The sequence below is a fragment of the Nuphar pumila genome, chromosome 14, assembly GCF_984573655.1.
Source record: "Nuphar pumila chromosome 14, dmNupPumi1.hap1.1, whole genome shotgun sequence".
NCBI lineage: Eukaryota > Viridiplantae > Streptophyta > Magnoliopsida > Nymphaeales > Nymphaeaceae > Nuphar > Nuphar pumila.
The window spans coordinates 8,663,244-8,715,569 of record NC_143262.1 but is presented as its reverse complement, the minus strand read 5'-3'; the positions used below and the strand labels follow the sequence as shown (position 1 = coordinate 8,715,569).

Here is a 52,326-nt window from a genome sequence, read left to right as displayed (position 1 = left end):
TGATAATCAACTTTTAGATCGTCCGATTGCAACATCAAGGTTTTTATAAGATTCAAAAATCAAATGTTTATAATTTTAAAAAATATTTAATACTGAAAAATACTTTTTTTCTAAAAAAACATGATCCAAGTGTGATTTTTTAGCAAATCCATTATGCAGATTTTTGAAAAACAAACAACTGATAACTCCTATCCACTGATAGTAGGCACAAAAAGTGTCAGGCACCTATCCATTATTTCTCAACTCAGAGTCCCGTGATTACAGAAGACTCAACGTGATAAGAGTGAAGGAAAATCCAAGATTTTCTCGTGGCCCAAAAAAGATTGTTGAAAACAAATGGCAGAGATAGAGTCCCGTGATCATAGAAGATTCAACGTGATAAAAGGAAACAAATATATACCTAAGATGGTTGATAACAAATGGGTAGAGAGAATCAGTGATTATAGAAGCCTCAACGTGATAAAAGGGAAAAGAATCTAAGATGGTTGATAACAAATGGGTAGAGAGAGAGAGAGAGAGAGTTTCGTGATTACAGAAGACTCGACAAGATAAAAGGAATAAAAAATCTAAGATGGTTGTAACAAATGGGTAGAGAGAGAGAGAGAGGACAAGGTCCATATATTAAATTCTGAGAAATTGAGAAGACTTATTAGTTGACGGGCAATTTCGCCGTGTTATATAAATTCAAAACGCCATAATGGTAGTTCCTTTCTTTGAATGCAGCTTCTAGCAACTGCCACTTTTTCAAGTTTCGTATCTGAATTAAAATACTCATAAAAGATTAGAAACATGCGGTTAGATCTCCCCATGCGGACTCAAGAACTCAAAAACTGTGGGCCCTGGTCAGCACTACAGTGGAGAGAGATATCAAGCACATCGATCAATGCCAACAACAATGAAAAAAATGTAGGATGTTGAAATAAAGAAAGAAAAAGGAAAAAATTTGCACAACCAAGTTAGCCTCATCCAACCACAGCCATTAATGCGTGCAATTTCATGTGCAACTATTCCATTTAAAAATTGGTACCTCCACCGGTCCCTCTCCACATTACCGTAACGCAGACATGCTAAGCAAAGGGCTCCCCACATATTTTAAAGCACAAGAAACTCTTCCCTAATCCCTATATTTCTTCAGGAGAGGACCACATATTCAGGGTTAAGATTAGACGGATTTTCAGTCACCACTTTTTAGATTTTTTTTTCAAGGCAGCCCATATGAACATGCCTTTGTGCATACTCAATATACCAAAAAGTCAAAAGGAAAAACAAAGAAAGGACATGATGATTGAAATATTTCTTTCCATGAACCATACACCATGGTCTACTTTATTCATTACAAACTTTTTCTTTCAATAACCAGCATAACCAAAGAAGACTGCATCACAATATTATATTTTTCATGGCTCTTGACATTATCACCTTGCTTTCCTTGACAACCAGTATTCCATCTCTTCTTCTGAATCATGATTGATCATTTCATCCCCACCAGGAATTTATTAATAAGATTCCTTCTCCCTCCTCTCAATAAGTTTGAGGAAATTGTGGACGATTGTTTTGCCTTCACTGGTTATGATGCTTTCCGGATGGAACTGGACCCCCTGGTAGGCACATATGTACAGAACAATCATGGTCACCACCACAGTTGTAACCAGAGGAGATAGGGAAGGAATAATGACAATGAGATAAGGAGCAAGTGGTAATGATCAATGGTCCTACAAAGAGAGACTACTCAAAAATATCAAATAGATTCTTGGCTTCAAAGATATTCCCAGTGGATCAGGTTGGCATACACGCGAGAGAAACCGGGACTCGATGTGAGAACCGGTGAGAATAGACGTTTTAACCTTCATTCAGCCTCCCTTAGAACAGAATTCTTTTGAGCTACATAAATACGTCTAGCTATAATATTACTAATTAAACCATGTCGAGACTTATCTCATGAGTAGGGAAGCCATATTCATCTTTCCAGAAGTAATATATATGTGTGCATAGGTGTGTGCTTGAGTTTGTGTAAGAATGTACACTCAAAGCTCATAGATGTCAGTAGGCTCTAACAAATTATAGAAAATACAATTTGTTTTGGATAGTATCGTGATTTTATGCGAAGCATGGCCATGCATTTTTTGAATGGTAGTTTTCTGAAAATAGGAAGCACATGCAATCAACTTACTTTTAAACATCTCCATTGTATTCTTACATTTGTTAGGAAAAGAAAAGTAGATGTTATGAACATTGTTTTCCACTTACACCAAATCTCTCTCTTTCTCCCTTTAAAAATGTCATTGTCTTTAAAGGTGTTTTTATCATTTCAATATATATATATATATGAAGAGAGAGAGAGAGAGAGAGAGAGAGAGAGAAAAAAGACGTGTATCCTCAAACACACAAAAAGTCACTTTGCACCGCTGATCGTGCGAGCTATCAGCAGTGTGATTTTTTTTTTTGTGCTTTCAAACCCTTTAACAGTGGTCAATGACCACCGCTAAATCAGACATGCGGCGCTCGACCACATGTCCAATTTCATCTGATGCCTCAAGTGTTCGAAGTTAATTTTTCGTGTATACACACACCAGCTACATTATGAAAGTATTTATATGAAAAGCTCTTAATGACCACACATATCTATAAATTGTTTTACCAGCAATGTTGTGAAAAGCATTGAGGCGTATCGTAGTGTTCCACCAAAAACTAAAGCGAGGCATATGCCTCAAGGCATAAAGCATAAGCCTCAATTTAAAAAAAAAACTTAAAAAAACCCTTTAAAAATATCTACAAATACAAATAAATAAAAGAAATACTTTATTGATGAAGCAACAATCAATAAGAAAGAAAATAAGCAAATGACTTGTTTTGGGTTTTTAGATTTTTTTTTTGATAAAATTACAAGATTCAGAATAAAAATCATCAATACAGAAAAAAAATTATTCAAATCGCACCTAAGGCCCATCTGCTTTTCTAGATAGACAGCAGCAACAACATTGAAAAAAATTATCAATACAGAAAAAAAATGATATAATTACAAGATTCAGAAAAAATCATCAATACAGAAAAAAAAAAACATGATTCAGATTGCATCTAAGGCCCATCTGCTGTTCTAGATAGACAGCAGCAGCAACAACATTGGAAAAAAATCAATACAGAAAAAAAATGATATAATTACAAAAAAAACATGATTCAGATTGCAATAAACAGCAGCAACAACATTGAAAAAAATCATCAATATAGAAAAAATGATATAATTTCAAAAAAAATATCAATACAGAAAAAAGCATGATTCAGATTGCAATAAACAGCAACAACATTGAAAAAAATCATCAATACAGAAAAAAATGATATAATAATAAAAAAAACATCTGTTGACTAAGAGAGAGACGAGCTTGAGTTCTTCTTCTTCTTCTTCTTCTTCTTCTTAAAGACGAGACCCAAAGAAAGGGAGAGACGACAAGAGAGAGAGAGAGAGAGAGTCAAGAGGCGAGAAAGAGAGAGAAGCGAGATGCAGACAGAGAAGAGAGACGAGAGGCGAGAAAGAAGAGGGAGAGACGAGAGGGTGAGGTGAGAGAGAGAGGGGGAGTTGACAGGCGAGAGAGAAGAGGAAGAGTCAAGAGAGAGGGAGTGAGTTGAGAGGCAAAAAATGGGGAGAGGTGAGAGGCCTGACCCTATTTAGGGTCAGACTCAGCCCTAAATATTGGCTTTGGCCCCCATTTGACATATGTTGACTGAGGCATGTGCCTCACCTTGAGGCGCACCTCGCCCTGAGGCATGTGCCTTAGGGATTTGCACTATTTGCATGCGCCTCAAGGCAAAAAGGGCCTCGTCTTGAGGCGTATTTTTAGCAACACTGTTTACCAGCTTAAAACACTTGCTTTTCTTTTTCAAGATGAAACAGGCACTTGCTGGTTTTAGTGACTATTTTTCCCATACCATGACTTGGTAAAATGTTACAGGCATAGGAAGAAAAAAAGTTATAGAAACAAGTCAAGAATCAATTTAATCTGATCCACTGGGAATAACATGCCAATAATAAAACAATATGCCTTCCAAATTAATAAGCTAACAGCAGATATACAAACAAGTCAAACGCCAAAATCCGCTACTGCCACAACCTCTCCAGTGAGAGATAAGCAAGAAAAACAACCCTGCCAGATTCTAACTGAAAAGTGGCGTACACATAAAACCTATCAGCTCAGTATAAAGCAGACAAGAAGATGCAGCCAACCCCATCAAATCAGGACACTACATTGTTGTGCCTTCTCGTATGGGCCTATCAAATCAGGCCACAAATTTGTTATGTTGTATGACCTCATTTTTATCCAAGCTAATTGGTCTTTGTTTAGTACATCAGCCATCAATGAGAATAAGACCTAATGCAACAGTCATTGTTTTGCAACACCAGAAAGAGGTACCCAATAACCATGGCAAAAAATAGATCCAGAGTTGAAATAGGACATAACCACAGAAAGAATATATCAGATATTGGCAACGAAGAACAAGTAGCAGGAGGGTCAAATGTGGTAGCTGCACCAAACCAAGTTTCAGTGTGAGTCCCAATTTTAGGGGTCATTCCCCAGTTTGGAGGAAAGGTGCAAGTAGCAGGAGGCTGTCAGCTTGTGCGTGTTGCTGTACAAAGAATATGATATGATCGAATTGCTTATGTTAAAGTATATACTTATATTCAAATACATATATATATACATGCTTGTAAACCGAAATACCCAGCAAGGGTATTTTGGTCTTTTCACTGTAATTGGCATCGGCCATTTTTTCCTTTTTTTCCTTTTTATTTTACCTTTATTTTCTGTATTTTTTACCTTTTCACCTTTTCTGATTTTTGGGTTTTTTGGGGCAGCTCCAATATAGCTGTTGGAGCTGCCCCCAACAGTCATAAATATGACGGTTGGGAGCAGCCCAACAGCCATATTGGGCTGCTCCCATGTGGCTCTTTCTCTATAAATTGGCCTCAAGACCTTGGGTTGTATTATCCCCTCTAGAGTGAGGTTTCTTATTCAATAACAATCATTCTTGACCCTTGTGTGGGTGTTTTTTGCTTATTCAATCAAGTGTAATGCTTGATTGAAGTGTGTTCTTACAAGTTCATAAGTGACTTTTGTTGGAGTTGATCTCTTTCATTACAGCTTACACCCAGCAGATCCTTATAAGTAGGAATGTCAACTGGTTGGAGATTATCCAACATCCAACCTGAATCTAACTCCAATTATTCGAATTCAGTAAAGGAAATCAAATCCAATTAATAATCAGATCTGGATCCCCGCTTAAAATTTCATAACTGAATCTGATTACATATAATTAATCAGATTTGGTATTAGCCTTTCTACATCTGAATCCGAATCCAATTAGTCGGATCTGGTATTGGCTAAATCTGACCCAAATTCAAACCATTTGCATCCCTACTTATAAGCTTCCAAGAGGCTATGGCTTGTATTCCAGCTTGAGTTGGCTACCGTATTTCAAGCTCAAACATTGTTATGAACTGCAAAATTTCACAATGAAGTTTTCATGCAGACCAACGAATAACAGAACCCTCAGAAACCATACTCTTCAGTTTCTCTGTCTCACAGCACACCTCTACCATATCACCACATATTTTTTGTAATGAAGATTTTTGTTGTCCACGTTTTTTGTAACGAAGATTTTTGTTGTCCTGTATCAATAGATGCATCAAGGTGACATACATATCACATAACTTAGTCTTCTGACTTATTGCAGTCGACCATGAGTACATTACAAATTAGCACTCCAAACTACACATTCTCCCCATTTCAAGATGTTGAGAATTTGGAAAAGTATTATTTGGGTTCTTGGTATTCCACTTTTTTTTTTTGAGAATAAAGGCAAATAACTTGGTATTCCACTTGTTGACTACTATGTTGAAGGACAATCAGAAGCATACAAGAGTAACTTTGTGACAATAACTACAATAGAGGAATAAGTCTAACATTTTAGTGCATTACATCAGACATGCTTTTGAGAAGGTATAGTAGTCAAATTCCCAGTTGGCAGCACAAGGGCAAAAGCACCATATATGTGAATGCAAACATGTTGACGTTCTACCTAACAACTTTCTTGCATTCATTTCTTATGTGTCACAGGGCACGAACTTTATGGCATATATTTGTATATGGTTGTTATTGCTTATTCAATATGCTACCACTGTTAATATTAATTAGTGGTGACCAAGCTGCATGTACCAGAGAGGCCCATTTTCCACGATTAAGAGTTTAATGTATCAGTTGCACTATAGATCAATACTGCATGAAATGTCACCCTTGTGTCTCATGACCAGCACCACCCTTACCATCGACAATCATGACATTACATCATGTGACAGCATCAACACCATCTGGTTTTACATGAAACCCAATCATCATGATCATCACATCTCAAGATGTCCCCTGTATGCAACCCAACCAGACACACCACCACATTTTTTATAAGTCAGCCCTAAGTGACACCACCCTTAGTAGCAAAAATTATCCAAAGGAATCTAGGTTTCTATCTTGAAGATGGACAATTGGGAATAACATGAATGATTGGTTTATTGGCCATGCAGATGAGGCAGGGCCTATGTGCAATATAGAGCTACAAGTTTCAGGTTATGGAAATCTGAACCATGTGGCAGTAGGTACTTGGGGTATTCTAGTTTTCAGAATGCCCAGCACCAAGTGATAGCTTAGTATTAAGTTACCATATAAGAGATTGAAGTCCACAAAACTAAAGAATATCTATGTCACAGGGATTCGGCTAGCAGGGTGCCGCACCCGCATCGACGCGACGCAGCGTGGGTGCGGGTGCAGGTGCGGCACTGTGTGCGGTCAACCCAACCCTGGGTGCGGTCAACGCACCCAGGGTCATTTTGGTTCAATTTTCAGACTTTAAAAAAAATTGCCAAGAAAATTTTTTTTGCCCTATATGTCACAGGGATTCTCCAACTAGGTGCCGCACCCGTGTCGCACCCACACCCGATGCGGTCAACCTGACCCTGGGTGCAGTCAACGCACCCAGGGTCATTTATGTCCAACTTTTGGACTTTATATATATAATTTTTTATATTTTTGTCGCACCCCCACACCCAGGCTTTTTGAAAGTGCCGCACCCCTGCATCCGCACCCGCACCCATGTGACATAGCAGTAAAGATGAATGGACAAATGGAAATATAGTTGAAATGATATCCAGTACACCAAATTTTCCACGCCAAACATGGCGCATCATTGTTTCTGACCTTGGAATTATGATCTTCCACTAGAATTTGCTCCCCGCAAATTTTAAAGACATTTAATTATATTATCCACTTCAGACCAGTTAATGCTCAACACCATTACATAGTTGTAACAGAAATATCAAGTACGGTAATCAAGGAGGAAATTTAATTTTGTAAGAGTAAATCTAGAAGAAGAAAAAATACACAGATTTGCAGCTTCACATGACACCATCATCCATCAAAAAAATAAAAAAATGACCTCTAATATTTTCTATCTTCGTGAATTTTGAATTCTTTCAGTTTTAAACGTAAATCATTGAGTATTCTAGCTTCTGAAATTATTTGAAGTGTGTCCATTTTGTTTTGAGAAAAACCATCTTACACAGTTCATACATGATGTACAAGTGAATAGTCAAAAAATGACTCAGGACAACATGTTACACAGACACTTCACATAGCATGTGTATCCCGTGTCAACATGTATGACACTTCATGGACATAGTGAAACCAGTTTCACAATAAAAGGTTGCTGTAGCTTATCGCCACAAGAAAGAAGGCAAATACCTGGATATGTTTATATTTTTTGTGACGTACAGCCATAACTAGACCATCTTGGGTCCATGCAGTATTCTCAAGCATGTCACTGGGAAAGCTCTCCTTCTCAATCACAAGGCTGTGATATCTGCCAGCTGTAAATGGACTGTCAAAGCAATATCACAATATCCTTAAGTTAGAAACACAATCTGCATAATGCTATTCAAGCAAACATACACAAACATTTGCCTAATTCAGTGATTTAGTGAAATCCAATAATGCACTAGTGCGGTGTGAGAATTTGTTGTGTCTTGAGCGGGGCATTTACAGAAAATATTTAAAACATGTAGATATATGGCATGGTGTGACTTTAAAATGTAGCGCAACATGTTCATGTCATCATTTTCTTTTTCCTTTTATCCATTTGCTATTTTTTCCCTATTGCATTCGCTGAAAAATGACCATGTGAGAAAATTCTCAAAAAAAAAAAAAAGGATCATGGCAAGATCATAATTTCACCACAAAAAGTACAAGAATGGATTTCACAAACAGAAACATGTGGAGCAGAGGCATTCAACATCCATCCAGAGACAAATTAAATGTCTGTTGCCATAACAATCCCAGAGATCAGCTACCAAGCATCTGATTCCTAAACCCTATGAACCTTTTCCCTACAGGATGCTGTGAGAAGTTATGAAAGGTTTGGAAAGATCTGAAGAGCAAATGAATTTTCTAAGCAAGACTACAATATTCACTACAGTTATCCATACTACATATCATGATGCAATCAGCGAAGAAGGGTAGCAGCAATCAGAAAGGACCATGCCTCTGTTTTAACAAGTAGAAATTGTGTTGAAACAGAGAAAGTAGAGGGCGACAAAGGAAGCTGCTTAATTAGTTCAATATTGCTAAGGATCTTTATGTTATTTTGATTGTTGGGATCATGAAGTAACAAATGGATGCTTGCCATGAGATCATGATTCTTTTTCTCTCCACAATGGATTTTTTTTGCTGGCAACGAGAAATATTTTTCCTCAAGGTTGACAATATCTAAAAACAATAAACTTCTCCTAGCAAAGATGTTCCATGTACTCAAGGTTAAACCATAGGCTACTATACTTTTCATGGATGGTGGAAAACTGGAAATGGAGAAACTAGTTAAGAGTAACAGCATAGACGTTAAAGATATTTTCACCATGAAAGGATTCTTTTTGCAAACTTTTTCCTGGCATATGAAAAACATTAAAGAGAAAGGTAAGAATCAATGAGTGATAGGAAGGAAATTAGATTGAAATGAAACAAATCATATGCAGAACATGACAGCATTAGACTCCTCTACTGCACCTGCAGTAAAGGAAGTGATGAATTCCATTAAGGCTATACATTTAAGGACTAACAATTATATTTTGATTAGCACAAATGTGAGGAGGCACATAGATTTAATTAGTCATCTGGACTCAGTGAAGGGAGTTTACAAGTTAGTTCAGGCTATGTTCTCTTCAGAGATGAGTCAATTGAAATCTGCTCAATCTTGGCTCATAGGAAGCTCATCCAAGATTGGGAAACCATCCTCAAGGGGCCTAGATCAAGACTTTTCTTAGCTCAGTAATATGATCTGAGTTTCAAGATCCCCTGCTTGGCTTGTGATATGCTTTGCATGAAACGAGTCAAACGACAAATATGTTCTGGCTATGTCACAGGGACTCGGCAAAACAGATGCCGCACCCGCGTCGACGCGACGCGACGCTGGATCGGGTGCGGCACCGGGTGTGGTCAACACGACCCTGGGTGTGGTCAACGCACCCAGGGTCATTTTTGTCCACAATTTGGGCGAAAAAAAAAATTTCCCCGATGAAAAGGAGGAGGATTAGGGCAAAAAAAAAATTTGCCCTAATCTCTCCTCTCTCTCCCCCTGAGCTCGAGCTCTCCCATCGCCGCCCCAGCTCCGCCGCCCCCAGCGTCGCCGCCCCCAGCACTGCCTCCCAGACTCCTCCTCTCGGCTCCTCCTCTCCTTTCGCAGGTATGTCTCTCACTCTCTTCTTGGGTCGGCTGGGGAGGGGCCGAGCACCCCCCACCCCCCTCTCTCGGTCTCTTGTTGGGTCGGCAGGGGAGGGGCTGAGCCTCCCCTGCTCCTTCGTTTTTCGGCACAGGAGGGGCCGAGCCCCTCCCCCATCTACCTCTTTTTTTGGGTCGATTGGGTCGACAGGGGAGGGGCCGAGCCCCTCCCTTTTATGTTTTTCTTTTTTGGGTCGACAGGGGAGGGGCCGAGCCCCTCCCCTTTATGTTTTTCTTTTTTGGGTCGACAAGGGAGGGGCCGAGGTGGCTTGGTCTACCTACTTGACCATCTCAAGACAAACCATGTATGGGATGTGCCTCTTTGGGTTCCCTTCATTGCCATCTTGATTGGGTCCAGCTCATCCGCCCTTGGATAGCTTATGGGACCCTTTCTACATGTTGGTACCCAGACAAGGAAGGGACACTCATGGGGTGGGAAGAGGACTAGAAGAATTGGAGTATGCTTTGGAGGGAGGGTGAGGGCACCACCAATAGATGATCCTCCTGCATGCTTTCTACACATAAGAGATCACACTTTTCCTAATAAATTGTTGTGTTTTCCTTGTTGTTCATTGTTTGCCACTGCATTCAGCCTCCCTATAGGGTCTGGCAAAACCAAGTAGGTTGAGAAGGGTGTCTTTCAGATAAGGAACTGCAGTTGCCTCTTTTATATGGGCAATATTTTTAATGTGTTTTTAATGAGTTTTTTTTAAAGGCGAGCTGGGGTTAGACAGAACCTTACGAGTTATACAACTATACCATTGGGTTTTCAACCTTTCAACACAAGATTAAGTGTACTAGCCCCTCCCCTTACGAGTTAGTTCTTTTATGCAATACTTATTTGATTGATATTTAGGTCGATTTATGTAATTGCTTTACTTATTTGATTGATAATTTGATATTTAGGTTGATATACTGCATGCATGATGAATCATATTATGAGTTTATGACAATGTTTACTGTTAAATGTTAAACTGTTAAAACTTCAAAATTATATATATATATATAATTTTTTTTTTTACATTTTTTCCCCTGCCGCACCCCCGCACCCGGGTTTTTTGGAAGTGCCGAATCCCCGCACCCGCTCCCGCACCCGCACCCATGTGACATAGTGTTCTGGACACACAATATATCAAGTAATGGCTCAGTTAGTGAGAACTCTCTTGAATTTTAACCACAAAGGATCCTGTATCACTTTGTGGTGATGCCTTGTCAATCCTTGCTCTTACTTTAACAACACCATGCTTTCCATTTCAGGAAAAAAAGGGAAGAGGAAGAAGGAGAAGAAATGAAAAGAAAAGAAAAAACCCATTGAACTCATATATCTTTCTATAGAACACCAGCTTAAAGAAATGCAGTTATTAATACTGGCGAAGATTGAACAAGCTCAAAGACCGGAGCTTGAAAAGCCAAAGCCCTTGAAGTAAAGCATCAGCATCTTATTTCCAGTGAATCGGATCAGACTTTTGAACCACTCCCCTTTTGCAAACTATTTCAGATTTGTCATAAGTATTTTTCAGAATTATCCTCTCTATCATTCCAACTTCCAAGGCTATAGATAATTAGTGAAACAATTTCAAATTATTGATCAGATATAACAAACGAGTTTGCTTCAAAATGGGGTTAGTGTTCGTGTTTATTATCTCAAAGTGTTTCTTCTTGGCATTGATTGAAAAGAATAAACCAACAGACAATACGTCCAAATTTGACCAACAGAGATATATGTGTTTGTGGTTGTGTATATATTTATCATTATATTTGCCTGTGGGTATGTGTGTGTAGTTGTGCATGGGTGCATGGGTGTGTAGACAGCCAGATCCCTACCAGTCACCAGTTAACAGAAAAATACTGCTATGTAGATTGGAAGGATTTGGAACTCAGTCAGGATTTAACTTTACAAATGAAAGTGTCATGAATCACTCTCATTTTTTCATGTGATTAAGTAAAAAATTTATTAGTAAATTTTCAGCATCAATAGGGTTTCCAATAACAATACTAACGTGATGTGTATCCAGAGTACATTTGTAGTGGTAAAACTGTGTAAGAAGGTTGATCCAGACTTTGTAACCAAAATAAACTTCTTTTTTTAGGAATAGTAAAACTTTATTGCAATGAATAATGTGAAGAGCTATGTCACATGGGTGCGGGTGCGGGTGCGGCACTTTCAAAAACCTTGGGTGCGGGGGTGCGGCAAAAATAATATATATATATATATATATATATATATATATATATATATATATATATATATATATATATATATATATATATATATATATAAAGTTTTATCAGTTAACAACATTAACATGTCCTGCCAACAACGACAGAACGTTGCAGCGTGGCCTACCAAACCGCATGTCCAAGCGCTCTGGCAAGATGCACAAGGAACCTTGGAGTTGAGCCGTTAGCACCGAGTAGGGACACGATTCCGCTGCAGCAAAGGGAAAGCAAACACAGAGACCCAAAAAAGCACAAGTCATGCACACAATCATGTGCACGATGGATATGTTGAGAAGCTGAGCACCCAAGCACCTCATGGCAAATTAGCATCGTTCGCAGCCACGACGACGTTGGGCCCCTCCCCGACATTCTAAGAGGGAGAGAGGGAAGACGGAGAGGAGAGTAGGAGAGTAGAGGGAGTCGGGGGCATACCTGAAGAGGTCAGACAGAGCGATCGGCGGCGGCGGGGGGGTCGGCGGAGAGGAGACGTAGGGAGGATTAGGGCAAAAAAATTTGCCTTAATCCTCCCCTCTGCAGCCCATTTCATCAGGCAAAATTTTTCTTTTTGTTTTAAATCTAAAAACTGAACCAAAATGACCCTGGGTGCATTGACCCCACCCAGGGTCGGGTTGACCACACCGGGTGCCGCACCCACATCACGTCGACGCGGGTGCGGCACCTGGTTGGTCGAATCCCTGTGACATAGGTTGAGAGAAATCACATTATAACCAAAATAAGCTTCTTCCAAACTCGCTCTCTCTTCTCTTTCTTCTTCTTCTTCCTTCTCCTTCTTCCTCCTCCTCCCCTCGTTGCCGCAAGTGTCGAACCTAGCAGCTGGGTTTGGCTCTGTCGTGCCCTGCTGCTAAACTCATAATCTTCTTTTGATGAATTTGATGATGAAGCAGAAAATTATTAGGATCATTACATCATCGTCATATACATTGTATAGGATATACTTTTGGTATGCAATTATGCATTGTTTGCTTCTTTTATTAGTATAATTTACTTCTTTTTTGCTTGACTTGTTTGATTGTTTTTTGTTTTCTTAATTCACTTAGAGTAGTCATAATATATTTAGGTTGATTTAACTGTGGTGTTATTTTTTATTGATGAGGAATAGCAATTGTAGATTGTTAATTTGATTTATTACATGAATTTATGCACGATGAATTGGTGATATAATAATTATTTTTATTTCATTAGTGTTAATTGTTATAAAAGTTAGAATTATATATATACATGCTCCCACACCCAAGTTTTTTTAAAGTGCCGCATCGCCGCACCCCCACCTATGTGACAGTGTGAAACATGAAGGGTTCATGATCAAATGCAATATCCAGAGTTGAAAGTCTAGTAGATAAAAAAAAAGTTTACTTACTTAGATAGTCCAGCAAGTATGCCATCTTCTCCCTTTTCATCATAATAAACAAGGGAACTTTTTCCATGCACAACCCCATAAGGAGAACGGACGATCTTTCCTGTGAGTCAGTACATAGAGGAACCAAATGAGGCAAAAATTTAAAACCCCAATACATATCAACTTGGCCAAATGCTCTGTATTGGTTCAACATCTAAATCTAAAACAACTAAATAAAAAGGTGACCAAAAGTAGGGCCGGGAAACAAGCTGAGCCACTAGTGGTTTGGCTTGCCATGAACTCGTTCGTGTTCGGTTCATGTAGCTGGCGAGCTGAGCCATGAGCAGCTCGTTAACCAAAAACAAGCCAAGCACGAACAAAGGGTGCCCAGCTCGTGTAAGCTCATACAAATATAAGATATAGAATTTTTGTGCAATATCCATCATAAAAAGAATTTTTGTACTGTTGGTAAGGACATTTGGCAGGTAAAAGAGAGATCTGAAGTTCAAGTCCCATTGTCGTCAATGTTAAAATATGTGATTTTTTTAACGATCCAGCTCGTGGCTTGGCTCAGCTGACTCAAGCTCGGCTCATCTAGTTATGAACATGAGCCGAGCTTGAGTTGAGCTAATTGATAAATGAGCCAAGCCTGAACAAGATCGGCTTGACTTGTTCAGCTTGTTTACCAGCCCTAACCATAAGTCTATCAAATAAAACAATTACAGTAAAGGCATTCACAACATTGTAAACATAATTAAGATGTCTTCAGTTCAGGGTATTGCCTCCAAAGGCCTCTCCAATGCACTGAAGTCCCATACAAACTCCAAATATAGGTGTTGAGGGTCCAAGATCCAGAACAATTTGTAACGATATCCCTGAATCTTGAGGTGTACCTGGATCAAAAACACAAGATAATACCACAAAAAACTTCATACACTGAGAGGAGGCATGCCCTTATGTTATACAGAATCACCAATTTTCAAAAACACAATTTTACACAGAATCAAGAACCCTTACCAGGTCCTGGAGAAATAAGTATTCCTCTTGGACTTCTCCTAAAAAGAGGATAATGTGGTTCAAACCCAAGAGTAATGAAGCCAAAGAAATATAACAGTGGCAGATAATTCTAAAAGAAATTCACCGTTTTAGCTCCTCAACAGTGAGTTCATCATTGCGGTAGACCTCAAACTCAGCCCCAAGCTCTCCTATATACTTCAAACACCAGAGCAAACAAGTAACCGGTAAGTTAATCCCATTTTATATCAAAATCTTCTATTTCAAATTAAGTTCTACCTAATATAGTTAATTACAATGAAAATCAAAAGTAACCTATAACTGAATATTGCAAACAGATGGAATCAGACATACCCATTTTATACATATATGTTGATCAATTTTTACACCCAAAAGTGGTACCATAATTACCACAGAAACTACTATCCCAGGATTCAAAAGAAGAAAAGGTTTTGTGCAATCATTTTTAAAATGGATACAAGAAAGATATATGTGCCACGATCCACAGGATAGTGAAAGAATCTATTTCATCCACCATTTTCTCTGCACGACAGACTGCGTGACTTCTTGACCGCTTGTAATGAAGCCAATCAACCCAATCAATGTCCTCTGCATTTGTGTTCTCGACATAACTCAGCTCCCTTTTATGTTTAATTACAAGCAAAGCAGCCACTCACTTTTCCGTTGTACCATTCACGACAATATTCACATTTTTCAATCTTCATGGTTGTGTGCATAGTAGTCGCAATCATAGGCGGAGCTGGGGGGGGCAGGACTGGGCTGTAGCCCAGTCCTGCCTCCCGAAACACTTAAATTTTTTTTTTAAAAGCCCAGTCCTAGCCCAGCCCTGACTGCAGCAAATAGTTTGATTTGTCCATATGAAATAGATTTTTATTAATAATTGTAGCTATTTTTTTTTTATCTCAAAAAAAAATTTTTCGGGGGCGCTGCCCCCGAACCCCCGACTATCAAACCAGTTTTTTTTTCTACACCCCTGTTTGCCCCGCCCTCACATGAATCCTAGCTACGCCACTGGTCGCAACGCCTACAATAAGAAGTTGATGAGGTTTTTGGTTTATATTCATGTGAACTACAAAATAAATGAATTTCGCTTAAGATGGTTTGGACATGTTGCACGTAGACCTCTCATGGCTTCTCATGTGAGAAAGGTTGACATGGCACGTATAAGTAGAAAAAAAAAAGATCAATGAAGACTTGAAAGGGGGCAGTTATAGGTGACATGAAGAATTGTAAAATGACCCAAGTTGTTGCTCTAGATAGATAGGAATGAAGAAATATGACTCGCGAAACTGACCCCATGTAATTGGGATAAGGCTGGACCATGAACTACAAAGTATACATTATCTTGGTTGAGATAAGTCATGGCTCAGACTCAAGATGGCAGTGCTACCACATAGTAGCGCGATCCTCCCATTGGCATGAATTATGACGTTCACCATATGCAAATTTGTTGACGTTTATGCTCACTCCAAGTGTGTGTCCCGGTTTTATAATTAAGCAAACTAGTACCAGATTCCCTGGTTCAAACATTAATACACGCTGAGGTGACAGAGCAAGACAGAACAGATGGTGTTTGCTCTAAGATTTTTGTCCTCTGTTTGATGGTAATAATGAAAAGTGTAGGACAGTCACTCATGTCCATCTTGATGACCCAAAAACAGTGGGCGAAGAGAGAGAGACGTTTTAGGCCAGTCCGCAGCATTACTAACCGTCCATCTCCAAAATAGACGGCGAGATTCACGTGGGGTCCACACGTGTTGACAGTGGTGCCTAGTGGAAGAAAAAAGAAAGAAATCTGGATCTCACCCTCCGGTTGTAAAACACAGCGTTACTAACAAAGGAGAAAGAGAGATTCTCGCTCATGGACGCCACGAAGAATACGATTCCGCACTTATATATAAAAAAAGGACCAAACTGGTCATCACATTAGCCGGGAACCCAAAGAGACACATATCAAAGGGAAAAGAAAAATGAAATTTGAAACGGAAAACTGACTCCCTGAATTGAAAAACGAAAGAAAAGATACGAAATCAAACGTTAAAACAAAAAAAAAGGCAGGGTAAAGAAAAGGAGAAGACACTCCAATTGCAGATAAATACCTGGCAGAGATTGTAAGTGAAGCTATCGTAATTATCAATCACGATGATAGGACTTGAGCTCCACTTCTCCTCCGGTGCCCCAACCCTAACCGCGTTCACTCCGGCGAATGAACCCGCATGCAGCGCCGAAAAACCCCTTGCCTTGACGCCGGCCGATAGAAACGGCAAATCTGAAGAATGGAGAAGCAAGAGAATAAGGCAAAAAACGACGATATCGTAAACAAAGAGAAAAGGGGGAAAGAAGAACTCTACCTCTCGAAGGCGTCGCGACGGCGAAGAAACGGCGGGGAGGAGCTAGGGTTACAGCGAGGCCTTCGCCGGAGATTGCCGGAGATCGAAAGACGGTGAGCGCGTGCTCCATGGATAGCCTTCGAGCGACACGCCGGAACGACCGAATGAGGATCCGTCTGTCTACTAAAACGGTGATGGTGGCGTGGGCATTAAATTCTGGGGATTCCTTATTTTTCTCTTTCTTTGTTCAAAGTGACACTGTGTTTCGATGGTTTCCTCTGTCATTTTACGAAATCATTATGGGCAAAAAGTAACTAGAAGGGGGAAGGGGTGATTATTTTTGGCTTTCTCCTAAGCTTGCCCGTTTTGCATGCGTTTCAATCTTCCCGCCATCTTTAAAAATATCGCTGATATTTTGGAATATCTTTTAAGAATCTGATTTCTTAAAAAGAGGCAATGTTATTAAAATATCGTGTTGTTATCGTAATATCAACGTCACAAAAAAGGGTTTCTAATTTCTACAGTATTTTACATTATTTTTATTTTGTTTACACGCTATATTTTTTTTGTATTTCTTTTAAACATGCCGATAATTTCTGGATCTTCAAGAAAACAAAAATGGACTTAAAATACCAAAAACTAGGGATGTCAACTGTTCGGATTCGGATGGGATGTGGCTAAAGAGATTCGGATTCAGATGGCGAAAAGCTTATTCCAGATCCTTTACATGTAAACGGATTTGGATATCCATCAAATTCAGATATTTATTGGATTTGGTCGCAAAAAATCAAAAACTATATCCGCATCTGTTTATAATCCAATATGGTTTTGATCTTACCAAATTCAATTAAATGGGATAAAATCCGATTCATTGACATCCCTACATAAAATATATCTCACGTCATCAAAAATTGAGAACCTGAATAAGTTGTTTGGAGAGAGGATCAGGTCCTAGGAATCTTGGATAGAAAACTGTCTAAGGCACCTTGGATGCCGTCCATCACTTAGATGAACAACACGAAACGCCTTTGACATGTTTAGTGTTCAGAACAAGTTTCTGCCATTCATTTATAAATGATTAATGCCGTCCATCCACCTTCTGGATCAACCCTATTTTTGGTATGAGCCAGATCCGGACCATATTAATGATGGATCAGGACACAGTAGACCCAAACGAGTCACATCTGGAAACAAATATTGTTAGGTCTAGCCAGGTCGTGGTCCGAATGCGAGAAAGATGAATTTGGGTTGGATCGGGTCTAACATGACCCATTTTGCCTTTTCCACACGTAACATTTCAATGAACAATAACAAGTGTTCACATTATATGCAGTGTCGCTGTATGGTAGGCATCCAGCGACCTGCTTGACAGCAGACAGCTACACATCTTGGCATTTGTGTTCATCTTGAGAAATGTTGAGATGGATGGTCATAAGCATGCAGCACGGCTGCATAAAAAAACAGCTTCTTTGTTGGACAAATTCCTGGCGAATGAGACTCCAATTTGACTAATTATGTTGGATTTTTTTTATTGCCAAGCTGGGGTTAGGCAGGACCCTACCAGTTATACAATTATACCAATGGGTTTTGAACATTCAATGTCCCAACACAAGGTGACGTGCACTAGCTGCTCCTACTAGACAAGCGGAAAACCTATTGGTAACTAATTATATTGGATTGAGTCCAGTGAGATGGATCAGATTGGATGCTAGATGGGCCTCTCTAGATCCAACTAGATGCATTCCTGGGTCTTGATTAGTACGGTAAATTTGACACAAACCCGGACCTAACATGGATCCAACAAGAAAATTCACTCAATAGGGATGTCAATGAATCGGATATATCTGATATCTGACCAAATTCAACTTCATTTAGACAAAATGAAACCATATCCAATTATAATTAGATGAGGATATGGTTTTAGTTGTTTGCTACCCAAACCATATCTGATTATAATTGGATGCAGATATAGTTTTGGTTTTTTTCCTCTAAATCTGACTGACCATGGATATGTGAATTTGATGGATATCTGAATCCGCTTACATGAAAAATGTGGATTGGCTATGAGCTTTTCACCATCCTATTCTGAATCTGTTTATGCAACAACTGAACTAATTGGATCTAGTATTCACCACATCCGAGTCTACAACTGACTAATTGGATTGGGTATTGACCACATCAAATCTAAATCTGAACCGTTTACATCCCTAACACACAAAGAGAGAGAGAGAGAGAGAGTATTTTCAGTGGCACTGCATCATGTCATGTCATGCATCACCCACACAGCCACCCACCTTGGCATTTCTCGAGATGGGCATGGTCTCCATCTCGAGGAATGTTGAGATGGGTGGCTGTCAGCGGTGCTGCATAAAAAACTCCCTCTTTTTCTAATTCAGGACTGGGTTATAATTAGGATGAGATTTGGATCCAGTCAAACTTGGACATAACCCAAACCCACCCGGTTCAAAATGTCACAGCACTGCATTAAGATATTGTGTGGTTTTCAAACCACAAATCTAATTCCAGCCCATCTTAATTAATCAAGTCAACATATAAATAATAGTGTATATCATGAACTTGAATAAAAAACACAGTCACTGTAAATAAATATCTATACACGGACATCAGCATTAAAAACTTAGTTGAAAGGTAATGCTACTATATTTATTAATTAGTTATTGGTACTCTTTTGCATCGACCTAATGTATTTGATGCATTGAATTGCCGATGATAATGATGGTTATTCCTGAAAGAGAAGCATCTTATTTTTTATTTTTTTTTGAGAAGAGAAAGAGAAGAAGCATCAATCAGACATAATTGTGTTTAAATTATCACTTCAATTAGTGCTGTCAATGAGTCAAGTATTCACACCCACCCGGGTCGCCCCAATGGTAGCGGGTTTGGGGAGAAGGTGCTGACCCATTCGTCTCAGGTTCGACTTTTACCGAGGTGTGGGGGGTGCCTTTGGCTGATGGGCGCCGTAAGAGCTTGAGTGTCGGTGACCCCGCTTAGAGATTAGCCGGTTCGGCTTGAAACTTTATTACAAAGAAGAAGAAAAAGGTCTGGTGTTCAACTCATAAAAGATGGATCCCCACATATGATGGGATTCATCTTACATCCAACCAATAGCTATAATTAGTTGATATTCTCACTTACATGTAGACTCATACTTGTCATTTAGATGCATCAGTTGGATGGCTAGGATTAACATATGATGTTGGATGGCATGACTCTTTTTAGCAACACATTTAGAGAAACCTGTCAAAATTAATCAGAACAGTCAGGTTTGAACAAGGTCTCCACTCATGTGGTAGGTGCGACTTGTGAATGTCACCAAGTTGACAGGACGTCACACGTTCAAAACCCACTGGTGGTGTTCTTTACCGCAAGGTCAAAGCTGGGTGTACTCCTTGGTGGTCTGGGGAACCTTAAGGGTTTTACCAACTGGAGGCCTCCCATGGTGGGATCGGTGATGTGGGGGTTTACTTTGGATTATCCAAAAGAAAAAAAAAATAGAAGCCCAAAACCAACTTCTATAATTAATGGCTATTTAAAACATATATATCCACTTAAAAATGTCACACATAATAGTGGGTCTGCAGGGTTGGGCTGGATATTCAGCAAAAGTCATAACACAAACAGGGTTTTGGTGACTATCCATTCTAAGAACCAAGGAATCTTATTCAATGTCCATGTTTTTTATAATCAAGGATTTTTAGCTTGAGCTTGGGGCATACATCTAAAATCATCAAAAAGTAAGGAGTGAAAATATATGGTAGTTATGTACCATGACACCATATGTTTGTACACACTCTTGTTTGAATAGATATAGCCACCAAATGATAAATGTAAAAATATAGATGCATTTAATACTATTTATTTTCTAAAATAGCAAGCTTGATAATGTTTAGTATACCATAAGATTTTATTTTTTAGACTGTGAAATTCAATGGCTCGCAATTCACAAAAATAAGGGTTGTTTAAAAATGATATAAATCATCATATTTGAGTAAACTTTAAGGCATGAAAACCATAAATAGAATATGTTAAACATGATCCAAGGGTTAAAATTTGTTCTTGGAGCTTAAATCTATTTTGTTCAATTGTGTACCGCCACAAGCTACCTAAATCATAGGTCAAGTTTTTTAACTCAATTTGATTGCATAGATGTGTTCAACATGTTTTGTCGGCTAAGAGTCAGTGTAAGGTGTATATTTTCGAAGTTCTTTAAAAAAAACTATTTGCATGTCACAATCACATGATTCAAAACTCATTTTTTATTAAACAAACCTTAGAGAACACATCACAAGGTGATCTAGAAAAAATAAAATAAAACATGAAAAAAAGATGTACACCCAATAGCTTTATGCCTTTAGTAGCACTGACTATTAAGCCCCAAGGGGTTTGGTGTAATGGGAGGGGGACGGTGGCCACTAAAAAGGTAGTCAGGGCACCAGTCCTTCACATATAAGAAGGGGGCAAGAACGTTATGTTGTTTGCTCATGCCCAAGCAAGGTGACTCCCTATTGGCAATGGGTGCACCACACGTTTACACCATCGGGAAAAAGGTTTACACTGTTGAAAAAAAAAAACGTAAGTATGGCAGGTATAGCTAGCATGACTAAGTCTATGATCTCGGGAGTGGTTTTTCCATTCCTCGTAAAAAAAATAGCACAAACTATTAATCTATATATATCTATATAAAGTGAATCTAAGATTAAATTAGTTGTATTTGACGTTAGATAGATTCAAATCATACTAAAAAAAACTATAATACTCTTAAATGAATGGCATTTTTTGAAAATGCATGAAAATAAAAAGTAACTTTGACATATTCATAATTTGTTTTTATTTACTTGACTTTTCATTTCTCTCAAAGTTCAAATGGCATGTAATGGCAAAAAAAACAAACATGCATTTTAAAAAATGTTATTTTTTAAAAAGTATTTTAGTCATTTTAATATAGTTGCACAACTTGTTTAATGTGTATATATAATGCTGTCAGTATTAGCATCGACCTTGAATCATTGGGCCACCAATTCTTCTGTATCGGCCAACACTGATACTCAAGTGAATCATTTTGTATCAACTAGAAAATAAAAAAAATTATTATGTGTCAATTATGCTAAAACCATGCATTAAAATAATATTAAAAGATTATTTTATAGTATTTTTTATGTATTTAAAAAATAGCTAATTTAGGGTGAAGTATATCGATTTTCTGCACCTTTTTTAAGCTTGTTGAAAGGATTGCACTAATTTTTTGTATTTTATTTAATACGAAGCTCAATAACCTATTTTGCCGATTCAACAAATTAAAAAAAAAAATAAAGAAAGAAAATGCTTGTGAATTTTCTAATGTGATGCAATTAAAGCATAATTTTTCACACCTAACCTTTGCAGTGGCATGCAATGTGCCTAAGAAATCTGGGCGATAGACAGAAGTGCATTGGTAAAGAAGTCCACCAGTTAACACAAATATAAAAAAATATAAAACCAACACGAAAGATTTTTATAAAAAAAATAATTTTTAATATGAAAATATAGAAAATGAGAAGGATGTGAATGAAAAGTGATAAGAAGCGAGAGAAAAACGTTAATGAAGTACAAGAAAATCGATTTGAGAAATGAAGAGAAAGCATGCTTTTGACTAAAAAGAGTCAAGTTTCTCATATTTTAGAAGCAGGTTTCCCAAAGCTTCTCTTCCTTTAAGGAAAGTGAAGAGTTTAACGATGTTGAAAAACAAGTTTTTTCATGTAGCAAGAATGTTCAAGTAACCATAGGTAAACTATCCTTACATAGGCATGTCATGGAGAGCATAAAATAAGCAACTAAAGAGTTAATCACACGAACTTAAAAGGCACAGACGAGCACAACTAAAAGCTCACGCTTGACATGAAGCAATTGTCTGTATGCCACTTCTCTCGCTCTTTCTTCTGGTCTTCTATCTCAACTTCTCCAACAACGATGGTGGGACAAGACTTTTTGAAAACATAGTCGATGTGCAACTCAAAAAAACAGGAAGACCTTTAATTGTCGCCGCTTGAAGTTTAACCCATCAAATCGATCGAGCTTCTCAAGGTCACTGCTCAACAAATTGATGGAGTTGGATGTTGAACTAGAGTCTATTTTGAAGTTCTAAAATTGTTGGAATAAATGGTGACCAACAACTGAATTTAGGAAAATCGAGATCCCAAGCTTAGAGGCACGTTCTTAAGATCATTATCATTAGAAATTTAATTGCCCCACTTCAGAATTTTCAAAGATTCGAAAAGAGTTTGTTCATGACTAAGTTCCAAGAATGCAACTAGGCTTGGACCTCAAGAGCATCATTGTTTTACATGATCAGGTGACCTCTCCTACACGTGAACTTGTCTAGCCAAATCGAGAACAAAAGAATAAAAAAAGAGAAAACTTGAGAATCAAAAAAATTGATAAACCAAAAGATGAAAATAAAAAGATTTATAGACTTTAGGAAGGTCAAGATGTTTTTGTGATAAGTGAAATTAAAGACCATAAATCCAACGGTTTGAAAATTAGACAAAAAATGATCTTATATGATCATCCACTTTTGACTAACGGTCAAGGACCTCCAAAATCGTTCAATAGTCACAATGCCCCATAAACGCGATATAAATACATTTTTAAAGTCATTCAAACGACCAAACCATTCAAGAAAATAAAAAGTCAAAGACGACTTGGTCAAAGGTTAAGGTCAAAGTAGACCTCGATACCTCACATGTGCCTTGTATCGTTGTGCGTGCGAAGTGCAAAGTGCACCATCAAAATACCACATTACGCCTCAAGCGCCATTGCACACACATTACGCCTCAAGCTCCCTTGCACGCACATTGCATGTCAAGCACCCTTGTGTGCGAACGATGCAACAATGTCCACAAGCCACCTTAACACACAAGGATTACCAAAGTAAAGAATAGAGAATACACACTCTATTTAAACCACCAGAAACATTTCTCTCTCTTAGATATGAGACTAAATATTTTTAAAGCACTTTTGGTGAGAAACAATAAAACACCAAAACTTTAAAAAATGATCTATATTTTGAAACTTTATCCAATAGTTTTTTCCTACTATTGTCTTAAAGGTTAAGCGTGAAAATGTATGCTTCAATTGCATGTAGCAAATTCACAAGCATTTTTTTTTAATTTGTTGAATATACAAAATATGATATTGAGCTTCATATTAAATAAACTACAAAAAATTAGTGCAATCTTTTCAACCAGGTTAAAAAAGGAGCAGAAAATTGCTATACTTTACCCTGGACTGACTATTTTTTAAATAAATACAAAAATACTATAAAATAATATTTTATTATTTTAATGGTTTTAGCATGTGACAAATTATGATTGACACATAATATTTTTTAGTATTTCTAGCATATACAAAATTATTCACTTGAGTATCGGTATGGGCTGATACAGCAAAATTGGTGACCCAACGATTCAGTGCAGATACTGGTACTGACAACATTGATATGTATACACTGAACTAATTGTGCAACTATATTAAAATGACTAAAATACCTTTAAAGTAATGGCATTTTTTTAAATACATGTTTACTTTTTTTGCCATTACATGTCTTTTGAACTTGAAGAGAAATGAAAAGTCAAGTACTTTTTTAAAAAACAAAATTTATGAATATATCAAAGTTACTTGTTATTTTCATGCATTTTTCAAAAAATACCATTCATTTAAGAGTATTATAGTCATTTTAGTATGGTTGAATCTATATAATATTAAATACAAGTAATTTTAGGTTAGATTCACCTTATATATTTATATATAGGTTAATAGTTGGTGCTATTTTTTTATGAGGAATGGAGAAAATACACTGAGAATCATAAACTTAGTCACGTTGGCTATGCCTGGCGTACTTACTATCACTTTCCAGATGGTGTAAACCCGTGGTGCACCCATTGCCCACAGGCAGTCACCTTGCTTCAACATGATCAAGGAACATAATGTTTTTGCCCCTTCTTATATGCGAGGGTCTAGTGCCCATGAGAATGGAACCCTGACTACCTGTTTAGTCACCATGACCGCCCTCCTATTGCACCAAACCCTTTGGGGCTTAAAAGTTAGTTCTATTGAAGGCATAAAACTATTGAGTGTATAGCATCTTCTTTCATGTTTTTTTTTTTTTTTTTTAAATCACCTTATGAATGTTTTCTCCAAGGTTTGTTTAGTAAAAGACGAGTTTTGAATCATGTGATTTAAACATGCAAATAGTTTTTTTAAGCACTTCAAAAATATACACCTTACAATGCACTAAAATTTAATGACTCAAAAAAGTCATATGTTTAGATAGAAATAAGACAATCCAAGTTTTGACCCTTAGCTTGCAAAACATGTTGAACACATCTATGCAATCAAATTGAGTTAAAAAACTTACCAATGATTTACATAGCTTGTGGTGGTACACATTTGAACAACATAGACTTAAGCTCCAAGAACAAATTTTAACCCTTGGATCATGTTTAACATGTTCTATTTATCATTTTCATGTGTTAGAGTTGACTCAAATATGATTTTTATATCATTTTACACTATCATTATTTTTATGAATTGTGAGCCATTGATTTTCACTCTAAAAAAAAAGAATCTTATGGTATACTAAACATGATCAATTTTTTTTTACCACCATATGGTATCTTGGTACATAACTATCATATATTTTCACTCTTTACTTTTTGATGATTTTTAGGTGTACCTGTGTGATGGAGGATCATGGTTCTTAATCCCAAGCTCAAGCTAGAAATCCTCTAAATTGCAGTGGCATGCAATGTGCGTAATTTGACAAGAAATCAAGGAGAGTGAAATTTGGGTGACAAAACTGCATTGGTAAAGAAGTCTGCAACTTAACACAAATATAAAACAATATAAAATCAATATATATGTAAGATTGTTATAAAAAATTAATTTTTAATATGAAAAATATAAACAGGAAAACATTAATAAAGTACAAGAAAATCAATTTGAGAAATAAAGACAAAGCATGATTTTGACTAAAGAGAGTAAAGTTTCTCATATTTTAGAAGCGATTTTCAAAAAACTTTTCTTCATTTAAGGAAAGCGAAGAATTTAACAATGTTGAAAAGCAAGCTTTTTCATGTAGCAAGAAGGTTCAAGTAACTACCAGTAAACTATCTAGAGGCTCGTTTAATGTCATACAGAGCATAAAATAAGCAATTGAAAAGCTAGTCACACGAACTTAAAAGGCAACAGCCGAGCACAACTAAAAGCGCATGCTTGGCATAAAACAAGAACAACAAACAAGTTCTCAAACTTCATACTCAAGTTCTAGTGGCCCGCCCCAAAGGGGGGTGGCATAGTGGGCTAGGGTCTTGGTTGCTAGATAAGCAATGAAGGTTTAATTATCATGGTTGTCACTCCTCTGCGCAAGCCAATGCATATCATAGGCCCTACGATAGAGGTCTTAGGCTCAGGGTTTTGCGCTAGCAGCATGACCACCGTAGGTATGGCAGGCTAAACCAGCGCGACCAGGTCTTGGTATGGGGTGCGGTTTCTTATAAATTAAAAAATAAGTTATGGTGACCCTGAGCACACTAAACCCACAATAGATCTCGTCCGCATGTGTACGAGTTCCTCATTTTCTTAGGTTCATATTTTCTAATTAATTATTTAAATGAAAAAAACAACAATTACCACACACTGATTCTCACTCTCTCTATCGTATTGCTTCGTGAGAGCGTTCAGAGTTCAAAGTGTAATACGATTGCACAAAATTTTGTGTCTCGTGTCCGAAAGCAGATCAGGTCATGTTGAACATGAGCGTTTTTTCTCATGCCGACATCATTGCCGTCTGTTTGTATTTTGGATGAATGTGTTGGTGTGTGTAGCCATGCGCTGCACATTGTGCTTATCCATGAGTAGGTCTACTCATAGATAAGATAAGTATGTTTTACAAATCAACCTTTTTATTTAAATTTCAAACTCTAGTTTATCAAATACATTGGACTCACTAATATTCTCTCAACCGTCTGTTGAGCCAAGAGAAGGAATCTGAAGGCTATATAAACACGGGACTCAGTCCCTATGGTGATATGCAATACAACACACCATGAAGCCTTTGAAGCAAACCTCCAAGCTTAAAACTATCATCTGCTCTTTCTTTTCCCTCTTCACTCTCTATTGTCGCACCTCAACCTCTCCATTGCTGTCACCACCTGAGGACCTTCCGTTGCGCCACCTCAACAATGTTATCAGAGCTAAGGTTCAAGGATGCTCATCAACACCTGCGGCCTTCAACCTGCAAAGAAGAATCAAACACAAAAAAAAAGAAGGGAAAGGTAAGAGCTACTACTCTTCTTACTGGTCTTTAAGCCTTCTATTTTTTGTCTCTAAAATAGAGACCTCTGTTTATTTTTGCCTGCCTCTGAAAACCCCAACCGAGAAAACAGATGAAATTCCACTAGAGGGGGGGTGAATAGTAAAATACGATGCAGATCGATAAAATAAAAAATAAGGCAATAAGGCACAACACAATAAACACAGGATTTATACTGGTTCGGCAGAGTTACTGACCTACATCCATTCCCCAAGTAAAACACTTGAGCCTTCCACTATAACATCCGAGTTACCGGATAAATAGTACAACACCCTTATCCTCAGAGGTCTACTTATCTCAACAGAGAAGGGAAACACCCTCTTCCTCAGAGGTCTACTTCTCTCAACAGAGAAGGGAAACACCCTCTTCCTCAGAGGTCTACTTCTCTCAACAGAGAAGGAAAAACACCCTCTTTCACAGAGGTCTACTTCTCTCAACAAAGAAGGGATACAGCAGAGATCAGAAAGTTACAACACTTTCCTATAGAACCTTCAGAATGATATGCAGAGTATGAATGCACGTATGAAGATTCTCAGAATGATCTTTTTCTTTTCTTACACACTCTTGTATTTTTTCTGAGAGCTTTTCTTGACTTTTTCTCTTTCTTTTTTTCTCTTTCTTTTTCTCTTTCTTTTTCTAAGCTCTTTTCTCAGAGTGTCAAGCAGGAATTTTTCTTGTTGAAAGCTTGCTTGTCTTTTCACACTATTGTGTTTGTATATATATAGTCTTTAGAAAACTAGTCGTTGTCTTTTTGAAATGATTGTCCTTTTGGGATATGAGAAGTCAGGTAATTTCAAAAACAACTTAGTGTGAAAAAGATAAGTGTACTATATTGCTTTTTCAAAAAGTCTTCTTTCCATACGAAGCATTTTTGGAGTACACTATTCGTTGGTGTATTTTAAATGAGTTATTCTTTGTATTAGGTCTTTTCTCATAATAAATGTTCTGTAGTATTTTTGAACGTTGAAGTGTAGTTTATCATGTAGTTTTGTCTTTATTCTAATTAATGATTTGAGGTACATAAGTACTTCTTTACTTTAAATGAGTGTAAGTACAATAAATGCTTTGAGATATTTATTTGTACATAGTCATGTCAAGAGTTTTCTTTATGTTGTGTTTTTCAAAGTCTACAGAGAGAATGAAGACTTTAAACAAGTCGACATTCTTGAGAAGGATATCAACAAGGATTTCTTACAGGAGGTATTTTATGCTATACAAAGAGAATGATGACTTCAAGTAAGTCGACATTCTATGGTTTTGTAAAAAGGTAACTAGAGTCTTTTCAAAACATATTATATTTGTATTTTATGTTTATGAGTAAGTCGACATTCTATGGGTTTGTAAAAAAGTAACTAAAGTCTTTTCAATATATATTATATTTGTATTTAATGTTTATGAGTAAGTCGACATTCTTGAGTGTGGGTTTTATTTATAAATAAATAGTCATTTCTCAAATGCTTTTTGATGTGGCATTTAATGCTTAAAAAAATAAATGGTCATTTCTTATTTTAATAAAATGATATTTATTTTCTCAAATCGTCAATTCTAAAATGAATGGTTGTGAAGTACACTAAATGCTTGAGTAATACTTATATTACAAATAGTCATTTCTCAAATAAATGCTTGTGTATTATCTTTTCATAATTTGTCTTTTCTTACATAAATGTTTATGTATTCTGAACCAAAATTTCTTACGTAAAAATTTGTGTATTATGAACTAATGCATTTTGTCTTTTCTTACATAAATGCTTATGTATTATGAACCAATACATCTTTTCGCATTTTATCTTTTCTTACATAAATGCTTATGTATTATGAATGCTTGTAAGAAAGTACAATTAATGCTTTTGAAATTATGAATTATTATATCTTGTCAAAATATCTTTTTCATAAATGCTTGTAGGAAGTACAATGATTTGTTTCAAAAAGGTGTTTTTGAAATGCTACAATATACATAACGTATCCTTTTATGAAAGCTTAACTTTTTGTAAATAAATGGCTTGTATGATTTCAAAGCATATAGTCTAATATGAAATATGCATGCTTCTGAAGGTTCTGTTACATATGACTCTAAAGAAGAAAAAAGTCTTCATCTTGAGGAAGCCGATCTTCTTGGATAATCTTTATGAATGTATGGCCCATCAAGCTTTTTCTTCAAAGTAGTATGATTGCATCAAATAGTTGCGCTTGATCAAGTTGTCTTCACTCTTCTTAAGTGAAATAACCTTGCATCAAATACTCGTTAAATACATAGCATATCATATCCAGTCATAATATAACATATTCAGTTTCACATATGAAAGCATATCATATTTATCATATCTCATGAAAGCATATCATGTATTTATCATGTATCATATATATGCATCATGAAAGCATATCATATTTATCATGTATCATCAAAACATAGTTTCTCAACATTCTCCCCCTTTTTTATGATGACAATATATGCTCCCCCTGTCACTAAGCCATATATATTATGATGATTTAAATATGATATCAGAAATAAAAAATGCATAGAAATAGTAATAAAAAAAAAACACCATAATTAACATAAAAAAGTTTGTGTATACTTCATGTGTATGAGATAAAGTGTTAAACGTTTTTCTCCTACATAGGAGAGGTAAGTTTTCTCTCCCCTTTTGTCATTGACAAAAAGGAGGGATCAGAGTCGAAGAGTTAATATTATAGACCAGGTTGAAGTAAGTTGAAGACAACAAGTCAAGAAATGGATTTCAAATAATACATGGGGCGATCCATTGTTTTGAGACAGAGTAAAGAAGGAAGTGAGCTCAATTCATGTGAGAGAGATGAATAGAGATAAAGTCAAGCTGAAAAGACATAATGAGAAATTTTAAGTTGGGCGTATGAAGAGAGTGATGACATACATGGATTTTCAAATAAGACATGGATAGAGAAGAGAACAAAAATAATTAATGAGTGATATGAGATGAAAGAGATAAAGAAATGTCATGATTGCTTAGTTAATATAGAAATAGTTTTTATGGAAATAGGTCATAGGGTGATCATGTGATATGTACTTTGAAAGATATGACATTTTTGAAAGAAAAGAATGACTTAAAAAAAATGTGTCATGATTAATGTGTTTTCATATTTGTAATTTTTATGAGTATACGTAAATATGAGGATACACTTTGACTTTGAATAGTGGTAAAAGAGATGATGAGACAAAAAGATATTCATGAGTGAAGAGTAATAATTGCTTATATAAGAAGTATTTTTATGGATATGCGTGGAAGGAGTAAAAGTAGACATAAAGAAGGGTGATACGAATTTGTAGAGAGATAATAGTGGTCATAAAGGACAACAAACACTTGATGTATGACATAAAGTAAAGTTATGATTGATAGGAATTGATGTTTTGCTTGAAGGACATAGTTTTTGAAAAAGATAAATTGTAAGAGGTCAAAGATCACAGATGGAGTCTCACTTCGTATGAGATAGAGAGAGAAAAAAAGTGGTACTAATAGTACTTATGAGAATAAAAAAATGAAGGACAAGTTTTTCGAATAATTTTTCATAAAAGGTGTGAAGGATGAAAGGACGATAATAGATTGTACTTAGGATATGATATAACAGATGATGTAGTAAGATTTTACGTGAAATATGACAGCTTGATTTTGAAAAAGGTGGTGAAGAAAATAAGAAGGATAAACACTCGATTTATTTAACATAAAGTTTAGTGAAGTGTCTTAATAGGAGGAAAGGAAGTCATGAAAAGGGATATATCACTTGAAAAAATAACATAAGTGAGGAACACAATATCATGTTGAATCTCGGATAGCTTATCGTAAGAGAGGTTTTCACAAGAAGACAAAAGTGATAAAAGGTGTTATGAGATGAGTGATGTGAACAGAGTCATGATAGCTTTACTTAATATTAATTTTTCTTATGGATATGAGTGAAAAGGAAATAGGACAAGGAGTTATTATTGATGTATACTTAAAGATGACAAGTTGAAAGACATAAATAATGTGTCATGATGAATGTGTTTTTATGAGTGTTTAGAGTATACGTGAATATAGTTTGACTTTGAATAGTGAAAAAGATACATAAAAAAAACATTGATAAGAAGAAAAATAAGATTTTAATAGAACTCATAAGAAGTTTTAGTCTTAATAAATGTGATTAATTATAAGTCACTTAGTTTGCATATTCCTAATTCTCTTCTAATTCATGTAAAGTTTTCATGTTTCAAAGGTTTAGTGAAGATGTCTACTAATTGTTGATTAGTGGGTATGAATTCGAGTTTAATTATGTTGTTTAAGACTTGTTCTCTTAAAAAGTGGTGTCTAATTTGAATGTGTTTAGTTCAAGTGTAAAATAGAAAAGTTTTAAGTCTCGTACCACGCACAAGGTGCTTGTTTTAATCCATATAAAGCACATTTTAGTTTAAAAACATGATCAGGAAATTGTTCATTTTTAAAACCTGGAGGTTGTTTTACATAAACTTGTTCATTTATAAAACCATTTAGAAAAGCACTTTTAACATTCATTTGATATAGTTTAAAATCCATATAGCTTGCATATACTAAAACATTCTTTCAAGTCTAGCAACAGGAGCAAATGTTTTATCAAAGTCAGTACCTTCCTCCTGATTATATCCTTGAGCCACTAGCTTTGCCTTGTTTCTTACAACATTACCTGATTCATCCAGCTTATTTTTGAAGATCCATCTTGTCCCAATGATTTGATGATCTTTTGGTTTTGGTACAAGATCCCACACATCATTTCTTTGGAACTGGTTAAGTTCTTCAGTCATTGCTAGCATCCAGAACTCATCAATGATGGCTTCATCAATTTTCTTTGGTTCAAGTTGAGAAATGAAAGCCATGTTTGCAATCCGTTCTAGCTGAGCTCTAGTTTGAACCCCCTTTGTCAGGTCTCCCAAAATCTGCTTTTGAGGATGATCTTTGATATCGATAAATGTTCTTTGATGATCATCTTCAATAGACTTAGCTGTGTTATCTAAAAATAAATCTGTACTTTCAACATCATCATCGTTAGTTCGCCCATGAACAGATTGATCAATAGATTCACAAAAACTAACATGCATAGATTCTTCAATAGTATTAGAACTCTTATTGAAAACTCTGTATGCTTTACTATGACTTGAATATCCTAAGAATATGCCTTCAACGGATTTAACATCAAATTTATCCAGGCTATCTTTTGTGTTTAGGATAAAGCATTTACATCCAAAGACTTTGAAATAGTCTATTCTTGGAGTTTTGTCATAGAATAATTCATAGGGAGCTTTATTCAACAAAGGTCTAATAAGTACTCTATTTGAAATATAGCATGCAGTATTAACAACTTCATCCCAAAAATATTTAGCAAGATTGTTATGTTGAAGCATAGTTCTAGCAGATTCTTGAAGGGTTCTATTCTTTCTTTCTACTACACCATTTTGAGGTGCAACTCTAGGAAAAGGTAAAGTTATGAGAAATACCATGCAAGTTACAAAAATTTACAAAATGATCATTATCAAATTCTCCTCCATGGTCACTACGAATTTTAACAATTGAAGAGGAATTTTCATATTGTAATTTTTTCATAAAATTTTAAATTCACAAAACGTATCACTTTTGTTTTTCAAAAATATTACCCAAGTGAATCTTGAGTAATCATCAATAATGACAAAAGCATATTTATTATGATTAAGACAAGCTACTCTAGAAGGACCAAAAAGATCCAGGTGGAAAAGCTCTAAAGGTCTTTTACTTGACACAACATTCTTTGATTTGAAGGATGATTTTGACAATTTTTCTAATTGACAAACATCACAAAAAAATAGTCACTTTTAAATGGTATTTTAGGTAACCCACGAACCAAGTTATTTTTCGCCATTTTAGAGATATATTTAAAGTTAACATGTCCCATTCTCATATGCCATAAATTTTGAGAGCCATTATTTGCTTATGAGACAATGTTCAGTAATATTATCTAAGTATATATACAGTATTTTTCTTTATACCTTTTAAAACAATATTTTCGTTTGTGTCCACTATGAGGCATGCATCATGTTTAAAACTGACATTATATCCTATGTCACACATTTGACTGATGCTTAAGAGATTGTGTTTTAAACCTTTAACAAGGAGAACGTCTTTGATAAGAGGTTTATCGATATTACCAATATTGCCAATACCAATTATCAAACCTTTGTTGTTATCACAAAAGGTGACGGTTCCTCCTTCTTTATGATGAAGAACAACAAAAAGATCTGGATGTCCTGTCATATGTTTTGAACATCCACAGTCTGATATCCATCTGTTCTTCTTTTTCAATGCCTGCAATAGATCAAGTAGAAACTCTTTTTGGTACCCGATCGAGTCCCTTTTTGTTAGATTTTGGAACCCATATCCACTTTGATTTGGGTTTATCTATAGTCTTACAGGAGTACAAGGAATTAAAATTAAGATTATAATACTCCTTTTCAGGTTCAGAAGAACCTTTGACAAAAGTGGTCTTTTGATTCATATAAGACGGTTTGCTGAAATGAGAGTAACCAATACCATTCTTGTAAAAAGAGAATTTTTGAGAGGATAGAAGTTTATCCAAGTTCTCTTTTCCCTTGGTAAACTTGAAAACCGTTTTCATAAGGTTTTCAGTTTTACTTTTTAATTCTAAAATTTCTACTTGAAGATTTTTAGTCTTGGAACTAGTAGAAGAGATTTCAGAAGTAAGCATAAAATTTTTCTTTTTCAACTCAGAATTTTCAATACTGAGTTTTTCATTTTTCTGGGAAAACTCTAAATTTTCAGATTTTAAAACTTTATTTTTGAGGCTCATTTTTCTAGATTCTTCAAATAGTTCTTGAAAAGCATCTAGAAGTTTTTCAAAGGAAAAGTCAGATATTTCACTTACAGAGCTTTCATTTGCCATGAAGCACATGTTTTGCAGTTTCGGCTTCATCATCACTTGACTCTTCACTGGTGGATGGTTCTGAATCATCCCATTGAGCATGGAGAGCCTTCTTCTTGAAGAACCTTTTCTTTGGTTCCTCGACTTTAGATCTTCTCATTAGTTGAGGACAGCCACGTTTTACGTGACCTGGCTTATTGCATTGATAGCACATGGTGTCTTCTTTAGAATCCTGCTTTTCTTTGAGCATTTTAGAAAACATGTCCTTTCTCATGAAGCGTTGGAAACTTCGGGTAAGAAGAGCAATTTCAGAATCTTTTTCTGAATCATCATCCTCTGAGAGAGTTGGGAAGGCAAGATTTTTCTGTGTAGGTTGTTCTTCTTCCCTTCTTCCTTCATATGAACTTCATAGGCCATAAGATTGCCTATTAAGTCATCCAGAATAAGCTTGGAAAGATCTTGGGCTTCTTCTATAGATGTAGTCTTTTTCTTCCAGTTAGTTGTGAGAGATCTCAAGATCTTTTTTACTTTATCAGTCTGGGAATGAGTTTCTCCCAAAGATTTAAGATCATTGGTGATATTGGTGAATCTAGTGAACATTTCAGTAATGGTTTCATCTTTGATCATCTTGAAAAGTTTGTATTTTCGAACCAATGATGAGATCTTAACTTCTTTTACTCTATTTGTTCCCTCATGAATAACTTCCAGAGAATGACAAATATCATGAGCAGAATCACAAATGGATATTCTGTTAAATTCATTTTGGTCTATGGCACAGTATAGAGCATTCATGGCTTTTGCATTTAAGTTTGCCATTTTTCTTTCTTCATTAGTCCATGAAGAGTAGTATGATATAGGAGAAGAATATGAACATTCTACGATATTCCATACAGCAAAATCTACAGACTTGAGAAATATGATCATTCTACATTTCCAGTAGCCATAGTCAGTGCCATTAAAAAAAGGAGGGCGAGATGAGTGTTGACCTTCGATGTCACGAGCATAAGAGGTTGATGCCATTTTTGTGTCGGAAGACTTGTTATGTCGAAACCAACAGAACCTGCTCTGATACTAAATGAAATTCCACTAGAGGGGGGGTGAATAGTGAAATACGATGCAGATCGATAAAATAAAAAATAAGGCAATAAGGCACAACACAATAAACACAGGATTTATACTGGTTCGGCCGAGTTACTGACCTACATCCAGTCCCCAAGTAAAACACTTGAGCCTTCCACTATAACATCCGAGTTACCGGATAAATAGTACAACACCCTCTTCCTCAGAGGTCTACTTCTCTCATCAGAGAAGGGAAACACCTTCTTCCTCAGAGGTCTACTTCTCTCAACAGAGAAGGGAAACACCCTCTTCCTCAGAGATCTACTTCTCTCAACAGAGAAGGAAAAACACCCTCTTTCACAGAGGTCTACTTCTCTCAACAAAGAAGGGATACAGCAGAGATCAGAAAGTTACAACACTTTCCTATAGAACTTTCAGAATGATATGCAGAGTATGAATGCACGTATGAAGATTCTCAGAATGATCTTTTTCTTTTCTTACACACTCTTGTATTTTTTCTGAGAGTTTTTCTTGACTTTTTCTCTTTCTTTTTCTAAGCTCTTTTCTCAGAGTGTCAAGCAGGAATTTTTCTCGTTGAAAGCTTGCTTGTCTTTTCACACTATTATGTTTGTATATATATAGTCTTTAGAAAACTAGTCGTTGCCTTTTTGAAATGATTGTCCTTTTGGGATATGAGAAGTCAGGTCATTTCAAAAACAACTTAGTGTGAAAAAGATAAGTGTACTATATTGCTTTTTCAAAAAGTCTTCTTTCCATACGAAGCATTTTTGGAGTACACTATTCGTTGGTGTATTTTAAATGAGTTATTCTTTGTATTAGGTCTTTTCTCATAATAAATGTTCTGTAGTATTTTTGAACGTTGAAGTGTAGTTTATCATGTAGTTTTGTCTTTATTCTAATTAATGATTTGAGGTACATAAGTACTTCTTTACTTTAAATGAGTGTAAGTACAATAAATGCTTTGAGATATTTATTTGTACATAGTCATGTCAAGAGTTTTCTTTATGTTGTATTTTTCAAAGTCTACAGAGAGAATGAAGACTTTAAACAAGTCGACATTCTTGAGAAGGATATCAACAAGGATTTCTTAAAGGAGGTATTTAATGCTATACAAAGAGAATGATGACTTCAAGTAAGTCGACATTCTATGGTTTTGTAAAAAGGTAACTAGAGTCTTTTCAAAACATATTATATTTGTATTTTATGTTTATGAGTAAGTCGACAATCTATGGGTTTGTAAAAAAGTAACTAAAGTCTTTTCAACATATATTATATTTGTATTTAATGTTTATGAGTAAGTCGACATTCTTGAGTGTGGGTTTTATTTATAAATAAATAGTCATTTCTCAAATGCTTTTTGAGGTGGCATTTAATGCTTAAAGAAATAAATGGTCATTTCTTATTTTAATAAAATAATATTTATTTTCTCAAATCGTCAATTCTAAAATGAATGGTTGTGAAGTACACTAAATGCTTGAGTAATACTTATATTACAAATAGTCATTTCTCAAATAAATGCTTGTGTATTATCTTTTCATAATTTGTCTTTTCTTACATAAATGTTTATGTATTATGAACCAAAATTTCTTACGTAAAAATTTGTGTATTATGAACTAATGCATTTTGTCTTTTCTTACATAAATGCTTATGTATTATGAACCAATACATCTTTTCACATTTTGTCTTTTCACATTCTGGAATAAAATATTCTATAACCCGCATACCTTTTCAAAAGTATTTACTAAAAAGGGTCTGCAACTTTGAAAATTTTAAAAAATTAACCGAAATAGTTATATTTCCCATTTAATAGCCAAAATAATTTTTTTAATTTTTAAAAAACCTATTGCTCTTGTTAAATTAAAAGAAAAAGAAAACTCATTTAAATTATGTTTAAGACAAAAAATAGGTCTATTTAAAATAAAGAAACTTGCTTAGTGTGACAAGATCTTTCTTTTGTTTTATATTGTTCCTTTATGCTAACTTGCCATAAATAAATCAAATTAAAATTGGTTAGTACAAAATGGCTAGTTGTGTTTGTGCCTCCGAATTAGCGAAAATAGACAAACTAAACGGGACCAACTTTTCTGTCTAGAAAAGGTGGATCCCTTTAACTCTAACCCTAGAATGACTGAAATATGTCCTTAGTATGTCTATAGAAAAATCAAATGACGAATCATCTCAAGAAGAAGTAATCAAATTTGAAAAAATTTAAAACAATGATTTGATGGCAAGAACCATCATGCTCACCTACATGGATGATGATTTGATCGGAGTCTTTGAAGATTATAAAACCGCTAAGGAAATGATGGAGGCCATTACCACCAAGTATGATACCACATTTGAAGTCCACATTCAATTGTTACTCGAACAATACAACTCATATAGGATGAAAGAGAGTGACAGTGTGGTAGATCACGTTAGTATGATGTTGGTCATGGCTAAAGACCTAACTATTGCTGGAAATGTAATTCTAGATAGAATGCAGGTGTCCACCATACTGAATAGCCTCCCACATTCGTGAAAAATGGTGACCACTGCGTTAAGATTAAATTCAAAGAATTTAAACTTGACTGAGTTGCCCTTGCAATTAGCCATAGAACAAGAACAGGTGGTGGGTGAACTTTGGGGCTACTCGACATATAGCCAAATCCATCGATAGAGTTATAGATCTCAATGAGTTAATATCAGGCGAGCACAAGGTCTATATAGGCAACAACTCTTATAGTGATGTTCTAGGAGTTGGGTCCTACAGACTCAATGTGGGAGGGACTTCTGGCTACATCTTCCTCTTTGGAGGAGGAGGAGTTGTGTGGTCCTGTAAAAAACAGGGTTGTGTGGCTCAGCATACTAAAAAAGCTGAGCATATCGCATGTAATGCAACCACGATATTTGCAGTATGGATCAACAGATTCATTAAAGATTTAAAGATAAAAATATTATGTGAGTCTGTATAGATATACTGTGATAATCAAGCTGCTATTGCTCTAATAAAAAGTGGAGTTGATAACTTCAAGAGCAAGCATATAATGGTGAAATACCACTACATACACAATATGATTGAAAACAATGAAATAACTCTAGACTACCTTCTTACATTGGATATGGTAGCAGATCCCTTAACTAAGGATATTGTAGAAGACTTGTTTACCAAGCATATTGCCCGAATGAGATTAAAATATATATGATTACGAAAGAAATCCTTAACAGAAAATCTGTAATCAATTCAAGGAAGCCTATAATAGTGGGAGCAAATTGAGCAGTCTCATGTCCAAGTGAGAGATGTTGGTGCGTGTGGTCATGCACTGCATGTTGTGCTTATCCATGAGTAGGCCTGCTCATGGATAAGCTAATTCCGTTTTACAAATCAACATTTTTATTTAAATTTCAAATTTCAGTTTATCAAATACATTGAACTCACCGTTATTCTCTCAACCGTCTGCTAAGCCGAGAGAGGAAATCCGAAAGCTATATAAACATGGGACTCGGCTCCTATGGTGATATGCAATACAACACACCGTAAAGCCTTCAAAGCAAACCTTCAAGCTTCAATCTATCCTCTGTTTTCTTTTTTTCCTCTTCACTCTATGTTGACTTCAACCTATCTGCTGCCACTATCACTTAAAGACTTTTCGCTGCGCCACCTCAACAAAATGCCACATGGCTTTGTTGACTTTTGAGCTTTTTAAAATGCAAATCGGATGGCCACGATGTGGGCATGAGCATAAACGCTCATGTTACCTGATCTGCTCCTCTCGTGTAGACACCTGCAGGCCCTGTTCTCAAGATGGAGGGTGATCAGGTGCTTAATGCACAAATATTTGTGCAAATTAGACCTGAACTTTTCGCGAGCGTTCACTTTAAAAGCGGGGGCCTCGCGCCGGTCTTCAACGAAGCCACCAGCTAAAGGGCCCGGCGAGGCGGTCACCCGGGTGCCACCTCAGCCACATCCGTCGCCTCACACCGGCTGGTCCCGATCACCTCCGTGGACCCCACGCCACTTTTTACCGAATTTCCAAGTAACCATGCCCCCCCTTTGTTCTCTCTCTCTGACCACTCCTTGGCTCCCTGAGAAAAGCAGGCGCCGTCTGCCTCTGGATGCGTTCTCAGGGGCCAACCTCCCCCTCCTGCCTCTCTCCCTCTTTCTTCTGTACTGATTCTTCTCCTTCGGTAGCCCTCCTCCCTCTCTCTCTCTCTCTCTGAGCCAAGTCCTCTCTTCGTTTCGGCGATCGGTCTGTGTAGTCTGTTCTTTCTCTGTACTTCTCTCTCTCTCTCTCGATTTCTTTATTTGCTCTTCCCGACTACCGATCTCTGGAGGCTTCTCATCGTCTTTACGACTAGGAGGGGACGTCGTCCAGATCTAGGAGTTTTGCATGAGATCTCGTTTCGTTTTGCTCAGCATTTTGGCTCTCGATTCGAGAATTCCGATCTCTGAGTCCCGGCGGACGGTTTATTTTTATTACTTATTTGTTTGTTTTCCGGGTGAACGTATTTGTGCGTTTTTATCTGACTGATAGCCGGCGAGTCGTTGTATCGGATCGAGAACGCGGTCGGGAGTCGTCCGATTGCCATAGATTGGACGGGGATCGGACGGCCGTCAGTGGTCCGCGAAGTGTAGCTCGAACTGGAAGTATCACTCAGATTTTCTCCCGGATTCTGAGCATTTATTTGTTCTGTTTTGTTTTGACCCCGATTCGGCTGTTTGTTTGGTTAATCGTTTGTTTTGCTTTTGGATAATCGGATCCAGATCGCGATTGTTTGATTTTGAGCGTTTCGTGATAAATTTAGCTGGGTTCGAGCGAGTTCTGCAGTTGTTGGATTATTGCTTGTTTCGTTAAGGGAAATCAATATATCTGAGGCTAAAGATAGGTCGTTTTGGTGGGAAGAGAAGAGAAGATTCGTGATGTATTTAGAGTTGTCGGAGTGGCGAAGATTCGTCCTGCGACGGGGGGATTTTAGGCGTTAGATCGTTGGATGGTTGGATCTACCGCAGGAGGTGAGGGATCTGTGTGAAATGCGATTGGGATAGCACCGGCTTTCGTCCCGAACCATGCCATCCGGAGATGCGACGATCAAGAGCGGTTTGCGCGTTCCAGATAGAATGCAGTTCCAGAACGGCAATGATGTTCAGCAGCGGCAGTGGTTCCCGGACGAGCGGGACACGTTCATCTTGTGGCTGCGGGCCGAATTCGCGGCGGCCAATGCGATCATCGACTCCCTGTGCTATCACATGAGGTGCATCGGCGAGCCCGGGGAGTATGAGGTCGCGATCGGATGCATTCAGCAGCGGCGATCTCCCTGGACTCCTGTTCTCCATATGCAGCAGTACTTTTCGGTGGCTGACGTAATGCACTCTCTTCAGCAGGTTGCTTGGTGGAGGCAGTCCAGGCATTCCGATCCGGCCTCAGCAACGGGGCCCTTCCCTCAACCCATGCCCGACGTGAAGAAACAGGCTCTCCAGATTGCAGGTTTCGGACGTGGGAACAAAGGAATGGTAGCAGAAAATGCGAGGGATAATCACGGCGTGGAGGTGGATCCACATTGCCTCCATCAAGAATCATCTGCATCAGCGACCGGTATCAAGAAGAGCTTGGAGAATGATACTTCTGGAGGTGAAATCGGTAAGGTTGGTGCTGCATCTTCCGCGGGGAGTTTTATCCCGTCTGAGAACAATGAGCGAGCAGAGGCGGAGCAGAAAGGAAGCAATTGCGGGGTGGTATTAGAAAATGGAACAAAGTCTGGGGACGAGAAGGAAGGTAACGCACTGATCATTTGAGGTTCAGGAAGTGATTCTTATTCATTTGTGCAACTTATGATTATTATAGATTGCACTCAACAAAATTAGGAATTTTCTTGAAAGAGTTTTTGGAACCTAATGCTGATATCATTGTCAGAAATCAGGAGAGGTTGTCATTATAAAAGCTTCCATATGTAGCCTATTATTTAATTTTCACCCGTTTGTTATGAAGATATTGTTTGCGCTTTGTTTTTACTTTTTCCTCTTCCATTTTGTTGGGGATGCATTGGTTATACATGACACATAGTCAATTCTATATTGTATGACATACGCATTTGGTGGTGGTTGAATTAGTAGGGCTTTGTTATCCACCATCAAAAAGTCCTGGAACTCGCTGTACTTCTAGTGATGAATGTCATTGATAAATTGCATGCTTGCTATGCAGGGGTGGATGCGTTGAATCCTGAGGCAGATTACAACACACAAAACGGATGTAACGTTATGGCAACCGGGTGTGGGAGCTCTGAGAAAAAGGTTTTGAATGGTGGGGCAGCCCCCTTCGTAAAAGGTATGCTTCAGTGTAATATGTATTTAAAAATACATTTAAATACCGAACGGGGTGCATGGTTATTGTATTGCTGTTTTTTTGTGCTTGCCTGCTTGGCAATATTTTTCCCTCTGTCTGGCAAACTAAGACAAGATGGTGCAGTAACAGTTTGGTTCTTTTTTATTTCATTGTGATCTTATTCTAACATATCTCCAACACGACCTCGAATTGCATATAATTAGTTTTTGCTTTTCTAGACTAACCATAATTTCCCTTCCTGAGCTGCAACAAATGTATTCTTCTTCTTGCAATTTATTTGTTGATCTTTTCCTGGCAGTGCGATAGATGATAGATCTCTCAAATTTGGCATGTAACACCTGCTATATGTAATGCACACAATACTCATGCTGATCCTTTTTTTTCAGTTCTGTTTTTGAATAAATGCATATGTATATGGCATGGCCTTTCCACTATATTACTAACCTATGGAAACTAGGGATTGCCCCTGTGGGATTCTATAACTTCAACCTGAATATAGTATAGTCTTTTCATTGGCATGACAAACAAATGATTCTTTCTTCTAGAGTTGCAAATACATATGCACATGCACATGCACAGACGTATATATTCATACATATATTCCACGAATGTAAATGCAACATATATTCTTTTGCTGTAATTTTTGTTTATGTAAACCTAGTTTCTGTTTCTATTGGAAGCTTTTATTTGGAATACCATCTATTGATTGGAAAGCTATTTTACAATATTGGTGTCCTTGTTCCTTCAGGACATTATAAGACTGCTGTTCAAAAGGATGATACTGATACTAAAAGGAAACAAGACGAGAAGCAGAACAGTGTTCCAGTTCCTAAAACTTTTGTGGGTTCTGAAATCTTGGACGGGAAGATGGTAGGATATTGGTTTCAAATGCTATTCCTTTGTGTAGTTGATAGCATCTAGAACTTCTATGCAACTGTCATGAACTTCTGGGTGCAATTCTTTTTTTCTCTGTTCTGGCCTTCTAGGCCATGAGGCTTTGGCCAAGGCTTTGATAACCATGTCTTTCCTGTGTTCAGGTCAATGTTGTTGAAGGACTTGAACTTTATGAAGATTTTTTTGATAGTCCTGAAATCTCACAGTTTCTCTCATTGGCAAATGAACTTAGATCTGCTGGTCGAAGAGGGGAATTTCAAGGTAAACTGATTTTGTTTTCTTCATTTCATTTTTTTAAGTTCTCCCTTTCTTTAAGCATTTTCTAGTTCGGTCTATGTTGTGGTGCTGAATGAAACTTTATGGAAAATTCCATATTATTGTTGTTGTTGTTATTATTATGTTTATTTTTATTGGAACTTGAACAATTTCCTTTCCAATGACCATGTCGTGCTTTGCTAGGACACATGGTGCTGTCATAATAAAACTTTGTAATGCTGTTGGCAAAGCATTGCTTTTTCAATATTGATTGGGCACAAATTCTGTGTTTTCCTGAGCATCTAGTTATATTCTTATTAGAGTAGAGCAACGGGCTGGCCCACTTGATTTTTTCAGACAGGCCACCTACTGGCTTGCCTCATTTTTCAAAAGGGAAAAACACGGGTAGGGCTGGGGCAGCTTGCTTGAGCATGCCTATTTTGACCACGTCAGGTGGGCATCCTAAGCCTTGTTCTGGATGGGCTAGGAGAGGTGTGAACCAGGCCTGTGTGAACCATCATACAGACCAACCAATGCCTCGGATTACCCAATTCTGGTTTCAGGCAAAAAAGTTTGTGCAAAAGTGACTTCTAATGGTGGTCAAAATGCCAATGAAGGATACCTTTAATGGCAGTAAAAAAACTGACCACCACTAAATATCTTTGGCTGCAGTTTATTACCACCTCTAAAGGTTTTGATTTTTTTTTTTTGAATTGTGTGGCCAATGTCATTCGGCACAAGTTTGCACCAAACCCAACTCGCACCTACACATTTTCATGCACACACATATCCCTTTGGTACATTGAATAGTACCATACTACATAGTGGCTGCATTGATTTTCTAATATCGCATTGAATGTTTTGTGGATCTGACCATATAGATGTGATCTGTGTAGTTTCTTCTTTATGTTTCTTTTGAACATGCATTAAATTAAGAGACTTTGATGTGGATACAAGTTTCCAAAGGATTTTGGAAAAACAATGGCCCACAATGCTAAAAAAATTCACAATTAGTGAGAACAATTTTACATCAAAGCATGTTTCTCACTCAACAAACCATGGTAAACACATCTATATTCTTGAAGGACTCATTCTGTAGATAGTAAGTGCAACTTTGACTTTCTGTTGGGTAGTGTGTTACTATTGAGAGTACCAAAAGTAAGCCCATGTGTATATATATATATATATATATATATATATATATATATATATATATATATATATATATATATATATATATATATATATATATATATATATATAGGGAATTCTTGGTATCCTTTCATGAGATTCAGAATCTCATGCAAATGAGAGAATGAATCTCATTTGCACAACCAAACATCAGAAAAAAAAAAGAGAAACAAAATGTAATTTGAAATCAGGTTTGGAGTGAATCTCATGTGATTTCAAATCAGAAGGTGGAATATGCGATTTGAAATTGCATGACTCCAAATCACATGAGATGCAACCAAACATGCCCATAGAGTGATGAAAGCATGCTAAATAAAATATGTCAGATGGGTTTTCAGGTTTTTTTTGTTCTGTTTTTAAATTTTGACCATACAGATGTGATCTACCTGATCGACTTTATAGGGATCAGCTTTGTATGAGACAATTCCATACTAATAACACTATATTATCATTGACATATATCCTGTGCTTTGAACAATTACTAAACTGTGCAAATCATTCTATTGGAACAATTTTTTCTTTAATCTACAAAACCATTCTTTAATATTCTCATCCATCATTCACACTAACAATGGATATTTTGATAGGAAAAATAGAAAAAAGGAAACAGCTAAACATGCTGAAGCAACTGTAAAGGATGATTTTTTTAAAGAGAGAGATGGTTCTGCTTGGTTGGCCTGAATGCTGGTTGAGTGTTTGGGGGAGAAAAGTTTGTGTTCAATATTCTTTCTTCAAACAAATGTTCTATTCTCTACTCTTTTAACTGTAGATGTTGTAGATCATCGCACAATAGGATTTTGAGTTGAGGCCTGTCATCCTTGATTGATTTCGAAAGAAGACTGTCTGGGCATACAAGGAATTTGGTTCTCTAAAAGTTTCTGCATTTGCTTATTTTTTATGTTCCCATGTTTAGATATTGCTTACTCCAATTCATCATGTAGTTGCTCTAAAGTAGACATTATGGTTATGGCTTCCATAATCCTATTGTTTCTTGGTTTTATCCACTTTCAACAGTTAGCCTTCCAACACTGAGATTTGGAGTAGAAGCAATTATATGAGTAATTCTTCTTATAAGTTGCGGATGCTAAGAGATGTTGGTCCTTCCATGTCATTTTCCATGTAATAGCAACATATAATGCACTGCTGAGTCTTTCAGGCTTCTTGAGAGCCATTAACTACCCTCAACAATCTTCGGAGCCCTCAACTCAGCACCTTCATCAATTCAGAGCCAAGAAATTGTTTTGCAGCCAGACAGTTGGAAATCAGTTACTATATTTTATATAACAATATTATGCAATTGCTAGGGATGTAAACGGTTTGGATTTGCTTTGGATGTAGGCACTACTGAATCTAACATAATCGGATCTGGCCTAATTGGTAAGCCAACACAGTGGGTTGACTATGGTAAGCAAGAGCAATGGAATCCAAAAACAGAAAAAGAATGAATCAAGCATGCACAATCATCTTTCCTTTGAGAAAAATAAAAATAAATCTATCATGCAGGAAACAGATTTTAGTGCCAATGTTTCCTCTCTCGAGCCTTTTCAAATTAAGGAAATGAAGAAAATGTCTAAGGCAGTCCTAAAAGGCAGAGAAAAAGACAAAAATCTACCTATTTTGGAACCTACGATAACACAAGATTATCGTTTTTTTTTCTTTGTAAAATTTCTGACTTTGGTTTGGTTCAGCTCATCTTGTATGAAGATGATGAATGAGCTGATTAACTTAATATAGTGAAGACAGGCAATTTTCTGGTCATGGACGTAGGTTGCATAGACTGAACCACGTTACCCAATCTTGTTATTATTTCTCCTCTTTCTCACTTTTCTTTATGGTATCAGAGCTGCACCTTTTGAAGTGAGGTATAGTCACTTTTTCTCCCTGCTCTTGCATTTTTCAGTCATGGCTTCTTCATCCACCACCATGGGATCACTTATGTTTCCATACCTGGCCACTTTGAACGTGTCAAACTTTGTGACACTCAAATTAAACCATAGCAACTTCTTGCTATGGAAAACCCAAGTCCCGGCTCTTATGGAAAGCCAGGATCTTCATGGATTACTTAATGGAGATTCTCATCCACCCGAGCCTACTATCAAGCATATTGCCTAGGGAAACATCGAAGTTTCAGAAGTACCGAATCCTGCTTACCATGCCTGGTGTATATCTGACCATCTCCTTAGAGGTTCGATCACAGGGACTCTCTCCGAGAGTGTTCTTGTCTTGGTTGTAGGATCGAAAACCTTGAGAGAAATCTGGACGACTCTCGTGTACGCTTTTGCTCAAGATTCGCAGGAGCGAAAATTCCACCTGATGCAACAAATAATGTCTCTAAAGCAAGATAATGACTCTCTCACTGATTACATAAGCAAGTTCAAAGGATTTTGTGACGATCTTGCTGCCATTGAAAAGCTCGTAGAGGACAAGGCTAAAGTCTTTTAGCTTCTCCAGGGACTTGGGCAAGGATATGAATCCTTTGTCACATCCATGATCATGCCCCCTGTACCTTCATATATGAAGAAGGTGATACCCCTGCTCCAGAGTCATGAGGTCAAAAATAAGATTCAAGAGACTTAACTCTCAACAAATTGCCTTTTATGCTCAACAAAATGCCTCAAAGAACCTTGAGAAATGTTTTATATATACCGAAAATTAAAAGGATCTCCTATCAATCAACCAACTAACTACGGATTTGCCATATGTTTTTAAATTCTTTGCCTCTGGTTGTATGATAAAGGATAGGGTGACAAACCGGATAGTGGCGAAATATTTAGATGATCTTGGTATCAAAAGACAGATTTTGTGTCCTAAGACTCCTGAACAAAATAGGGTCTCCAAACGAAAGCATAGAAACACTACCAAATTAGCTTTCACTATGTTATCAATAATGAGAACCAAGTTATTACTAGATCCATGCATGGGATTTTTAAGCCAAATCCCAAATATGTCGGCCTGCATGATATTGTCAAAATCGTTCCTAAGGAACCTCAAAATATTAGGGATGCTCTTTCTCATCTGGAATGGAAGGCAACCATGGATGAAGAGATAGAAGATCTTCTCGCCAATGACACTTGGGATCTCATCTCTAAAAGAGTCAATGATAATGTTGTGGGCTCGAAATGGGTCTACAAGGTTAATTTAAAACCTGATGGGGCCCTTGATCATCTCAAAGCCTGCCTTGTTGCTCGAGGATTCACTCATTAACGGCATCAATTTTTATGAAACCTTCTCTCCCATTATAAGGCCATTGTTAATGTCAAAGGATGAGATATTCGTCAACTTGATATTAGAAATGCCTTTCTTCATGGATTTTGAAAGAGGAAGTTCTCATGAAACAACCTCCAGGATACAAAGATACCAACAATCTTGAGTATGTTTGCAAATTGAAAAAGGCTCTCTATGGGCTCAAGCAAGCTTCAAAGACCTGCTTTCATAGATTAAGTATTTTTCTCGCAAATGATCTTTTCATGTTCGTAAGTCACCATGCTTCACAAACCTAAATTTTGCTGATATACGTCGATGCTATGATACTGTCAGGAAGCAGTCTTGAGCTTATTACAAGGATTCATTGATAAAATTGGGCATGAATTTCCTATTAAAGATTTGGGACACCTATATTTTTTCTTGGGTACTGAAGTTGACTACAATCGTAGAATGTTTTTGTGTCAAGAAAAATATGCCAAGGATCTCTTAGAACAGGCACAAATGCAAGATTGTAAAGCCATTGCTAATCCCATGGCTCAAAAATACCAATTAAATCTCGGTGAAAAATTTCATGACCCTACTTTGTATAGAAGTTTAGTGGGCGCTCTCCAATATTTGATTATTACTCGACCCAAAATATCCTACAACGTTAATTTTGTTAGCCAATTTATGCATGATCCCAAAGTTGCTCATTTTTAAGCTGCTAAACGAACTCTTAAATATATCAAAAGAACTATGGATTTTGGTTTACGAATATTAAAACAAAGTACTCTTGATCTTTATGATTTTTCTGATGCAGATTGGGCTGGTTGTCCAGACACCAAGCGATCCACCACAGGGTTCTGTACTTTTCTTGGTAGCTACCTCATTTCTTGGGGTGCCAAGAAATAAAGTACAGTGGCTCGATCCAGTGCTGAAGCCGAATATAGATCAATGGCCTCTACTACAACAGAAATCACTTGGATCTCATTCATTCTTCGGGATATTGGAATTCTCTTATTCAATGTGCCTTTTTTACACTGTGACAACATCTGTGCTCTTCATATATGCAAATCTAGTTTTTCATAATTGATCCAAATGCATTCAAATTGATTATCATTATGTTCATAAAAAGGTAAGAGAGGAAACCTTGGTCACCAAATATGTCTCTTCCAAATAGCAACTTGGAGACATTTTTACCAAGCCCTTAACCAAAGCACAGTTCATTGGTTTGCAAAACAAACTCGACCTGTGTGAACGACATCGTTTGAGGGGGAGTAATAAGATTAACATTGCTCCAGATCCAGTAGATTGCTCCATATCCAGCACATCGAGGTCGACACCTTGATTCAAATTTGAATCATTCTCTTAAAGGAAAGAAGAGAACTCCAGATCAGATTGAGACTGCATTGAAACCCAAGCAAGGTAAATCCAAGCAAGGTAAGGCTGAATCAAGTGTGAACCAGGAAATAAGAAAGGTAAGGCTGAATCAGGTAAGTGTGAACCAGGAAAGAAGAAAGATCAAATTCAGAATTTGAAATCCAAGCAAGGTAAGGCTGATCAGGTAAGTGTGAACCAGGAAAGAAGCAGGCTCAAGATCAGAATGAGATGACTATGGTAACCCAACACAGTGGGTCGCCTAAGCATGCTCAAGAGCAGACCTAGCTGGCTATGTAAGCCAATACAGTGGGTCGACTATGGTAAGCAAGAGCAATGGAATCCAAACACAGAAAAAGAATGAATCAAGCATGCACAGTCATCTTTCCTTTGAGAAAAATAAAAATAAATTTATCATGCAGGAAACAGATTTTAGTGCCAACGTTTCCTCTCTTAATCCTTTTCAAATTAAGGGAATGAAAAAAATGTCTAAGGCAGTCCTACAAGGCAGAGAAAAAGACAAAAATCTACTATTTTGTTTCCTACGATAACACAAGATTATCGTTTTATTTTCTTTGTAAAATTTCTGTCTTTGGTTTTGTTCAGCTCATCTTGTATGAAGATGATGAACGAGCTTCTCATTTGTTCCTACAATTCTTTAGTTTTGCTTAGGTCATTTTGTCATGCATGTTTGGCACTATGTTAGCTTCATTTTATTGTGTATCTTTGACAATATATTATTATATGATCATATGGTGAGAAAATACATTTATCTTTTTTTTGTAGTCATAGTGGGGAGAAGTGATTGAGGTTGGTCTCTGTCAAGTGTGTAATTGTCATCTCCGCCTTCCAGATCAGTTTGAACATATTTTAGCTTTGTTGATGATCAATTTTCTTGTAAACAAATGATTTACGATGTTTGAGGTTAGTTTCTGAACCTTGTTGTCTTAAACGTTAACTCCTTGTGTTTAATTCATGGTTTTAAAACCTGGTGACTCGTCACTCGGCTCATCCTTGAGTGACTCGAACGGGTTCAACTCGGTGACTTGGCCGGGTCATGTTAAATTTATATTTTATATAAAATATATACTTATATATATACTATGTATATTTCATAGTATGTTATCAATATATTATATATAATATGCATTATACGATATTTTTTATAATATTTTAATCTATAATATTATAAATGCATGTATAACTATATTTTTATATATAATATACATAATATTTATATTATATTTCATATAAATATATGTAATTATATATAAAATATATCATATATGTATATATATATATGCATGACTCGGCTGAGTCATGGGCAAACTCGGCCGAGTCATGGGCAAACTCGGCCGAGTCATGCTAAAACTCAGCTGACTCGGCTGAGTTTTGTACACAGGCGAGTTATACTGGATTTTGACCCAGTACTTGGATGATCCGGACCTAGTCAACCGAGTCAGCGGGTTGACCCGGTGAGTTTTCAAACTATGGTTTAATTATGTACGTGGCAGCTAAAATCACACTAAAGTTTACTAGCAATAATGCAGCAACTGGATAATTAAAATACGTAGTGTCTTTGGCTATCATAATCAATAGAACTAAGAAAAGTGCCTTTAGAAGTCATTCTCATGCTATAGCTATCCACCATAGTCTGCATTTGTACTTCTTGACCAATGCCTGACAATAGCTTTTACTTGGGTCAGTAATTTTGCCATATAATTTTTTCAGATTCAATTATTGTACAGGATCAAGAAAATATTCTTTATTTGTTCCTTGCTTTCTTCTTGTTTTTAACTTCAAACATGCTATTATGATATTTCTTTTCTTCTCTCTCTCTCTATGTAAACTTCCATCCTAAGTAAATTTTGGCAGTGTATATAGATAACAATTACTGGGTTATGCCAATGAGCAGGGCAGACATTTGTGCCTTTGAAGAGGCCCATGAAAGGTCGGGGAAGAGAATCACTCCAGTTTGGTATTCCCATCATTGATGGACCTCCAGAAGATGATACTGGAACTGGGACATCCAGAGGCAAGCTCTTTTTCAGCATAAATTGATTGTCTTAAAATGAAATTTCTTTTTTGAATTTGGTTGCATATTGCAGACTGTAAGGTGGAGCCTATCCCTAGAGAACTGCAAAATGTTGGTGATCGATTAGTCCAACTTCAAGTGATGAGTGTAAAACCAGACTCTTGTATCATTGACTTCTTCAATGAGGTGAAACTTTCTACTAATCTTTAAGCTTGATGGAATGAAAAACAAAAGTTCTTAACCCTAGATTTTGATACTTAGGGGGATCATTCCCAGCCGCACATGTGCCCACCTTGGTTCGGAAGGCCGCTCTGCAGTCTGTTCTTGACAAAATGCAGCATGGTGTTTGGCAGGGTGGTAACTATAGATCATCCTGGTGATTACAGGGGTCCCCTTAAGCTGTCTCTAACAGCTGGGTAAGTAGTGATTCCTACTTTCTGTTTCGGGTGTGTGTTGTTTCTGCTTTGAGATTCTTCTATGCTAACATGCAGTCACTTTTGCAGGTCTCTAGTAGTTATGAGAGGCAAGAGTGCAGACTTTGCCAAACATGCAATTCCTTCCATTCGGAAGCAGCGTGTTATCATCACTTTCACCAAGTCTCAGTCCAAGAAACTGCTATTTGCTGATGGAACACGCCTTCAATCACCTGTGCCGCCTGCTCCATGGGTAGTACTTCCCCGGATCCCAAACATGGTTCGCCATCCCGGTCCCAAGCACTACAGTCCAGTCCTCTCGACTGGTGTCCTGCCTGTGCCTCCTGTCCGTCCGCAGCATCTGCCTGCAAATGACATCCAGCCAATCTTCTTAGGTGCATCTGTGGTACCTGCAGTGCCTTATCCGCCACCTCCGGTACCTGCAGCGCCTTATCCGCCACCTCCTGTACCAGTGTCTGTCACCACGGTTGGGTGGTCCACAGCCACAAGGCCTGCACCACCTAGAATGCTAGTTCCTGGAACTGGAGTTTTCCTTCCTCCAGCTGGCCCCGGGCACCCACCATTGCAACAGCAAGGTGTTGCAGCCTCAGGTGAAACAAGCTCAACGGTAGAGTCTGCGTGTCTCCTGGATAACTCACTGACAAATGGTCAGCTTTCAGAAAAAGATGACGGCAAGCCAATCTCCGATTCAGGTGAGAATGTGGAGCCTAAGGGGGAGAGATTTGGCCAAAGTGTGACCTGTGTTAGCAAAGCAGAGAGTAAAGAGGAGATCAATGGTGGTAAGAAGCCTACTGGCAAGACAAGTGGGGTGGCCAAGTAAAGAGACCACACATTTTTAACACTTTTTTTTTGGCTTTTTTAAAAGTGCTTGCAGAACGCTGCAATCTGCTGAGTTGGGGGAGAAAAAAAAAATGTAAAGAGCGGCAGAATGGGTGATACAACTTGAGCTTTCGTTTTGGACTCTCTATATCTCTAAATGATGCCTACTTCCAGCATTTGTTTTCCAGTCTAACATTCATTTTCCCATACGGAGAGAGGAAAGTAGGTTTTTCCTTATTTCTTCTGTTTAATTTAGAGAATGAATGAAGCTTCCAATTTTGACATTCTTTGTTTCATCTGTCTACTCTTACCTTCCTCTTAGCTGGCGAGTGTTTGCATGGTAACCGTTTTGTTGGAAGAGCAAGTTCAGCACCGAGACATGGTTTGGTTACTTGCAAAATACGGTAGTGTGACTGGAGCAATTTGTTGTGCATCGGAGAGCATGTTAATTTTAATACTCGTTTGTCTTGTTACTTTTGTAGTATGGTTCTTTCTCTGTTTATCAACACTGCATTCTTTGCTGGTGATTTCTCTTTGTACGTGTTTCTCAAGTTAGGACTGTATTCTTGTGTACGGGACACACATTGGCTGGCCTCTGGTTGTTGAACTGTTGAGGTCCTCGTGCTCATGGGGGTGTACACCCTGTTTTTTACTTATGGCAAGAGATGCCCCTCATGGATTTCTAACTAGTGACGTCCCGTCAACTTGGTGACGTTCACAACACAAGTTGCCC

The 52,326-nt window shown here is 37.1% G+C and overlaps 2 protein-coding genes across 2 annotated transcripts; one reads left to right on the top strand and one right to left on the bottom strand.

The window, feature by feature from the left end:
* Window positions 1–1,268: 1,268 nt before the first annotated feature.
* Window positions 1,269–16,919, bottom strand: LOC149816271 (anthranilate synthase beta subunit 2, chloroplastic-like). The gene is made up of 8 exons (XM_089986808.1): window positions 16,770–16,919; window positions 16,518–16,687; window positions 14,525–14,595; window positions 14,401–14,438; window positions 14,166–14,276; window positions 13,405–13,504; window positions 7,782–7,917; window positions 1,269–1,598 (listed from the first exon to the last, which is right to left on the bottom strand). The coding sequence occupies exons 1-8, from the start codon at window positions 16,876–16,878 to the stop codon at window positions 1,497–1,499; spliced, it is 837 nt and encodes a 278-aa protein (XP_089842934.1). The 5' UTR covers window positions 16,879–16,919; the 3' UTR covers window positions 1,269–1,496.
* Window positions 16,920–39,191: 22,272 nt separating this feature from the next.
* On the top strand, window positions 39,192–51,877 carry LOC149816270 (RNA demethylase ALKBH10B-like). The gene is made up of 9 exons (XM_089986673.1): window positions 39,192–40,838; window positions 41,265–41,387; window positions 42,154–42,275; window positions 42,443–42,560; window positions 50,221–50,340; window positions 50,414–50,526; window positions 50,602–50,756; window positions 50,844–51,553; window positions 51,640–51,877. The coding sequence occupies exons 1-9, from the start codon at window positions 40,133–40,135 to the stop codon at window positions 51,708–51,710; spliced, it is 2,238 nt and encodes a 745-aa protein (XP_089842799.1). The 5' UTR covers window positions 39,192–40,132; the 3' UTR covers window positions 51,711–51,877.
* The last annotated feature ends 449 nt before the right edge of the window (window positions 51,878–52,326 follow it).

Bases quoted from the DNA above. Each gene is read 5' to 3' on its own strand.
- LOC149816271 (XM_089986808.1), bottom strand. From the start codon at position 16,878: ATGGAGCACGCGCTCACCGTCTTTCGATCTCCGGCAATCTCCGGCGAA. The intron at 14,277-14,400 runs GTAAGGGTTCTT...TTTTTGATCCAG, and splicing joins ACTTATTTCTCCAGGACCTG to GTACACCTCAAGATTCAGGG. The intron at 13,505-14,165 runs GCAATACCCTGA...ACTGACTCACAG, and splicing joins CATTGGAGAGGCCTTTGGAG to GAAAGATCGTCCGTTCTCCT.
- LOC149816270 (XM_089986673.1), top strand. From the start codon at position 40,133: ATGCCATCCGGAGATGCGACGATCAAGAGCGGTTTGCGCGTTCCAGAT. The intron at 40,839-41,264 runs GTAACGCACTGA...CTTGCTATGCAG, and splicing joins GTCTGGGGACGAGAAGGAAG to GGGTGGATGCGTTGAATCCT. The intron at 51,554-51,639 runs GTAAGAAGCCTA...CTTTTTTAAAAG, and splicing joins TAAAGAGGAGATCAATGGTG to TGCTTGCAGAACGCTGCAAT.